General features: G+C 58.1%; 3 protein-coding genes, 2 long non-coding RNA genes and 2 other non-coding genes across 9 annotated transcripts in view; 3 read left to right on the forward strand and 4 right to left on the reverse strand.

Annotated features, from left to right (window-relative positions):
- Nucleotides 1-2,704: 2,704 nt before the first annotated feature.
- LOC118671258 lies at nucleotides 2,705-5,550 on the reverse strand. Its single transcript, XR_004972700.1, has 3 exons — nucleotides 4,196-5,550; nucleotides 3,657-3,828; nucleotides 2,705-3,008 (listed from the first exon to the last, which is right to left on the reverse strand). It is a non-coding gene; the product is annotated as an uncharacterized LOC118671258 (long non-coding RNA).
- A 2,244-nt stretch (nucleotides 5,551-7,794) lies between these two features.
- Nucleotides 7,795-21,486, forward strand: ST6GALNAC2 (ST6 N-acetylgalactosaminide alpha-2,6-sialyltransferase 2). Its single transcript, XM_036339221.1, has 9 exons — nucleotides 7,795-8,014; nucleotides 11,074-11,134; nucleotides 14,023-14,197; nucleotides 14,643-14,808; nucleotides 15,210-15,348; nucleotides 16,898-17,001; nucleotides 18,494-18,577; nucleotides 20,093-20,192; nucleotides 20,795-21,486. Exons 1-9 carry the CDS (start codon nucleotides 7,890-7,892, stop codon nucleotides 20,966-20,968), a joined length of 1,128 nt encoding a protein of 375 aa, XP_036195114.1. The 5' UTR covers nucleotides 7,795-7,889; the 3' UTR covers nucleotides 20,969-21,486.
- Nucleotides 21,487-22,151: 665 nt separating this feature from the next.
- On the reverse strand, nucleotides 22,152-27,129 carry LOC118671257. The gene is made up of 6 exons (XR_004972699.1): nucleotides 26,983-27,129; nucleotides 26,158-26,241; nucleotides 25,603-25,695; nucleotides 23,868-23,929; nucleotides 23,652-23,717; nucleotides 22,152-22,548 (listed from the first exon to the last, which is right to left on the reverse strand). It is a non-coding gene; the product is annotated as an uncharacterized LOC118671257 (long non-coding RNA).
- Nucleotides 24,012-24,092, reverse strand: LOC118672538. Its single transcript, XR_004973103.1, has one exon. It is a non-coding gene; the product is annotated as a small nucleolar RNA R38 (small nucleolar RNA).
- Nucleotides 25,785-25,862, reverse strand: LOC118672537. Its single transcript, XR_004973102.1, has one exon. It is a non-coding gene; the product is annotated as a small nucleolar RNA R38 (small nucleolar RNA).
- A 15,034-nt stretch (nucleotides 27,130-42,163) lies between the features above and the next one.
- CYGB (cytoglobin) lies at nucleotides 42,164-51,252 on the forward strand. Its single transcript, XM_036341847.1, has 4 exons — nucleotides 42,164-42,416; nucleotides 47,197-47,428; nucleotides 47,687-47,850; nucleotides 49,997-51,252. The coding sequence occupies exons 1-4, from the start codon at nucleotides 42,274-42,276 to the stop codon at nucleotides 50,034-50,036; spliced, it is 579 nt and encodes a 192-aa protein (XP_036197740.1). The 5' UTR covers nucleotides 42,164-42,273; the 3' UTR covers nucleotides 50,037-51,252.
- A 14,953-nt stretch (nucleotides 51,253-66,205) lies between these two features.
- Nucleotides 66,206-68,293, forward strand: part of RHBDF2 (rhomboid 5 homolog 2) — a 22,551-nt gene continuing 20,463 nt past the window's right edge. The window contains exons 1-2 of one of the 3 annotated variants that reach the window (XM_036340554.1): nucleotides 66,289-66,306; nucleotides 67,377-67,478. The gene's annotated coding sequence lies outside the window, so the exon portion shown is untranslated. Of the gene's footprint in view, nucleotides 66,307-67,376; nucleotides 67,479-68,293 lie in introns of all 3 variants that reach the window. The other 2 variants (XM_036340555.1, XM_036340556.1) reach the window with 2 other exon arrangements.

A 68,293-nucleotide genomic window follows, 5' to 3' on the forward strand; every position in this document is an offset into this window, starting at 1 on the left:
GTCCCAGCTGGTTTATACGTCAGACTGTGGTTTTCTCTGGAAGGGCACCCGCTGGAAGGGCAGCGGAGGGACGTTCTGGGTAACGGAAATGTCTGTATGTTGCTCGGGTGTGGGTTCCAAGGATACAGACTAAGATCGATGTATTTCACGGCCCATAAATTATTCCTCAATTGAAAAGTAGGGGGTGGTAAAAAGCAGCCACTGGAATTCACGTTAACAGAGGAGAAAGAGAAAATTAATACGATGACTTCGATTGAAGCAGGGAATGCATTGACAAAATTCAATACCCATTCGTATTTTATTTATTTTTTGGCTAATCCTCACCAGTGGATATTTTTCCATTGATTTTTAGAGAGATTGGGAGGGAGGAGGAGAGACAGAGAGAGAAACATCGATGTGAGAGATTGGTTGCCTCCTGCACATGTTCCTACTGGGGTGGGGATCAAGCCTACAACCAGAATCGAACCCAGGACCCTTGACCGGAATCGAACCCAGAACCCTTCTGTCCTCAGGCCAATGCTCTATCCATTGAGCCAAACCAGCTAGGTCCATATTTTTCAATAGATTAGGAGGAAAGGGGAGCTTCTTTCATCTGGTACAGAACAGCTACCAAAAAAGTTAAGCCAGCAACAAATATTCTGAATGGCAAAATATTAAAATCTTTTCCCCTGAGACTGGACAAAAGCTAAGATGCCAGCTGTCACTCCAACTATTCAACAGTGACCTGGATGTCCTGCCCCTTCAAAAAGGCACAGAAAAGACATAAAAGGCATAAGGATGGAAAAGTCACTGTTGACATGATCATGCACACAAAAATCCAAAATAATCTACAAACCATTACAGTGCCTTTAGCAAGGTCTCTAGATACAAAGCCAAGGAAACCGACCACCATGCCTCTGTGTGTCAGCAACAATCCAATGAGAAATGAAAATTTCCAAACAACATTATTTTGAAAAACGATTTTTTTTCAAATAACATCAAAAAGCACCAAACAGGAACAAAGCTAAGGGGAAATGCACACGGGTCTCCATACTGAAAACTATGAAACATTGAGAAACGAAAGACCCAAGTAAATGGAACTATAGACTATGTCCATGGATTGGAAGTCCAATATTGTTCAGCCATCACATCCACCAAAACTAATCTATAGATTTAATGTGACCCCAATAGGGGTTTGTATAAATCAACAAGCTGATTCTAAAATGCACATGGAAGACAACAGGATGGTGATGGCCAGAGAGAAAGGGGGTGGGTAGAGGTCGAAGAGGGTAAAGGGGGGATAGATGATGATGGAAGGGACTTTACTTGGGGTGGTGACCACATAATACGATATACAGATGATGCATTACAGAATTATACGCTGAAACCTCTATAATTTTATTAACCAATGTCACCCCAATAAATTCAATGAAAGTAAAAAATAAAAATAAATAAAATCTAAAAACAAAAAATAAATAAGGTGCATGTGGAAATACAGAAGGCCAAGAGCAGCCAGGGCGACACTGGGGAAAACCACAGGGCGGAGGCCTGGCCCTGCCAGGGACCAGATGCTCACCCAGCAGCGCTCACGAAGGCAATGTGCCGCTGGCCCCGGGTTCGACTGGCCAAAGCCATAGAGTCCGACAAGATGAAGAGACAGAACTGGCTGCCGGCGGAACCGCCCTGAAGGAAGGGGTGGCGGCAGGTCTTCACGCGGAAGGAAAGGGTCCGAGAAGGGAGCGTGGAGCATTGGGACGAAGAAAAAACAAGGGGAGGAGTCAAAATATGGGTAAAAATAGACATGTCCTTCTCCTCTTGAGTTTTCCCACTTATGTTCGATGGTTAACACAGACATAGCACAGTCGGACGCGGTTCTAAATGCATGTAGAGTAAATATTTAAGATAACGGGGAGCATTTGAGATCTTGCTCCCAAGCCTGTGTTTTCAATTTGGCAAAAAAAAAAGAACAAAAAAAACAAAATTACACCCCCCCCCAAACAAATAAAAAAAGCCTCCTATAAAACCTCCTATAAAAAAAGAGAAATATTTAAGGCAATTGTATTAGAAAGGTAGAGAATAAAGGGTCCTAAACAGAGGTCAGGTGTGTATACTTGTACAAACTAGTAAAGGGTGGTAAGCACAGATTGTAACCCACATATAAATAACATAATGCCTAGAGCAAGCACTTAAAAAGCACTTACAAAGACAGACTCGAAAACACAGTAAATCTAAAGGGAATGCTGCCCGGCCGGTGTGGTTCAGTGGTTGAGAATCAACCCATGAACCAGGAGGTCACCAGTCCGATTCCCTGTCAAGGCACATGCCCGGCCACTCTGTTCTGTGTTGAGTCTCCTTTCTTTACCCCCCGTCTTCTGTTTCCTAGTTTCTACTCTCATTTTGGTGGAGCAACTCCTCTGGCAGCTCTCTTTGGAAAGGAGTAGGAGAGAGAAAGAGTTTTACAGACATTAATGCAGAAAAAGCCTTATTCCTCCACTACATTGATAGTGTGGCTAGGTATGGAATTCTAGATCAAAATTAGTTTTCCTTCATAGTTTTTAAGACATTTCTCCTTTGCTTTTCGGTCTCTACTTTTGTCTTTGAGAAATCCAAAGCCATTCTTTTTTTTTTCAAAAAATATATTTTATTGATTTTTCACAGAGAGGAAGGGAGAGAGATAGAGAGTTAGAAACATTGATGAGAAACATCGATCAGCTGCCTCCTGCACTCCCCTACTGGGGATGTGCCCGCAACCAAGGTCCATGCCCTTGACCGGAATCGAACCTGGGACCCTTCAGTCCATAGGCTGCAGGCCGATGCTCTATCCACTGAGCCAAACCAGTTAGGGCCAAAACCATTCTTGATCATTTTCATGTAACTTGATTTTCTCCCTCTGGAATCTTGTAGAATCTTCTCTGGGCATTGTGGGCCCTTTTCATGCTAGAAACTCATGTCCTTCGATGCTGGGAAATTTTATGGAATAATTTTCATTGATGATTTGTACCCTTCCATTTTTCTCTCTCTTTCTAGGACTTTTAAAAATATATATATTTTTATTGATTTCAGAGGGGAAGGGAGAGGGAGAGACAGAAACATCAATGCTGAGAGAGAATCACTGGTCAGCTGCCTCCTGCACACCCCACACTGGGGATTGAGCCTGCACCCTGGGCATGTGCCCTTGGCCGGAATCAAACCTGGGACCCTTTAGTCCGCAGGTCAATGCTCTGTCCACTGAGCCAAACCATCTAGGGCTAGAACTTTTATTATTTGGAATTGGGCCTCCTATAATTTTTCTTATTTTTCCCCTCCTATTTATCTCCTTTACCTTCCTTTCTGGAAGTATTCAGAACTCACACATTCCCTTAACATGCCCGACTCCATTAGCCACCACATCTTCAGTGCTGCTTGGTATCCTTCAGACCAAGCAAGACTCCACTGAACTCTCCAGTGGGAAAAACCTCTGGTCTGTTGCCAGGGTTGGGCGGGGCAGACAAGTGGCTGAGGAGTGTGTGGAAATGAATCATCCTAAACAGCTTTCCACCAGTCCTTATTATAGTTAACCCCGTCATCCCATTTCCAAAATGCCCAATATTCCTAACCCGTTCGTATAAACTGCTTCGGTTCTTGGCTTCCCACCAAACTCTGAGTGTTCAGCTATCTTGAAAAGTGAAATCCGGTACCTCTTATCTTCTGCTTTGAATTTCCGGGATTGTGTTGCTGTGGCCTCCAATCCTCTCCTCCCTGCTTTGTGGGTTTATGCTCTTAAAAATTCCTGTATTAGCATCTGAGTGGGGTTTCAGGAAGGAATGTAATTGGATACATATGTCCACTCTGTCATCTTAATCCAGAAGCCTGTGAAGAATGTTTAGTGTTTTTAGTTTAACGATGTTCTTTTAAAATTTTACTATAGCCCTAGCCAGTTTGGCTCAGTGGCTGGAGCATCGGCCTGCAGACCGAAGGGTCCCGGATTCAATTCCAGTCAAGGGCACAGGCCTAGGTTGCAGGCTTGGTCCCCAGTAGGGGGTGTGAGGAGGCAGCCGATCTATGATTCTCTCTCATCATTGACGTTTCTATCTCTCTCTCCCTCTCCCTTCCCCTCTGAAATCAATAAGAATATATTTTAAAAAATAAATAAAATTTTACTATAAGCCTTCTTCATCAGCTGGGCTCTGATGAGCAAGTACCGCCATGTGGTCCTAGTGCCCACATCTGCACGTACCGTTACGTACGCTGTCATCCTTTAACTCCGACCATGGCTCTCGACCTGGAGGGCAGGGCTTTCCTCTACATGTGCTCTCACGCTCGCGAATCACTGTCAGCGATGTGGACCCACAAACACGCTTCAAGCAGAGGAGAGAGATGGTGACTCTCCACCTCATGTAAATCCCAGCGGCCGCGAGCTGAGTGACAAGTGAACTTGGAAGGACAAAAGGGAAGACGGGGGGAATCAGAAGACAACTGTACTGCAAGCAGAGGCAGCCACTGGCATGTAGTAGGGCTGGACGGATGAACACAGATTTGAAAAGTATTTAGGACTGAGATGGAAAAAGGCTCAATCTGGACTCCAAACTAATAAAAAAAAATACTGGGAATAGTTTTAAGTACCATAGATTAAAAATACTTAAAATCACTGATTTATTTTAAAGTAGTTAATGCATTAGAATAAGTACATTGTGGCAGCGCAATTGAGATGAATGATAAAATCATTTTAGATTTTGTAATTTTAACATTTTTGTTTCCTATTGTTACCACGACCAATTGCAACTGTGCAAAACTTTATCGCTTGCACTGAATAATGCAAGTAGGCAAATAAATTGTCTGCTGTCAAAACTGGCTGCTCATTTCTGACAAATCATTTATCTTTTTAAGAAATTAACATTTCTAAGAGGTTGGAAAAAAACCTCCCAGTAATAGGTCTATAGAAAAAAACATTTAAAAATCCTTTTAAATCTTGAAAAGCTTTGGGCTCTAATTGTCTGAATCACAGTGCTAATCCCAGACCTAGAACATCGCAGCGAATATTTAAAATTCAGTCATCAACCTGTTTTCTTTTTGCAAGCTCAGTTTCGACTCAGCTCAATTCAGTACATACATTTGTCCTCTCATAGATTCCTGAAATACAATGGGAACGATGCCCATCATGGCTTTTTTTTTCTTCATAAAATAATTAATCACCTAAAAATGATTCTGATTGCAATGACAAACCCAGCCTGTGATATATAATTACAACATCTAATAAATGTTGATTAGGAACTTACTTGAAATCCATGCCATTTCAGATGGTGAGAAATAAACGAATCTTTGTGTTTTTACAAAGATCTTACACAGGATTGTTTCAGAACACGGAATACTTGAAATTTTCATTACTCAGGTTTGTAAAATCATAATCCACCTCTTAAGGGAAAAGTATCTATATATACTTTTCAAGATTTTAATTCAACTTAATAATGACCTATTTTTTTATTAAAAATATATTTTTATTGATTTTTTTACAGAGAGGAAGGGAGAGGGATAGAGAGTTAGAAATATCAATGAGAGAGAAACATCGATCAGCTGCCTCCTGCACACCCCCTACTGGGGATGTACCCGCAACCCAGGTACATGCCCTTGACCGGAATCGAACCTGGGACCCTTCAGTCCGCAGGCCAATGCTCTATCCACTGAGCCACACTGGTCAGGGCGATGACCTTCTATTTCTAAAGAATCTGATGAGGTTTATTTCACATTCAGACAAAGAAATAAATTTAACTTGAGATGGAAAGTTTCAAGCATATACAACACAAGCAAAGTAAAAAGAACTGAGTAACGGGCTGCCATCTGCAGCTCCCATAGACAATAACCCATATAATTATTAATATCACGTAATGATGATCAACTCCGCGCCCATCTTGTAAACGTAGGGCAACCAGCGGGCACTGAGTGGAGCTTAACTGCTGGACGGCCAGGGAAAGAGATGAGCAGACCCGCCCACCGCGGCCTCCAGGGGACAGCGGGTGCACCCATCTGCTCCTCCCTGCACAGCAACATCAAACAACGCCTCGAGGGAGTGGGGGTGGGCACTTCACAAAAACAAGCCTGCCAATCACTAAACAGACAAGCAAATCACAAGCCTGGGCCGGGAGGGGGCTACCAGTACCAGAGTTGCTACAATATATTATCTAAAGTGTCCCATTTCTTCTTTTTTTTTAAAAAAAAAATATATTTTTGCCCTGGCTGGTTTGGCTCAGTGGATAGAGTGTCAGCCTGCAACCAAAGGATCCCTGGTTCGATTCCGGTCAAGGGCATGTACCTTGGCTGAAGGCTCCTCTCTGGCCCAGGCCCTGGTCAGTGTGTGTGCAGGAGGCAATCAATTGCTGTGTTTCTCTCACATCGATGTTTCTCTCTGTCTTTCCCTCTCTCTTCCACTCTCCCTAGAAATAGCCTCACCCTGGCTGGTTTGCTCAGTGGATAGAGCATCAGCCTTCGGACTGAAGGGTCCCAGGTTTGAGTCCGGTCAAGGGCACATGCCCAGGGTGGGGACACATGCCCAGTAGGGGGTGTGCAGGAGGCAGCCTATCAATGATTCTCTCTCGTCATTGCTGTGTCTATCTTTCTCTCCCTCTCCCTTCCTCTGTGCCCTGACCAGAAATAGAACTGTGACCTCTGGTTCATAGGTTGATGCTCAACCACTGAGCCACACTGGCCAGGCAATGCATTTTTTTTTTTAATTATGAGAACTGAGACTAAATGACCCATTCCTGACCACTGGCACGGGCTCCAGGAAGCTTTGGGGAGGACTTGCAATTGGCTAGGTGAGAGCAGACAGGTGAGAACAGAAGGCTGGGGAAGGTCCTGACCGATCCGGGCGCTGGGGTATTTCACAGGTTTCAGGTCTCTGACCAGGAACACTGCCCCTGGAGAATATCCCATCTCACCGACTGTCACCACCTGGGGGGGGGCTCTGGGTCAAGAGCACAGGTGCCCAAACTGCCCCTGCTCCTGGTGGCACGGAAGCCCCCGCCAGACCTCTCAGGTGCCCTCCCCTGCGGCTGAGACCTCCGTTTCCTAAAGGGAATGCAGTGCGATGCGGGTCCTGGCCGCCAAGGACAGTCCTTAAGTGAGTGGGCGCTCAGCCGCAGCACCCCCCCCCCCCCGCAGCCCCTCCCCCAGGCTCTGCCCACCGTCAACCCGGTGCATCTAGGGTCTTCCATCCGCCCGCTCTCAGCTGTCAGGTGAACCGGCTCATTACACCCAATTCCCCAAATTCTTGAAAGGCCCGAGGTGCCCCGCCCCAACTAGTCTTTCCTTTTATATATATTTGTATGGATTTCAGAGAGGAAGGAAGAGGGAGACAGAAACATCAGTGATGAGGGAGAGTCATGGACCGGCTGCCCCCTGCACGCCCCCCACCGGGGAACCGTGACCTCCTGTTCATGGGTCGGTAGTCAACCAGAGCCACGCTGGCCGGGTTACACCGACTCTACTTGAGCGCCCTTCCGAGGCGTGCCCCCCCCCCCCCCCCAACAGGACGGACGCAGGGCGAGGCCTCGGCGGCAGGTGGGGTGTCTCCCTGCGCCCCAAAGCCCCCACGTGCCTCCCATGGACGGCACCGGAAGGCGCCCGGCCCAGCCCCAGGCTGGACGCAGGCGGGAGCGCAGCGGAGGTGCCCGCAGTTCGAGGGCCTCCGGGCACAGGGCGGAGCCAGGGGCGCGGGCAGCTCAGGGCGGGGCGGGGCGACACTCCCGCCTCCCGCTCCACCCGATGGTGGGGTGGCTTCCGGAGGCCGGGTCGGGCAGGGCGGGAGGCCGCGGAGGCGGGGGCGGGGGCGGGGCGGGGCGGGCAGGGCCGTTGCCTCCGGGAAGCCGCCTGGCTCCCAGGCTCCGGCCCGGCGCGGTGCTGCGGACACCAGACGGGGCGCCCGCTGGCAGCGCTGCATGGGGCTCCCGCGCGGCCCGCTCTTCTGGCGGCTGCTGCTGCTCGGGGCTGTCTCCTCGGGGATCCTCCTCACCCTCCTCTCCGCGGCGGGGAGGCCGCACCGGGGGCTCCGGGCCGGAGCCAGGTAGGGCTGCCGCGCGTAACTAACCCGGCGGGCGGGCGCAGGGACGGGCGGGCAGGGCCAGCCCAGGGCCCTCGGACGGCCTCTTTGGGGCGACCCCCAGCCGGGACCCCGGCGGCGGCCCTTTGAACCTCCACTCGGGTCCCCGGTTCCGACAGCCTCGGTCCGAGGGGCACCTTCCCGTGCGCTCGGGCGACCCGCCCGCGACAGCCTGTGGGGCGACTCCCCTCCGTCCCGAGAAACCCCTGATGGACCAGAGTTGGCGGGGTCATCCGCGTCCGATCGGAACATCCCGTTTGTGGGGAACCCTCCCTCGGTTACGTCTTTTCAAACTACTTTGGGGGCAAGGACCCAAGTCTTCCGGTTCCAACGTTGCCCGGATCCCCACTCGGCGGTGCCGGGCCATCCTTCCCGCTGGCGCCGTGTCTGCCTGCCCGGGCGGCTCCCTCTCGCCCGGCTGTTGGTTCTGTTTATTTGATAAGCGCCGCCTGGGCTGGATCCCACGAAGAGGTGGCCGCCCCCAGGGAACAGGGGCCAGTTCTGGGCTCCATTCAGGTTCTCCTCGCTGAGCCTCCTGCGCTCGGCCCCTCCCGGCGCCCTGGGCACCGGCCTTTCATGTGCGCCCCACGAGGAGCAACCCGAGAGCCTGGCGCTGGCGGTGAGCACTCCGGCCACTGGGGCAGCCTGCCAAGGGTTTGCTTTACCCTGGAAAGCGGACAGAGCCGCGCCCGAGCCCGATGCGCGCTGCAAGGGCGCCTGCCGCCCTGCGAGGCTCCGGGCGCAGGCTCTCCCTTCCCAGGCTCTCCCTTCCCAGCGCCCTCGCACCTGTCCCGTCCTCGCTCAGCCTTGCTACTGGCTGCAGGTGTAACAGGATGAAAGCACAGTCAGTGCCTGCTCCCAGGGACTAGGGTCAGAGGACGCCCATCGTTGCAAAACAATGTGCGCTCAGTCCCTTTAGAATAAAGGGGGCTCCAGCCCGCAGGTCATGCCTGAAGTCATGGGAGCGCCTGTGGCCAGAAATTACACAGGAAAAGGCCTGGAGAGGGGAGCTATTCAGGAAGGGGATCTTGTGGGCTTTATGTGAAGATGCTTTAAAATACAGATAGCCCTGCCAGTGTGGCCCTGGTCAGGGCGTGTGTGGGAGGCAACTAATCGATCTCGATCTCTCTCTCCCTTTCTCCTCTCCCCTACCTCCCTTCCACTCTCTCTAAAAATCAATGGAAAAATATCCTCTGGTGAGGATTAACAAAAACTAAATAAAATACAGTTAAACGTCCTTTGAAAGTATTGAATACACTTTTAATATGAGGTTTGCTGAACATCCATTATACCTCAACAAAGCTTTTTTATTTCTATACTAGTATGTGTATATGTATGTATGTATTTGTTTATTTTTGGTTAGTCCTCACCTGAGGATATTTTCCCATTGATTTTTAGAGCGAGTGGAGAGAGGGAGGGAGAGGAAGACGCGCACACACACTGATGGGCTGCCTCCCGCAGGCACCCTCCCTCCTCCCCTCCCCAGCAGGCGTCTGGAAGCCCTGGGATCCTAAGAGCTGCGCAGTGCTGGGAGGAGACCTGGTCCTGAGGGCGCCCTAGAGATGAGCAGGCCTCCCTGAGACTGGGGGGAGCAGGGCAGCACGAGGAATCGGGGCGAGTCCCCACCTCATCCCCTGCACCCCTCCCCTCCTGTCTGCATCCTGCCCTGGTCCTGTCAGGCTGTCCTCCGGCTGGCCCCTGTTAGAGTCCCCGGGAAGGGCCCGCCCATCAGCTCAGAGTCTCAGGGATGGGGCCTTGGCCGCTGCTTTTCAGCTCACTGTGGGGTCAAGGCCGAGAAAAATGCCCCAGTTCCTCCCTAGAGGCCCTGCTGTGCCCACAGACAGGAACTACAGGATTGTGTGGGTGGGCGGGTGGCCAGGTGGCCCGGTCTGGGGGAGGTGCCCGCCCTGCCCTCCCCACCCTGCCCTCTCCATCCTGCCCTCCAGGGTCTCAGAAACCTGCAGGGAGGCAGGTCACAGACTTTCATTGTGACTTGGCTGCCTGGGTGCCCAGAAGCAAACAACAAGCGCCTTTGTTCCCCACACACTGCACACCCCAACCCCCCCCCCCCCCAGACTCCTGTGCAGAGGGCAGGGGTCCGGGAGGCCCGACCCCCTCCAATGGGCAAGGGCCCCTCTCCTGCCCTCCTTTCCAGTTCCCCTTTGCCCTGGGGCCGCCTGGGAGGTGGGGCTGGGCCATAACTTCAGCCCCTTCCCCCCTGGCCTAGAGGCTGGTAACCACAGCAACATGTGGGTAGAGGACTGGCAGGATGAGATAACAGGTGCTCTGTTAGAACTCACAACTGGGTGACACGTGATAGGATTAGTGATAGGATTATCGGTCATGTCAATACGATTATCCCTGCTGTCCAGACGAGGACTCAGGTTCCAAGTTTAGTAACTTCCCAAGATCATGGACTACGGATTTTGGGAGTCGGCTGCAGACCTGCCCTTTACCTTGACCCTGAGGGCAAGAGCCAGGGTGACCCCCCCCCCCACACACACACACACAAGGGCAACCCTTTATACAGTCACAATTCCAGGGGGCTGGCAGGATTCCTCTTTCATCCTTTTTGTTAGTTTTTAATCCTCACCTGAGGATATTTTTTCCCATTGATCTTGAGAGAGAGAGTGTGGAAGGGTGGGGGGAGGGGGAGAGAGAGAGAAACATTAATGTGAGAGAGACACATGGACTGGTTGCCTCCTGCATGTGCCTGGACCAGAGCCGGGATCAAACCTGCAAGAGGTACATGCCTGGGAATCAAACCCTCAACCCGTTGGTCAGAGGGCTGACCTCTAACCACTGAGAAACCAAGCAGCATTGAACCACTGTCCCTGTAAAATCCGCATTGCTGCTGCTTGCCGAGGGCTCATACAGCGTCAGACATAACTGTGCGGGAGCACTTTGGGCCTAAAGAGCGAGGCACGGGCAAGAATCCGAGCCCAGAAATAGGGTCAGCAATAGGGACGGATGCCTTTGACCCTGACGGAGCCAGACCCCTTGATGTGTGCCTTCTCTCCCAGGTACACCACAACATCTCAAGCATTCACCAGACCCAAGGCAGCGGATTCTGGGACAAGGAAGGTACCGTGGTCGGCTACGCTGTACTTCTGAGTTAGCGGGCAGGAGGGGGAGAAAGCACACCCAGGAGGACACTCGGCAGACTGCTGGGCAGGAGCTCTTCGGACCCCCCCCCCGCCCCCCCGGCCCCAGAATGGAGCCAACAGCCGCCGGGGCTCCTCAGACCTGGCCACTAGGGCTCTCTGCACCCCAGTAGAGGAGGATGGGTCAATAGGTTCCCTGGGGTACGGCCAGCTGGACGTTTCTTGGAAGTCCTGTGATCTATCTTTAAAAGGCCTGTGAATTTGAGACCCCACTCCCCCCAATGTCTTCTTACCATAAAAGTCACATTTAAAGTAGAGACCACAGCCTGGGAAGATGAGCCCTGTGGGCCCGGCTCCGTAGCTAAGAGTCGATGGTGGCTGTGGCCGAGGTGCCATCCCAGCTCGTGACCTGCGTCTCAGACATAAGCCTCATGGCAGAATGTGGCACAGAGGGCCAGGCACCGTGCTCAGGCCGCTTGGGGAGAAGAGGCGGTACCGGGGTTTGAGCCTCCGGTCTGACCCCAGAACCCGGCTCTGAACCACTGAGCAGCAGAGCCGGGCGGACAGGCGTCCTTGAGCATCTCCCGAGCGCTTGGCCAGGTCTTTTTTTTTTTTTAATATATTTTTATTGATTTCAGAGAGGAAGGGAGAGAAAGAGATAGAAACATCAATGATGAGAGAGAATCATTGATTGGCTGCCTCCTGCACGCCCCCTACTGGGGACCGAACCTGCAACCTGGGCATGTGCCCTTGACCAGAATCAAACCCGGGACCCTTCAGTCCACAGGCCAATGCTCTATCCACTGAGCAACACAAGCCAGGGCCAGATCGTCTTTACATTCCTCAAATCCTTTCCCCCTGGAGATGCTTGATGCTAAATGATATACATCCCCATCTGGTTTAAAAGGAGGCTTTGAGGTAGCTTTTAAATACATATAACAATGCCCTAACCGGTGTGGCTCAGTGGACAGAGCATCGGCCTGCGGACTGAAGGGTCCCAGGTTTGATTCCTGTAAAGGGCATATATCTTGGTTTCGGGCACATCCCCAGTAGGGAGTGTGCAGGAGGCAGCTAAAATTGATGTTTCTCTCTCATCAATGTTTCTAACTCTCTATCCCTCTCCCTTCCTCTGTGTAAAAAATCAATAAAATATATATTTTTAAAATAAATACATACCTACATATAACAGGCAAAAACATGAAAAGAGTAAAATAAATGTGCGAAGGAAAATAAAGGTTGGGAAATGAGGTGGCCGGTAAGCGCCTGAGAAATGTGCCCCCAGGCGTGAGACAGGCCGGACGGCTGGCTCTGAGCTTCCTGGGGGCCACAGTGAAGAAGGAAACTGCCACCAGGTCCCTGAGAGAAAAGCGAGCCAGATGCCCGAGTGCAGCACCGCCCTTCCTGATGGATACAGACGCGAGCTTTTCTCCTGGAGCCTCGTTCACCGGCCCTGGGAGGCGGAGCAGCAGTGACGCTGCCCCGCTATGTCCTGCTAGAGCGCTCGCTATGAAAACATGACCTCAAAGTTCCGACAAGACTGACACCTTAGGAAACAGTCTGAGCATCGCACAGATGTTGTTTGCTTCTAAGCGATGGCCAGTGAGAACACCGGGTTAAATGCGGAGAACCACCCCGCCGAAGGGACATCGAAGGAATTCACAAACGCGCACACGCCACCTGCTCCATCGCGTGTTAAACCCTCTTTCTGCCATAATAGCTCACCAGCCGCCACCGCGGACGCCCATCCACAGTGACTTTCCGAGGTCAAACCCATACTTGGCAGCGCTCCGTCCTGAGGCGCCGAGTGTGAACTGCACTCCCACCTCTGTGGGCTGCGTGCGTCCCGGGCCAAGTGTGTGAGTGCTGTGCCACCAGCCCCCTTTCCCCAAGCCCGGGGGCCTGACTGCAGTCTGGCACAGGGTGGTAGTCTTCACATTATAGCAGGAACAACCACACGCAGCTCTTCCCTGCAGTGCCTTTGATCCAACCAGCACCGTAACAAAGAGGCCCCTTGGTGGGGAGAGCAGCCCCGGCCGCGGCTGTGGGACTCTGCCCTGGGGGCTGCAGGCAGACGGACCGTGCCTGTTCGGTATTCCCTCCTTCCAGGTTCCTGTGCCCAGGCTCCGTGAGGCTTCCGAGGGCTCCTGGAGCTCATGACCAAACTCGGTGGCTTAAACCGAGAGATGTTTGCTCGCACAGTCCTGGAGGCCCGAAGTCTGAAGTCAAGGCGTCCGCAGGGCTGTCTGGGGGACCCGTCCTGGCCTCCTGCAACTCCTGGGGGCCCAGGCGCACCTCGGCTGGTAGCCGCATCACTCACTCTCCGCCTGTCATCACAGGGCCTCCTTAGAAGGGCACTGAACTTGGGACCCACCTGAACACAGTGTGACCTCATCGTAACAACCTACATCTGCACAGGCCCGTTTCCAAATAAGGCCGCATTCCGAGGGTCTGGGCAGACAGGAACTTCAGGAGGACACCATTCAACGCAGAGTAGGCAGCGGCTGGAAGAAGGACGCGCATGCGTCTCCTGCAGCACGTCTCACCTCCCCGCAGTGAAGAGGCCAGAGCTCACGGGATAAGTCCCAGGCTTGGTCCAGGCCGAGGATCCAGAGCCCTGGCTGGCGGCCTCCTCCCAAGGCGGGCAGGTCTCACCCATTCGTGGGAACACGCCCCGAAGTTCCCCGGGAGTGGGGTGCAGGAGCCGGCGCAGGAGGCAGAGCCAGCAGGCCACAGAGATGTGGCGTCCAGGGGCTGGGCAGGGGAAACCCAGAAAGCTCTCTGGTCCCCAGGTCTGGAGGGGGAGGCCTCCGAGCTCCTGGAGGCCCCGCCCCCCCGCCCCAGTCCAGCCTCCCATCTTCTCGCCCACAGGGCAGGCCCTGCAGATACCCGCTTGCTCAGGCCGTTCAGCAGGACCCCCACTTCCGGGCTCTGTTCAACTTCTCCCAGCCAGTGCTGCTGGCCGCGGGCCTCTTCTCCCAGGAGCTCTGGGACAGCCTGAGTCAGCGCCGGGCCCCCTACGGCTGGCAGGGGCTCCCTCGCCAAGGTAACCCTCAGCCTGCGCTCCACCCCCAAGCTGTGCGACTCCTGCTTACTTTCCTGCCCCACAAGCACCAGGGGATCGGCAAGTGGGGCTTGGCTCCCTGCCACCCCCAGCAGCTCCCACCATCCTGGGGCCTCCCTGGCATAAAGGCTAAGGTGCCTGTGCCCAAAGGTGGCTGAGACAGGGCACGGGGCCCCACGCAGCCTGCTGACTGTGCTGCTGTCAGACGCTCCCCGTTAGCTCTGCCCCCACCGCATGCCCAGGTTACTCCTTCTGGAACACGGTCTCCAGAGGCACCGTGGGCACAGCCACACCTGTCCCCACCGGCCCCTTTTCCCTTCTCACGCCCCACTGACAGTGCATCCCCTCCCGCCCTCTGTGCCTCCTGGGAGGGGCTGTTGTCCCGATGCCAGCAGCCTCTGCATGAGGTCCCTGTCCCGACCCACAGACATCGCCTCCACCCTGAGCCTTCTGAACAGCTCAGACAGCGCCCAGCTCTTAGGCTCCAGGGAGCCGCGCAGGGACTGCATCCGGTGCGCCGTGGTGGGTAACGGGGGCATCCTGAACGGCTCCCGCCAGGGTCCCAACATCGACGCCCACGACTACGTGTTCAGGTATGCAGAGCAGGGGCAGGGAGGAGGGGGGAGGAGCAGGGCAGGGAGGAGGGGGGAGGAGCGGGGGCAGGGAGGAGGAGGGAGGAGCTGTCCCCCGTGGGAGCATCTTCCACGGTGTGGGCAGGGCAGCAGCCCCAGGCGGCTCTGCAGTTGTTACGGGCAGACAGGCATGGACACAGGCCTGTGCAGACAGACATGCCATGGGGCCTGAGAGGAAGGAAGCCCCAGGACAGATGTGCCCATGGCACAGTTTCCCTGAGGTCTGGAGGCGTGGGTGCTGGTGCTGCTGTGGGCACAGCGAGTGGTCCGTGCGGCTGGGGACAGGGGTGGCGGGGCCTGGGGGTGGGAGTCGCACACAGGGTGGGGTAACCGCCAGGCCAACGGGCCTCTGTTTGGACCAGACTCAATGGTGCTGTGATCAAAGGCTTCGAGAAGGATGTGGGCACCAAGACCTCCTTCTACGGGTTCACTGTGAACACGATGAAGAACTCGCTCATCGCCTACAGAACAGCGGGCTTCACCTCCGTGCCGCGAGGACAGGTGATGCCTGATGGGCGCCACGGTTCCCGGAGCCCCTCCACGGGAAGCCCAGGGTTCCCCAGCCCCGGGCTACTGGTGGGGACTGTGCCAGGACCTTGGGCTCGGGGAGGAAGCTACTGAGGAGGAGGTCCGGGCAGGGATGCCCCGCTGCTTCAGATGGCACTGCACCGCTCTAGACTGGTGGGAATGGCGAACCTTTAGTGAGAGCTGATGGGTGTCAGGCAACCTCCATACGCCCCGCAGCCCACTGTCCTGGTGAGGAGGCTGAGCACTGGGGTCCAAACCCAGACTCCCCTCCAGGGCTCCTCAGCTCCCAGCACTGGCCTTGCCATCAGGGCAGCCATCTCCAGCTGGCAGCAGTGCAAGGCCCCTCTGGCCAGACCTGGGGTTCCCAGTCTCCCATGCTACCCCCAGAATAGGGGGTGTGCCTTCTGAATTCTCACAGCAGCCTGTGCAGGGAGCTGAGGTTCAGTGAGACTGAGGAACATGCCCAGAGGAACTAGCATCTGCTACCCACAGCTTCCTTCAACCACACCCAGTTTCTAGAACGAACTTCCCCTCAAGAAGGTCTGGGTGCCCCGTGCAGGGCTAGGGAGATCCCAGGATAAGGCGTCCTGTGATGCTCTATAGAGCGGGTTGGGTTTCTAGAAGCTTCCTCCTCTGAGGAGGAAATGAAGGAGTGTCCTAGCCAGTGTCTGCCCCATAGTCTCACAGTAGAACTTCTCTTGGCTCGTGACAGAACCAAGTGGGGTAGCTTCATTTCTGATGTGGCCACAGTACCTGTATGAGTTACCCGCTGCTGTGTAACAAAATACCCCCCTAAACTTAGTAGCTTCTTTCTTTACTTTTTAATAGGTTCTTATTGATTTCAGAGAGGAAGGGAGAGGGAGAGAGATAGAAACATCAATGATGAGAGAGCATCATGGATCGGCCGCCTCCTGCACGCCCCCCGCTGGGGATTGAGCCTGCAACCTGGGCATGTTGCTCTGACCGGGAATCAAACCGTGACCTCCTGGTTCAGAGGCCAACGCTCAACCACTGAGCCGCACCAGCCGGGTATTAGTCGCTCTAAACACACACATTTATAATCTTACAATTGCAATGAGTCAGGAATTTGGAAGCAGCTTAGCAAAGTGGTTTGGGCTCAGGGCCTCTCAGGTGGCTGCAGTCATCGGAAGGAAGGCCCTTGACGCACGGGCCTCTGGCTGCTGGCGTCCTCGTGACAGTGACCCCAGAGGAGGGAGGCAGTGCCTTCCCCGGCCTGATCTCACCGCCACCCCAGGGTTTCCTACTCATTAGAAACTCGCGGCCCCTCGGCACTAAGCCGGCCCGTCCTCGTCCTCGGGATGGCGAGTGAGCTGCGCCTCCGGAGGGAAGGGCACCACGGGATTCGAGAGCACGGGCCGCACCCACCAGTTCCTGAGCAGGGCACTGCCGGGCTGAGCGCGCCTGTCGGGGCAGGACTGGGGGGAGGGCCGTCCCTTCCGAGCAGGACCTGGACGTGGCCTGGTTCCCCTCCCCGAGCTCCGTGTCCCTGTTGTCCCGACAGGACCTGCGCTACATCTTCATCCCCTCAGACCTCCGTGACTATGTGATGCTGAGATCGGCCATTCTGGGTGTGCGCGTCCCCAGTGGCATCGATAAAGGTGACAGGTGAGCAGCCACGCGGGGGCAGGGCGTGGTCATGCCGCGGCCATCGCTGCTCCTGAGACCCCTCCCCCCATCAGGAGGGCAGGTGGGGGAGCAGATCCCAGAGCTCTGGGCTGATGCTCCTTCCCGCCAGGAGAGCCCAGGTAAGCCTCCCGTCCCCCGGCGCCTCCCGGTCCGCCCGGCCGCAGGCTTTTCTGAACGGAGCAGGCAGACCTGCTTCTGAGCTTCAGGCTGCTGTCCCCAAAGCAGTCCGCCACCAGCTGGCACACGCGGGCTCCACGGCCGGGCCTGCGGTGCTGGTGAGCCGGTCTCCACGCCGCCCTCTCCTGGCGCTGCTGGCAGTCCCTGAATCCGGTCCTTGGACATCTACCCCACCCCTGGCCACACAATGACCACCCCCTACCTCAGCCCCCGCCCTGGAAGCGCAGCTGCTAAGGGGCCCCTTAAAAGTGAACCCCTCCCAGGCCAGGAGAGCACCCCCAGGCTGGCCCTGCGCCCTACTCCCCGCCCCGCCCGCCCTGTGATGACCCAACAATTGCTCACAATGCTGCAGGGGTCATGAGAGTGGGCTTTGTGACATGGGCGGGGACCAGGCTCTTGGGGGTGCTGCCTCAGAGACCTCGGGTGCTCACAAGCCTTCTCAACACCAATGAGCTCCCCCTCCCAAACCCCTAATCCATCCCCTGCCCAGTCCCCCTCCCAGTCCCGGACCAACCACAACAGCAGCCCTGCCAACCAGCCCTACTCCAGTTCGGGTGGTTCAGCCCCTTCCCCGACCCCCACCCGGTCCTCCTCCCGCCCCCCCTCTCACCCTCCGACCCCCTCCCCCTCGCAGCCCCCCTCCCGGGCTCCCTCCCTGACCCCCAGCCCTCATTCCCAACACGTGTCTCGAGCATCTCCCCCAACCGCCACTCCCCCCGCCTCCAAGTCTCCCTCCCAGTCTGGCCTGAAACCTGCCTCCCGGAACAACTCCCAGACTCCCCCCGGGCGCTCCTCCAGGTCCCCCTCCTACAGCCCTATGGGCTCGGGCTCCTACATCGGGTCCATTCCAGGAATTCCGTCCCAGATCACCCCGTACGTGCCCCGCTTCCTGAGGGAGCCCCCCTTCTTCCAGCCCCCCACGTCTACATTGCCCCTGTGCCAGCCCCCCCAGTCCGCCCAGTCCCCCCCGCACTCCCGGCCCCCCGAGTCCCTCTACCTCCCTCTCCTCCAGCCCCCGCCCCACTACCCCAACGCCATCAGCAACTTCTCGACGCCTCCCAACCTGTTCACGCCCCCGTGCTCGCTCACCTACAAGCTGCCCACCGACGTGCTGGTGGGCTCCAAGCCGCCGGTGGTGCCCTCGGTGCTGCCCGCCACCTTCTACACGCCCTTCTCCCGCTACTACTCGCAGCCGCGCTTCTACTACCGCTCCCTGCCCCGCCGCCGCTCGGGCGGCTACCTCTCCATGCAGTACGAGAGCCTGAACCGCTCCGTCCGCTTCCTCCCCAAATAGGCCTCAGACCTATTTCGGACCAGAAGCCCCTGCCAGCAAATTCAAGCTACTCCATCCAGCCTTCATCAGCTACCTGACGGAGAGGTAGGTGGTTGGGGTGGCAGTGCCCCCGCACTGCCGGCCTTCCCTTCAGGCCCATCAGCTCTCACCCAGCCAGAGCCACACGCCAAGCAGGTGCCAAAGCCTCGTTAGCGGTTTAGCTACTACTTCAGCACCTCGATGGAGGTGGTGGGCACCAATCAGGGGAACAGGAAACCCGGAAGAACTCGAGGTCGATTTGCCAGGGCTGTTTGTTTATTTAAAAAAAAAACTTACTGATTTCAGAGAGGAAGGGAGAGAGAAACATCGATGGGAGAGAATCATTGATCGGCTGCCACCTGCACCCCCCCCCCCCCCCCGTTGGAGATCTAGCGTGCAACCTGGGCATGTGCCCTGACCAAGAATTGAACCCAGACCTCATGGTTCATAGGTCGACATTCAGCCAGAGCCACGCCGATGGGGCGCCAGGGCTGTTTATGAGGCACAGGCTGGGTGTGGGCTACCATGAGGTGCGGGGGCAGTAGCGGAAGCTGAGCTGCCGCCATCTTCAGGCTCAAGGTGAGCACAGGGAGGAGCCAGGGAACAGGACCCCACCTCACTCGGAGTCCCTGCCCGTGGTTCTCCGTGGCGGGGTGGGGCCACTGGTCTGCCTGGAAACATTTTGGTTGTCACTAGGCGAGTGCAAGCACCACTAGTACGTAGAGGCCAGGGCTGCTGCTGAACATCCTGTAATGCACAGGATGCCCCTGCAGCCAAGATTGGCCCTTTATTTATTTTTAAATGTATTCTTACTGATTTCAGAGAGGGAGCAGGAGGGGGAGAATCACTGATCAGCTGCCTTCTGCATGCCCCCCCCCCCCCCCCGGGATCTAGCCTGCAACCCAGCCTGTGCCCTGACCGGAATTAAACCGTGACCTCCTGGTCCATAGGTTGATGTGAACCGGGCCCTTTAAAGTGTCACTAGTGCAGCAGCTGGGTGAGAAACCTGCTGCAGCCGAGGCGAGCACCCCGGGCGCGGGTGAGGGTCCAGGTGGGCCTGGGCAGCGGGGGCCCAGCAGTCACAGCCGCGTGCAGAGGAAGACACGCCCAGGCCAGGGCCTGTGGTCAGCAGCGGGGGAGGCGGTGTCACTCTTGTGCTACCTCACCAGTGACTCCAGTCACAGGACCTGTGTGGTTCCTGCTTGGCCAAGAGTGTGGGGATAGGGAGAAGCTTAGGTCTCAGACTAAACGCAGGCCGCCTGTGCCCTAGCGCTGTGGTTAGTCACTAGCCCAGGGCGGAGGGCAGGAGGTGGCACAAGTCAGGCTGATGCAGGCTTCTAGGAGGAAGCGGGCTCCCCTGTGGCTCCCCTGGTGGGCCCGCTCCTCTTCCTCACCCCGTCATCTAAGGGGGTGGTTCAATCAAAGGAGACTGTGGTCTTTAGGATCAGAATTTCCCGAAGAAGAGACCCGATGGGAGAAGGGCCAGGAGCTCCCCGGCCTTTCCGGTCACTGCAATGGCGTAACTACCAAGCTGCTGCGCAAGACCCAAATGTCCGAGTTTCAATGCCATTTTGCTTCCAGGTTTTTGAAATCAAAGCGGATTATCTCAAAATTTAAAGACTTATATATGCCTAGTACCGGGGCCCTCATGCTGCTGACAGCGCTACATGCCTGTGACCAGGTAAGAGGCCTTCTCTCGGGAATCCACAGCAGCGGAGTCCAGGTGTGAACGGAACTGGACTTATCCCAGAGCCTACACGAGGCGGCACCTCAGACCTGATCCCCAGCTGCAGGAGGGGTCTAGGGAAGGCAGGGGAGAGTCGCATCCAATACCCAGGGTCCTTTAGGGGCCCTGCCCACACTTCCTTCTTTCACGCCCTTGTTCCAGGGCAGCCACTCTACGTGGCATCCAAGACATATTACAAACTGCTCTTCTGAAAGCAGCCTTCTCCACGACCCCTCCCCCAGGACAGGCATTGATGGGGACACTTTAGAGGTGGGTGGGACAGCAGGGCTCGCCCCCACAATCGCTGGTCACTCCAAGAGACGTTCCATAGGAGCCACAGGGAAGACTCGGCCGTTTTCAAAGGCGGGCAGTGACCCCCACTGAGGCCACAGGGCCCTGGCCCTACACCTGTACAGCACTCACTTATGAGCTGCACCCATTGTTCACCTGCGTCCTCACAGGCGTAAGGTGGGGGCGGGGGCGGGACTGGGCTTTCCTGAATCCATGTCACTTGACATGAGTCTGCACGCAGCAGCTCAATGCCCATCTTTGTCCAGGTTAGCGCCTATGGATTCATCACAAGTAACTTCTGGAAGTTTTCCGACCACTACTTCGATCGAGTTAAGCAGCCACTGGTATTCTATGCAAATCACGATCTGTCCCTGGAGGCAGCTCTGTGGTGGGACCTGCACAAGGCGGGCATCCTGCAGCTGTACCAGCACCGAGCTTGATTCTTGCTGAGCTGGGGGCCAACTCCCCGAGACCCACTCCTTCCCTCAGGTGACACTGAGGTGTGTGTGACTACCACTGAAGCCTGTTCATTGTGAAACACCCCATCTTGCCCTCGGTTCATCCAAGAAAGCTCCGATGTCTGAGACAGACACCCCCTGGGTCCAGGGAGAATGGACTGTCCTGCTGGCTTTGTTTAAAACGGAAGAGAACACTCCCAAGATGTGACGTCACCCTCCCCAAGGGGCAGACTGACCTCAGAACTGAGCCTCAAGACCAACAGGTGCTGAGCAGCACTGGGAAGTCAACGGAGGACTCGGCCACACTCCCTCACGGGCACCTGCACACTCCCAGCCAGTCCTCCCGCGGACATGCGACCTCCAAGGCAATCCAGCTCAAGGCCGCGTCTTCACCTCTCTGAGACCATGACCGACATACATGAGCGCCACGAGAAAGAGGCAGCACAAAAGGCAGAATGTAATCTGAAACCAGGTAACTGCATAAACGATGGATGGCCGTCTTCGTTCGTTGTGTGTTGAGGTAGAAGTAGCACGCCGTGATACCATGCAGGGGTGTAGCGTGGAGACCAGAGAACTCCAGAGCCACAGGAAGGTTCTGGTATTTGACGGGGCCGAGCGCACAGGTTGCCTGCCTGCGGGGATGCCCGTTACAGATATATTGCCACCTTGTCACCAAAAGGATGGCATCCTGCAATGAACCCCCTTACTCTGTATTGGACATCATGGTGCCACAATTTGAACTTAATTGATAGGCAGTTTCACTTAGGCATTATACAGGCTCCTACTGGAAGCCAAGCTAATACCGCCCAGCCCTTAAGCCCTGGGATCCCGCCCCCCCAACCCAGCAACCAGGCAGCTTCCAGGACAGTCTGATGCCCGCACTGTGCGGGGGGCGGGGGTGGTCTCCGCACGGCTGGCTGGTAGGCAGCCTTCCCCAGGTGGCAACGACCCCTCCCCCAGGGCCCAGGACCTGGCCCATGGCCACCCATTAAAGGGGCATAAAATCAACTTAGTAGGAAACTTACAAACACCCCAACACATCTGATTGCATCCTGGTTACCGTTAAACCCAACTATTATTCTGTGAAACTCATTTACCAAGGAATGTTACTGAGTCACAATATACTGTTGTTGCGTGGGTCTCCATCTGAAACCCACAATGCCCGTCATTTGAAAATGTTTATTTGTGCTTCAAAAGTTAAGCCCAAGACACACTGCCGTAAGAAGTCCGCACTGAGAAATGTTTTCCTAGGCGGAGCCTCTGCTTCCCCCAAGAGCACACTCAGTACACGTTAATTACCCCCCATCCACCGTCACCGCAGTCCCGCCAATACACGAGTAACAAATATCGACCCCCACGGTGCGGCTTCCCAGTGTTCTTAGTTATACCCCAATTTCACTAATTTCCTGGGATAAACTCATTTTCTCTCGAATTATCTGTCTATTTTTGAAGATGAAGTCCACAGAGCTCTGAAATGATTCTCCTCTGGGAGAAACACTTCACAGGCACTAACATGAGCAACAGAGGCTGCGCGGATCCGGCCGGCACAACGGGGAGGTCACCTGTAAAACCAGAGAATCATTTGACACAACAGCCAACAGACTGACTCAAACCGAAGGCTAACTTTAAAGAATCCACCAAGTTAGAGAAAAGGCAGCCACAGAGGTGCTTGTTCAAACCCAGAACGCCTCTGTGCGTGAAGGCACGATGGGTGCCATCAGGTAGTTCCATGCGGCCGGTGAGGCCCCAGATGATGGGCAGCTTGTTTTCAGGAGACCGTGTTGGAGGGGGGAGGGGGCGGCAGTGTTTGGGAAGTGGCCAGTCAAGACCAGCCACCAAGCACCGGGGACACTTGCATCACCTGCTCCTTATGTAAAACTTGTGCAGATTTCCCCGCTTAGCAGCGCGCCCTTCCAGTTTGTTGGGCTGTAAGCTGCTGGGGCCAGTTTTCAGGTTCACCAAACCTCACCCCAAATATAGCTTCCATGGTGACCAAACACACATGTGGCCTTGAATATAAAGAGCCCAAACACACCCCACTTTCAAGCGGTGCCACTTCAAGCTGGCACTAAGCCACGTCCACAGCCACTGATCCCTTCCTGCCCACATGCCAGCCATGCCTTTCCGGCGCGATCTGCGCCAACCTTAGACCTGGTGCTAAGCACCTGGGACACGTGATAGAAGTTAGGGCAGGACCCGGGGCAAAGGCGAGAGGCCAGTGGCCCCAGGACTCTCCCTGCACAGCTGCAGACAGACTCCCTCCGTCTTCTTGAAAGATGCTGGGCGAGCACTCTCGTTCCCCAGCAAGAGTCTAAGCCAAATCCTGGCCACTGCCCAGTTCTAACATCTCTCACATAGCCCGTCCCTCAGAGACATTAATCCAGGGGCCTAAAGCGTGACGGCAGCCACGCCATTGGCCTTCAAGCTGCAGAGAGCTGAGGCGCTGGCCTGGGGCCCCATGGGATACGTATCCAGTTTCCTTTGAGTCCATTCAATGTGATCCCTTATAAAACCCGAACTTGTAAGAGCACAGGGCCCAGCCACCCGTCAGCCTCAGAACAGACTGCTCTCCCTCAGTGAGAGGTTCAGACAGGGATAACGAACCATCATAGGCTTGGGGGCTTCTTAGGGACAAAGGCAGGTAAGACGGAAACAGGAAACTTACAACGGGAGGACTGTTTCACTTGCTTCGGGCAAAGCAGCTCAGTTCTGTGCCTCGCACTGCAGGCGTCTAACAAAGAAACAACCTGTGTTAGTCTCCTCGCCACTTAGCAGAACCCCAAGTCCCGGGCAGGGAAGCAAAACGACCACCCCACCAGGCCTGTGCGGAAAGTCGTTTCGTCCATGAGAAAAACCCCACTCCAGGCCCAGGGCTACTTACTGCTGCGTAGAGGTTTCTCCTGGAGGGTCCGTCGCGGGTCCGAAACCAAGGCCGGACCGCCCCTGGCGAGAAATTGCAAAGAAAAACCGACTCAAGAAACTCACTTTCCAACCAGGCCTAATTATCTATAAGAAACTTGGGAAACGGAGTCTCAGACATCCAAATTCCACACTGAAGGCCTCTTTGCCTTCAGACAGGGATAACTTTACATCATCATGGACTCGGCTCCCACCAATCTGCCAGCCCACAGCACATGCAACTATTTTTCTCACCAAACTCTGCTTTACTCCTTCTGAGAACGCTCATTCAACCAAATCTACTGGATTAGAAGGTACTTTCCCTCAAGGGCAAAACCTGACCATATCTAGTGCTAGATGTACCCAGTGTCCAGACCTGACACATCGACAGTTCATGACCTTTTATTTTTGATAATCCTCCCCTGAGAACATTCTTCCATTGATTTTAAGGGGGGGGGGGGGCGTGGGAGAGAGAAAAATATCGAGGTGAGAAAGACAGGTTGAGTGGTTGCCTCCTTGCATGCAGGGCCAGAGATCGAGCCTTCAACAAAGGTACGTGCCCTTGACCAGGAATCGAACCCGAGACCATTTGGTCTGAGAGCCAACACTATCCAACGAGCCAGACTGGCCAGGGCAGTTCCTGCCCTTTGAAAGGCAGGGTCTCCCTCAGCACCACGTGTCTTACAGCTGAGCCTGGGGGGTATACAGTCTAGATCAGGGGTCCTCAAACTTTTTAAACAGGGGGCCAGTTCACTGTCCCTCAGACCGTTGGAGGGCCGGACTATAGTTTTTAAAAAAAAAAAACTATGAACAAATTCCTATGCACACTGCACATACCTTATTTTGAAGTAAAAAAAAAAACGGGAACAAATACAATATCTGTATTTGCATGTGGCCTGCGGGCCGTAGTTTGAGGACCCCTGGTCTAGTGTCTTTCCCGTGTCAGTTAAGTGCAGATTACTCCTTTAGGCACCACAAACAGTGCCTGAGGCCAAGAAGCTGTTTCTTTCTCACTCCTCTCTGTGCAGAGCAAGCATGTGGCTTTCTGTTTAAGACAGAGGATTATGGATCTGCCCCGAGAGCTGGTTAAAACATAGCCAGTCCTATAATCTCCGCTGTAACAAAAATCCGGGCTAAAAGTAGATCTGATCATCCAGTCCTCCGTGCCTGCTCCCACTGACACTCGTGATTCTTGGGCCCACTCACCCAGGGCTGGAGGTGGGGTCCAGGAATGTGTATATTGTAACACTTCGCAGGTGGTTCTGTCACACAGACAGGTCTGGGAAGCACTGACCCTGCTTTGCCAATGAATGAACAAGGCTGTGTGGTTATGTGGTACCGGCCGAGGCTAGAGCTCAAATCACTCAAGCTGGTCTGATGCAGGTTACAATCTCAGCTCTACTGACATTCTGGGTGGACGGTGCTTTTGTGCGGGCGCTGACTTGTGCTTTGCAGAACACTGAGCAGCCCCCACCGGATCCCAGCCACACCGCCTGCCCCCAGCTGAGAACCACTGGTCTAACCTAATTCTCACAACAGTTGTAACAAATACTGTGCGTGAGACTGCTTGGCGAGGAGCCTAGCAAAGAGTTCCTTACTTACTTCCCTTAGGTGGGCAGTGACAACCCGGAAAGACCCACACATCTCCCAGATCTAGCGACCAAAGCTTAAAAGAGGTCGTGACCTACACAAGTCAGTGAAAGAGCTAAAAACCTTACCGTTTACAGAAACCTCCATCATGAAGATCCTTACACTCAACATCTGAAGATGATGGTTCTCACGTGACTTTTCTCAAAGCCCACAGCCAACACCTTTAGCCGGAAGGAGAAACAGGGTAACACGTCTCACTCTACTAGAAACAATGGTCAGGCATTTATTCTCAAGACTGGCGTTTACCCAGCTGAGCCTCGGCAGGTCAGAACTCCTCACAGAGGAAGCCCTTTCCGACAGGGATAACTTTAAATCATCCTCAGCTCGGGCGGTCACCCACACTTCTAAACCCCAGCCAGCCGACTCCCCTTTCCAAGGCTCCCTTCACCCCGCCCCGCCATGCAATGGTTTCCACTAAGTTTCAAACAGCGACACCTGGCGGCCCCCACATCACGCGGGCACAGACCCCTCACTTCCGGAGGCTAGATGTATGCCAGCATGTGCGCACAGAATGGACCTTACTCTGCAGTATTAGACGGCTGTATGTGACGGGCCTCCCCACCATCTCGGCTTTCTCATTCCTGGTGCCCTCCCAGATCCTGCCCGCACCCCGCCATTCTTACTCATTTCGGGGCTCCATTCATTCCAGTCCTTTTAAGCTTCAACCTGCAGGTCCGCTTCCGTCTCCGCAGATGCTACAGGCAGGCCTGCGGGGAAGGAAAAAAATGACCGTGTAAGGTTCTTTGTAGAAACGCGGCTTTCCAAAGCCTCCAGTCCCGTCGATGGCTAAATGCAGAATTCTCTAGAAACTGGTTGGGGCGGCTCTCCGGGCACTTGAGGCGGAAGTCAGGCGTCCAGACGTGAACGCTCGCGACCTGAATTAACACCTGCCACTGCCGGCGCCTCGGGCGGACCCGGGACCCCCTCAGGGCCGGCCGTGGCTGCAAGCTCAGCCCACAGGGGGCTGCGCGGAGGGGCCCTTCCCTCAAAGGCGGGCTTGAGCTCTCTCCCTTCAACCGTAAAACCTCGCGCCGTTTGGAAAGCGTTTTCTCATCCAACATCTTTTTAAAAAAATTTTTAATAAATATATTATTTTTTTTTTTTTTTTTTTTTTTACAGAGAGTAAAGTAGAGGGATAGAGAGATAGAAACATCGATGAGAAACATCGACCAGCTGCCTCCTGCACCCCAACCCCACCCCCAACCCCCACTGGGAATGTGCCCGCAACCAAGGTACATGCCCTTGACCGGAATCGAACCCGGACTCTCCAGTCCGCAGGCCGCCGCTCTAGCCACTGAGCCAAACCGGTCAGGGCTCTCATCCAACGTCTTAGCTAATCCTCCCAACCAGCCTGTCAGGTTTGGCGTCACCATTTCGCCCCTGAAAAAGGGAGGCCACGTGTGCTCCCGCCCAAAGAAGACCCCGTGTTCCCGCTTCCGCAGCCTTACCCTTGCCAAAGGCCTGAGGCCCGAGGCTGCTCGCCGACCCGGGCCCGGAGAGAAGGAGCCATGACTTCCAGCCACGCGGCCGGCCTCGGGGAGAGGGCGGGGCCGCGCCTGCGCGCAAGTCTTCTCGGCGGTCTCGCTGGGACTCTCGCGACGTTGAGAAAGGGCTCATGGGAAACGTAGTCCAAAACAACAGCCGCTGGGGGTGGCCGCATTTTCGGCGCGACCCCGGAGCCGGGGGTAAGACGGTGGCCACCACCAGAGGCAGTAGAGGGCCCGGGGTGGGAGGTCTGATCTGTGAAGTTCCCGCCGTTTGAAAAGGAAGATGGACCGTCGCTTTGGCTACCGAGGCTGGGAGGGCTGGGGGTGGTGGTGGACGCAGAAAGTTCGAGGGGGCCCCACGAGAGGGACCCGTGAGGAAACGGAGGCACGGCTGGATCTCATCTAAATCGCCCCGTGGATTTCAGTCGGGGCGGGGAGGGGCCACCGGGCGTGGTTGGTTGCTTTAGTGAAGGGGCGGGAAGGATCGCGGAGAACTGTGCCCCGCCCCGCTCAGCTGCTTTTCATGTTGGGGCGAGCGCGGCGAGGCCCGGGCGGCAGGGGGCGCCCGAGAGCCAGGGGCCGGGCTGCTCTGAATTACCCCCCCGAAGCCGGTGCCATGGGTCCCGCTGCCAGTATTGAGAAGGAAAAATAATTACATTTTGAAAAAGAACCGAGAATAATGTAACACCCGCTGGTACTTCTGAATGTTATTTTTCAGGCAGCTGCTCTGGCCTCATTTTTGAAACAACAATAGGGCAAAACAACAAGTGCCAGGGCCAGCGTCCACGCGGACCTGGAAATCAGGTTAAATGTGCAAGACCAGGGAGCCCTTTCTCATTGCTCGACCCGCATCCTCCCAGCTCTTCAGCTGTGCCCTCGGCGGTATTTCGTCTGGATTATTCCCTGCACCGTAATGCAGGATAAGTCGTCCGTCCGGTCATAGGTCGCAGGTGCTTGTTTTCAAGTTTTTGCATCTGTTTACGTTTACTCCCTTAATTTGATTACGAGCCCTTGGAGGCGGGAGAAGTCTTTTTTAATGATCATTTCTTTTTTAATTTCCTCACTGTGCCTACTTGATATTCCGCTGCCTTTGCGCCCAGTATGTACTGAACAAATAATCATTAACGCAGCAATAACTTCTATCTTGTGAAATTGGTTGTTGACATTTCTCTGTCTTACCCTTGAAGACATTGCTTTGTATCATACTGGGAGGAAGAATGGGCCCTCACTCCCTGCAAACTAAGCCCCTGTCATTTCAGACTTAAAGAGGAAACTCGGCCAGGCCGGTGTTGCTCAGTGGTTGGGCCTCATGATGAACCAAGAGATCACAGTTCCATTCCCGGTCAGGGCACATGCCTGGGTTGCCAATCAATCCCCAGTAGGGGGCAGCAGATCAGTGATTCTCATCACTGATGTTTCTACCTCCCTCTCCCTTCCTCTCTGAAATCAATACAAATATATTTTAAAAGAAGAAGAAGAAGAAGAAGAAGAATGCATCCGAATGCAAGCAAGGGCTCAGAGCGGTTGAGACCAGGTGTTCATGTTGCTGGGAATTCATTGCACTCGGTTGCTGGTGAGGTCTAGAAGTGGGAGTCTTACATCTGGTGGAATTGCTACCTAGCTATCACTCTGCTTAGTAAAGGTCTGTATTTACTGACATGGAAAGAGCTGCACAGTTTAGTGACAGGGCAGGAGGCCTCTCTGAGTGCAGAGGAGAAGCCTCGTCAGGGTGCCCGCTGTGGTCACGTGCACAGCTCACCGAGTTCCCTTCACTGGCCGGGTCTAAGACACGGTGTCCGAAACCCCCAGGAATAGACTGCGGAGTCTTTGGCATATGTTCGCTTCTTAACCTGGAGCGGGGTCTTTCATTCTGTTATTAAGAACGTGAAGGAGGGGAGGTACATCCCGAGCCGCTGGCTGCTCACATCGGGGACGGTGGCACGGCAGGCACTGCTAGTTGACATTCCGACAGCTGTTCTTCCTCCGTCTCACAAGCTGAGCAGACTCTTCAGGGTTGTGCTGGGGACGCACCTAGCACGGGCCTGGCACGTGGGAATCGGGCAAGAAACAGAGCTCCTGTTATTTGAACGCGCTTCTTTTTTAAAATAGTTTTATTGATCTCAGAGAGGAAGGGAGAGGGAGGGAGAAAAAGATAAAAACATCAGTGATGAGACAGAAGCATCGATCGGCTGCCTCCTGCAGGCTCCCTACTGGGGTTCAAGCCCGCAATCCGAGCATTTGCCCTTGACCAGAATCAAACCCGGGACGCCTCCGTCTACAGGCCGACACTCCATCCACTGAGCCAAACCAGCTAGGGCTGAACATACTTCTTTAAATATCCACTCTTTTTTTTAAAATATATTTTATTGATTTTTTACAGAGAAGAAGGGAGAGGGATAGAGAGTTAGAAACATCGATGAGAGAGAAACATCGATTAGCTGCCTCCTGCACGCCCCCCACTGGGGATGTGCCCGCAACCAAGGTACATGCCCTCGACCGGAATCGAACCTGGGACCCTTGAGTCCGCAGGCTGACGCTCTATCCACTGAGCCAAACCGGTTCGGCTAAATATTCACTCTTTTATGATTATTTGTTTCCCAGTCTGACTTTTCCACTAGACCATGAGCAAGACAAGGATCAGGTCTTCATTCTCGTGTTGCTTCTTTTTAATTCTTTAAGTCATCTTTATTACATACCGTTGCATCCATGTAAAATGTACAGTTCAATAATCCAATACACGTATACACCCACGCAACCACGACCCCAGTCACAATTTAGGACATGTCGTCACTGCAAAGAGCACCTTCCTACCATTTTTGCAGCCAGTCTCCGTATCCAGGCAACCACTGGTCTGCTTTCTGTCACTATGGATTAGTTTGGCCTGTTCTAGAATTTCCTACAAATGGACTCATACAGTGGGTATTCTTTTATGTCTGGCTTCTCTCAATTATCCACGTTGTGGCTTACATCAGTAGTTCATTTCCTTTCTATTGCTGACTATTATTCCATCAGTAGTTCATTTCCTTTCTATTGCTGACTATTATTCCATTATGTGAACATACCACAGTCTTTATCTGCTCACTTGTTGATGCGTATCTGGGTTGCTTCCAGCTTGGAGCTATTATTAAGAAAGCTGCTGTGAACAGTTTTGCATAAATCCTTGTGTGAACATGAATTTTCATTCCTCATGGATAACTTCACAGGAAACTGCTAAGCTGGTTTGCTTCCCAAGCAGATGTAACAGTTGTCCCACTCCCTCGCCAACACCTAGTATGGCCAGTCTTTAATTTTAACCATTTTGGTGGCTAAACTTAGTCATACCTGGAGATTTTGATTTGCATTTCTCTGATGACTTTTCATGCCAAACATCTCTCTGTGCTGATTGGCCATATGTACACTTTTTGTGGGACACGTCGATTAAAACCCTCCCCCTTTTGATGGGCTGTCTTATTTATATTAAATTGTAAGTTTCTCTCTATGTTGGAGACAGGTCCTTCCTCGGCTGTTTGCTTGGCGGATATTTTCTCCCAGTCTGTCCAAGAATTTTGACCGAGTCCAGTGAATCCATTTTTCCTCTTATGGCTACTGCTTCCTGTCGTCTGTGGGGGGGACTTCCCTTTCTCTGTTGAGTCGCCTTCGTGGCTTCTGCATTGGGACCCACTGATCTGTGTGCACGTCCTTGGGAACGCCACGCCGTCCGAGCTCTGAGCCCGTCTCCCCCTTGGCGAGGCCCGTGGCTGCGTGGCTGTCTGGGGCAGGCGCTGAGGCGTCCTGGGGTCCCCGTCCTGGCTGCTGCCTGTGGTTGACAGCGCGTTTCTTACATTCCGCCCAGTATTCTGCTGGTCTGTGCCAGGATGTCTGAATTCATCGTGTACCCACAGGAGCTGGCACACGGGCACTCCGGAACGCGCGTCGAGTAGGCGAGTCTGTCAGCGCCTCCCGGGGCGGCCCACGGTGTCTCTGTGGATTGGGAGGCTCTGTGGGCCCCAGAGGGCCACCCTCCCTTCATCTCACTGGACAGGGTTTCCCCGAGGAGGGTCGTTAGTCCTGACGTCCCAGCACGGCCCACCCGGACTCCACACATGCTCCTGGGATGGGGACATGGCGGTCCAGAGCAGGCAGGGTCACATGACCAGCCACTGCGGAGCAGGCAGCACGGGGCCTCCTCTGTGGGGACCTTGCCCCTGTACTAACCGGAGGGCAGGCACTGCCTCCTGCATCACCGGGTCACGCCCAGCGCCCAGCACACGCCCCACAATGTACACCGGAGGCTCCTGATACGCTGGCTAAGTCAGTGCCCAGTGGAATAGAGGAAATCTTTCTTTTTAACGCTTAGGTCAGCTGGCTCCTGCCTGTGGCAGTAAGTGTGTGTGTGTGTGTGTGTGTGTGTGCACATGCGCGCGTGTGCACATAGAGACGGGACTGACCATTCCTACCCAGGCTCATGGGTGCTAGTCCCTCAGCAAATCTTAAAATGCTCTCAGCCGCCCTCCCGCTGTGTCCCCACCAGGGGGCGTGTGTGTCCCACTGAGAGGGTCGCAGTCACTGGGCACCGGGACTTGTCTCCAGCTCAGGTTTGCGGGTCCCTCTCGAAGCTGCCTCCTCGGTCCCCACGCTCTGCCCTCCCCCTGCAGAGTCCAGAACAAACCCTTTCTCCTCAAGCCCCTCCCCCTCCTGAGGGGGGCAGCAGGGTGGCCGAGTGGTGACCTCACTGTCATCCCTGAGGACAGAGCCGGGAGAGGCAGCTCCCTCGCCCCCTCACTGGCAGGCGAGGGCTAGTCCTTCGTGGCCGAGCCTGGTCTGCCCTTGAATGACAAGCTCCTGGGGAGAGCGCCATGGGAAGAGCCCTGGCCAGCGCCGCCAGCCCACCTGCAAAGGCGTCATCGCCGTGCCCTGGTCGACAGGTCACGCCCGGCTCTACACTCGGGTCCTTGTGTCCTCACAGCTGCACAAGCTTTGGCATCAGGGTGCCCGGTGCAGGTCCTGGCTTCACCCGGGCTGTGCGTGCCCTGGAGCGGACTCTGTGCGCCGCCCTTTCCTTGTTGGGTCAGTGGGAAGACAGCGGCTCCTGCTCATAAACCAGACGAGGCTCAGAGAGAGCCCTCGGCACAGTGCCCAGCACGTCAGTGTGTGAGACACGTCAGCCGTTATTAATATTAGTGGCACCGTTATCATTACGTGAATGTGAACCACAGTGTAAGCCGCTCGGCCATTCTCCTTTCGAGGCCCCCGAAGAAGTATGACTTTCCTCCAGCTGAAGGTCTCGGGCTTCTGCCTGAGGCCCCAGCAGAGAGGCCCCGGGAGCCTGCGGGCCAGCGGGTACCCTGCCCTCATGCCATCGAGCGGCCGCAGGTAGGCCGTGCCCACCTCATCTTGGGCCAGCGCCTCTGCTACATACCCTCCTCCAGGACCATCCTGCCCACTTCCACACGAGCACACGTTTGGGATGGGCAGGTACTCCCCGAGGTGGCATCTGCACCCGAGGTTGACAGGACAGCGGCGGCGGCACCTGCCCTGCACCCGCCACCACCTTCTCAGCTCTCCGGTCGTGTTCCAGTCTCCAGGGGAGACCACAGCCGCCCGGAGTCCCAGCCACCGGAGCACCGCCAGCAGCACCGCCCTGGGGTCGTGGCCTGGGCACCTCCCTCCGGGCACTGGCTCCGCTGCTACGAATGCATCTGAACATCTGAATCTCGGGCAGCCGGGAGCAGCCTTCCCTGCCACTGGCTCCGCCAGCAGAGGTTAGCAACAGAGACCAGCCTTCACATGGAGGACGGAAAACAACAGGGCAGCCACCTCCTGTCCTCCCCGGATTCATTGCTGGAAGCAGAGCCGGTTGCCGGGAGGTGTCCAGGCCACGGCCCCCCTGGAGGTGGGGACAGGGTCTGGGCTCAGAGGCTCCCGCTGCTCTCCTCCAGCCTTCCTGGCTGCTGGGCTTCCTAGGCCCCCACCCAGCAGTTGCTCCCTCCGCTGTCCTCTAATTTGTGTCAGAAACCTTCCCCCCAGCCCAGCTATCGTGTGTGTGTGTGTGTGTGTGTGTGTGTGTGTGTGTGTGTGTAAAGACCGGGCAGGAGGGGGGTCAGGGCGGGACTGGCTGTGGGGAGCCTAGGATTGTTCTGAGACTACGAGTTGCTCAGTAACTGACAGCGCACAAACAGGCACACAACTCACGTGGGGAACAGTGTGAGCGCTTCACTCCTATGGAGCCCGCACAACCGCTCCTCCGCTCCTCCGGCTGGACCAGGAGTGACCCGCCCTCCCCTCGGCCGGCCGGCTCCCCGCTGCCCTCGACCCCTCCCTCCGGTGACGGTGACGGTGTCTCCCAAGCCCTGGACTTTCCTGCTCCCGCTTCCAAGCAGTGGCTCTTCCAGGAAGTGGGCGGGGAGGAGGACTCAGGCTGGGGACATGGCCTCCGGCGGGGCCATGGGCTCCACACCCACCCCTGGGACGGTAGACAGTGGGCCAAGAAAGGGGAGTCGGGGCCTGGCACCTTCTGCAGAGGAGTCCTAGGCCCAGGGCAGCCGCTTTCCGGGCAGATTGTGCAGACAGCCCGCTGGGAGGGCCCAGGAATGAGAGGGAGCGTGGGCCGGTGTGGGGGGAGCGTAAACAACCTGCTCCCTCCCTCCCTCCCGGTCCACATGGCCTCCCCCCACCCCCACTCTGCTGCCAGGGCCCCCACCACCCCCAGCCCCTTCCTCCGTCCCTCCCCCAATCCGAAGCGGGTCCCTGGAGGAGCCACCATCTCCTGAGCTGCTCTGAACGCTGCAAAGGGGTGTCACGGGCTGTGTGTCTGGGCTGGGAGCCAGCCCGGCACAGCTCGCTGACCTTGGCCTGCCAATTCCTCAGCCCAGTGGAAGGAGACAGGCAACTCGGAAATGGCAGAGAGCAGAGGCGAGATGGAGTGACAGGGACATGGCACGCGGATTAGAGAGAGGATGTGAAGATGATCAGGGAGCAGACAGTCTGGGCACAGTGCCCTCTGGCCCGCAGCCTGAGAGCCCTGTCACCAGGAAGGCCCTGCCTCCCGGGAGAAAGACAGGCTGACAGGCGCTGAGACAGGTGGCTCGAACCCACGGCCCCTGTCAAGTGGGCAGCCGGGCTCTGACATGGTCCCAGCACAGAGCGCCTGCCCTGGGGTGACTCCTGCCTGGCCTCCACCTGCCCTACTTTGGAGGCTCCGACGGCCCAGCAGCCCCTCCCCCAGGGCTTCAGCGTGGTCCCCTCGGGCTCCCCTTCCCTTCCTCCCCTTCAGATGCCAGGTGCTGCTGTCCTAGAACCCCTCCATCTCCCGTTTCCTGACGGGCAGTGGCAGGGGCAGGGCCGGCGGGGCACCCGCGCTGGGTGGGCCCAGCTGCTGGATGGGGAGAGAGGCATGCGGGTGGGGGGGGAGGCGGCCGGGGAAGATGGAAGATGAACGGCTGCAAGAGCTGGTCGGGAGCAGCTGCCTGCAGGGTCTGCGCCTGGATCCCAGGGAGCAGAGGCGGAAATCTGCTTTTATCTCTGCTCAGGATCAGGCAGGCTTGTGAGGAGAGAAATGGCAGAGCAGCTGGGGGCCCAGGCGGCTCCCGTCACTGAGCAGTCAGCCGGCTGACAAAAACAAGTGTCATGCTTTCCCCTCCCCACACGCTACTGCCCACTTGGAACACGCACACGCATGTCCACACACCCAGAAAACACAGGGCCGGGCTGGGGCTGCTTGTGGCTAGCTGCGGGCTCGCACGTCACAAGCCAACTGGCTATCTTACTGACCATTTCAGCAGCGCAGCCAGTGGCAGGGTGAGCTCTGGGGACCAGGAGAGGCGAACGCCACAGGGAGTGAGAGCCACCGCACAGCCCTGGGCCACGGCTGAGGGTTACCATGGAGCTCCTGAGCCAGAGAGGCGGCCAGGCTGGGACACCCGCCTCCCCCCAGCAGCTGTGAACTCTCAGCGCTTCCAGGGAGGCCCATGCAGCCTCCATGGGAGCCCAGGGTCCCCCACATACCAGCTGGGTGGTGCTGGGCAAGTCCGTGAGCCTCTCTGTGTTCTCATTCCTAAGATGTGGGTGATACAGGGCCAGTCTCTGGGTTCCTGCAAGGACTGGAGCGGAGAAGAAATGGGAGGCCCTAGTCTCCCACTCCCCCCGTTCCTGCCCCAGCCAGGGCTGCGCAGTCCACCCCGTGGGCCCACTGAGTCCTCCCTCTGGGCCTGCCTCCGAGGTGAGGTGCCCAGGAGCTCAGAGGAAGGGAGTCCATCCTACAGCAATGAGCACCTCTGCCCCTCCCGCCTGCCCCAGCCAGGCCCGGCCTCTGGACCTGCACAGCCAGGGCCTGGGGAGCAGTGAGGATGGGGGTCCAGGGCTGAGAGGGAGGGGGCTACCTTCTCAGTTGCTGCCTTTTCTCATGCTCCCCCTCCCCCCCTGCAGCTGCTTCCCCCACAGCATCCTCCTGGGGGAGGGTCACTCCAGGGCCTGACCTGGCAGACACCCAACCGGATCGCCACCTCTCCCACACCAAGGCGGGGCAGCCCTCTCCCCTAGAGGCCCGCAGCATGGCACTGCTGCACCCCCAAGCCTGGAAAAGGCTGTCGAGATCCACGTGATGGCCTGGCCAGTGTGGCTCAGTGGTTGAGCGTCGACCTATGAGCCAGGTCATGGTTCGATTCCCAGTTAGGGCACATGCCCGAATTGCGGGCTCCATCCCCAATGGGGGGCGTGCAGGAGACAGCTGATCCATGATTCTCTCTCATCATTAATGTTTCTATCACTCTCCCTTCCTCTCTGAAATCAATAAAAAAATATTAAAAAAAAAAAGAGAGATGATACATGTGGTGCTTTTCAAACTAACACTGCCACCGGCAGCGAACACACAGGTTCATGGTAGAAGCTGACGGAAGGAGGGCACCCGCCCCCTCGCACCCCCTGCCCATGACCACTCGGGCCCACATGGCCAGGCCCTGCACATCCTTCCTCCTTGTGCCCAGCCCCGCCCCCTGCCCTCCGCCTTCCAGGGCTCCCCGCCCCGCCTACCTGCTCGGCCAGCTGATCCCACTCCTGGGGCTGAGCTGCCCCTGCCCAGGTGAGGGCTTACTCCACAGGCTTCTCCCTAAACAGAACAGCATGGGAGTCGGGGTGCAGGGGTGACCTTCCCCCGTTTCCGGCCTTCCTCTTCCTCACGCCCCATGCCTGGTGAATCACCCCACCATTTTTTTAACTCTCTTTCATCTGTGTTGGGGAGAGAATACAGTGACGCCACCGGACAGCAGCTGCAGCGGCATCAGCCCACAGCGCCAATCAGACCACCGGCAGCAGCTGGCGCCCCCATCCCTTCCCAGGCCCGGACTCCAGAGCTCGCTGCACGTGCGGGCCGCCGGGAGCCAGGAGCCTGTCCTCACCCGGGAGTGGCGGGCTGAGCAGGGCCTTCTCAGCAGAGCAGAGTGGCCAATGGGCCGTCACGCTCATTTCTCCAGTCATTTCTATGGCGCGGTCCTGCTCTCTCCCGGGAGAGGAGACGGTCCCCCTGGGGAAGATCTTTCCTCCGATGTTGCTTTGGAGGCTGAGTGGCTGTAAGGCAAAGACGGCGCCACACACTGGAGAACACAGCTGCCCCAACAATGCCTGGAGCCAGGTGGGACTGGAGGGAGGGTCCAGGCCAGGGATGGCGAACCTTTTGAGCTCGGCGTGTCAGCATTTTGAAAAACCCTAACTTAACTCTGGTGCTGTGTCACATAGAGAAATTTTTTGATATTTGCAACCATAGTAAAACAAAGATTTATATTTTTGATATTTAAATGCCATTTAACAAAGAAAAGTCAACCAAAAAAATGTCATAGGTTCGCCATCACTGGTCTAGGGTTTTGGGGGCAGCACAGCCGCCATTTACCCAGCACCGACCGCGCCTGGAGCCAGGCATATTTTACAGGAACTTCCCCTTTGACCCTCCTACAACTCTGGGCTGTGCTGCCACGAGGCCACATTCACAGAGAACGTGGTTGGGACACCAGGAAGTTACTGGTGGGTTACAACGCGGCTGGCAGGCAAGAGGACATCAAACCAAGACTAAAGCGCGTGAGGCCCGGTGAGGGCACTGCGTATGTGGCAGCCCCTCGCACCATCGCCGGAACCCGGCCCTGCTGTGACCACCCCAGCTGGCCCGGAGGCCCAGGAGGGGGCACACATGCCCAGGACGTGGCAGTGAGCCTCCTGACATGTGGAACCTGGGGAATCGGACTTGAAGACAGGGCCTCGGGGCTCCCAGTCTGCACCACCTCTAAGGGGCCCTCGGCAGGCAGGTTCCTCAGCCAGAAAGGGGCCTGGGCGTGCGGACAGGCATGCTGCTGTCACAGCCACCTGAGCCCGAGGAGACACCTTCCAGGGGCCCTGAGCCCACGGGCCCCAGGCCTCTGCCCCTCTGCCCCTCGAGGAGGGAGAGAAGCCGGCACCGCTTCTGCAGGGAGAACGCACTCTGCAGATGGTCTCCACACTAGAATGTTCTTAATAAACATTTGTGGGTTTTTCTGTGTTTTGTTGGGCATAGGAGCTCCTCTCATCAAAGGACACTGGTTACCCAGGGAAGGCAAAGTCCGAAGTTCCCTAAACTTCACCCCCTGTAACGGCCACAAGACTTCTGCCTGGGGCGGAGCTAACTTTCTGGCCACTGGAGACAGCGTCCTGCCGGCAGGGGCTGCGCAGCCAATGACACTCGGCGCTGATGATGTCATGTGCCTCCTATTGGGGACCGGGCCGCGAATCCTGCCGCAGGAGCCGCAGAAGCTGGGCGGGAAGCCGGAGAGGGAGGGAAGGGAAGGCAGGGAAGCCAGCGGAACGGCCTCATCCCTCTCTCCAATTCCCCTGAGCGTCCTACCAAAGGGACGAAGGGACGGGGCCACCTCCCCTCCCGGACAAGCAAAGCAGAGCAGCTCTGGCCCAGGGGGCAGGCTGGAGAAAGAACACAGGCATTGAGCCTGCCCACCAGGCACCAGGGGGCCGGGGGCCAGCACACAGCCAGCGCACCCTGTACCTCCCCAAGCGGGGACAGGGACAGGGAACAGGACAACACCCTCCCTGGCAACACCCTCCCCCACCCCAGACGCTCTCTGCCTTACCTGCCAGGGGACTGGGTGTCTGCCCCGTCTACTTCGCTGGGCTCTCTGTGGGAGGGAAGGGCAGGCGGGAAGAGCTGTGGGCCGGAGCCCAGGCCCCTCTCCTGCTCCTCGGAGGGCCTGGCCATCTGGGGCTGTGGGACTGACCGGAGGTGGTGGCAGCCAATGTCTTTGAAGAGCTCCAAGTCCCCTACTCTGATGGGGGAGCCTCTCGGGGAGTCCCTGCAAACCCCTGGAGCCCCCCCGCTGCCCTGGAGGTCCAGGCAGCCCCTGCCCCCTTCCAGCTGGGCCATGGAGTTTCTCCCCCCACCCCAGCCCATGGCCCAGTCAGTCTCTCACGGTTGGACCCGGTTGGCAAATCGTCGGCGCCAGAGCATAGCCAAGGTGCTGAGCAGAAGGAGCGTGGTGCACATGGCTCGGCTGCCCCATCCCCGCCCAGGCGGAGTCTGCCAAGGAGGCCAAGATGGCCCCTGCCGGCTCCCAGGCCACTGCTGTGCGTCCTACGCTCCTGCTGTGATGGATTAGGAGGCTCAAGCTGATTACTGGGGTCAGCAGACCTGACCTTGTGAAGACGATTACCCTCCCTGGGCCCCGCGGCCCCCTCCCCTGCCCCCTCCCCGGCCCCCTTCACCCCCCTCCTTCCCGTGCCAGGGAAATAGACCTCAGTCTATTCTGGCTATACACGAACTAGATGGTGGGCCTGGCCCTCCAGGGGTGTGTAGTCCAGACCAATGCACTAAGTTCAACAGTCACCATCAAAGAGTGACTTAGGCACGCCGGGAGCTGTCACACCAGGAAGCTTCAAAGAGGAGCTGGGCTGAAGGAAGGGTGGGCCTCAGACCGAAGGCCCTGCCAGGGGCCTGAAATCGGACATTCCAGCAACTGGAAGGTAAGTGGCCGCAGGGCAGTGATGTCACAGGAGACGCTGGGGACGCACCAGGGGAGGAGGAGAGGGGAGGAATAGTAGATGAAGCCGGAAAGACAGGAGGCCAGCGAGTGAAGGCTGGCTAAGTGGTTCCGTTCCACCCTCCCTCCGGGCAGTGCTCCCCAACGTTTCTTCAGTAAAGGCAGGATGTCAGTGTGCGCTCACGAAATAGATCTATGCATCCGCTTATGGATTATATGCTGTGCTACTGTGCAAACACGTCCTGTGCCGGGAGCCGGTCCATCCTTGCTGTTTCAAAGGACCTGGCATATATGGCATACTGTTCTTAATATGTTTGCTCACCTTCTTGGCACTATGTGTTTTAACCAAGGTCTCCTCTCTGAGAAAGGTTGTTTCCACAGGTAGGGATTTTCCCCTGAAGTTAGGGAGGGAATAAAACCCCTCAACTAAGTGCCAGGCGGGTAATTAATCACTTTATGAACAATCATGCTTAAGCTACATAATCTTTACTCCCTGGAATGGAGATAAGAAATGCCCTAACCTTTGTAATAGAGATTGATAGGATTGAATCAACTGGTATAAATACAGATGTAACAAAACAGCAAGACACAGAACTTAGAAGACAGAACTTAGAAGACAGAACTTAGAAGACAGAACCTAGAGACAGAAGAACTTCGCTGGAGAGAACATGGCAAAAGATCCTGGACAGAAACTGGCAACAGAACCTAGAGACAGAACCTAGCGAGAGAACATGGCAAAAGATCCTGGACTGAACCTGACTATAGAACATGGCAAGAGAACCTGACTAGAACCTGGTGACTGAACTTGGCTGGAGAACCTGGACAGAACCTGGCTGGAGAGCCTAAGCAGAACCTCGCTGGAGATCCAGACCAGAACTTGGCTGGAGATCCTGGCTAGGCTGCTGATCAACTGAACGCTGTCTCCGTGTCCTTCCTTCTTTGCCGACTCCGTCTACGCCTTTGGGAACCCCTGGACCTGCTGGGGTTGGACCCCGGCAGTCCTGCACCACAGACACACGTAAAACTTGTAAAGATTGGGGTAAAAATAGCCTTGTTGGCGTGGCTCAGTGGTTGAGCGTTGACCTATGAACCAGGAGGTCACAGTTCGATTCTTGGTCAGGGCACATGCCCGTGTCGTGGGCTTGACCCCAATGTGGGGCATGCAGGAGGCAGCCGATCAATGATGCCCTCTCGTCATTGATGTTTCTATTTCTTTCTCCCTTTCCCTTCCTCTCTGAAATCAATAGAAATATATCTTTTTTAAAAGACTGAGATAAAAATAAGTAATTCTTCTACTAGCTTTCCACGTCCCAGTGAAACTTCTGGGGCAGCCCCTGGGAAGGCCGCCGCACCGGTTCTGGGAAACTGTCAGGAGTTTAGGGGGGCGGCCCGGGGCAGTATGCTCAGTCAGCCTAGCCGGGGTACAGAGTGCGGGGTCCCCACGGCAGGGGGACCTGGATCTGAGAGTGATAATAAGAAACGGAACCCACACCCTCTCCTCCTCCAAGGCCCCTAGATCAGTGGTTCTCAACCTGTGGGTCGCGACCCCTTTGGCGGTCGAACGACCCTTTCACAGGGGTCGCCTAAGACCATCAGAAAACACATAATTTGTGGTTAATCACTATGCTTTAATTATGTTCAATTTGTAACAATGAAAATACATCCTGCATATCAGATATTTACATGACGATTCATAACAGTAGCAACATTACAGTGATGAAGTAGCAACGAAAATAATGTTATGGTTGGGGGTCACCACAACATGAGGAACTGTATTAAAGGGCCGCGGCATTAGGGAGGTTGAGAACCACTGTCCTAGATGAAGGTAGATTTTCCTTCCATCCACTGAGATGGAGCAGCGCCCAGAGGCCCCTGCCCATAACTGCCCTGAGGCCGCAGGAGGGCTGTCTACTTTGAAGGGTGGGAGAGGAGAGCCAGCCTTGCGGTGCTTGAGCAGTGGGACCCGAGGGCGTGAGGAGGCGGGATCACGGAGAGCCTTGGGGAACACTGGGCACCCCCGGATGGATGCCCTCACATGGTGCAGAGGAGACGCTACAGTCCGGCCTCCGGCTTCCGCGGGGAGGGAGTCAGAGGTGGGACCTGGCCGCCCCAGCTGCTGGCGGGTGGGACCCCTGGGGCGCTCAGAGGCGCAGTCCAGTCTCCCTGGGCAGAACGTGTCTCCTCCACCCCAGGACCCTCCCTACCAGGGGCCTTGGTGGCTGAAATGTCTCCAGCAGCTGGGCCTCCCCACGACTCCCTGACCTCCCAGGTCCGCTGTGCCCAGCCCTGCTGCCTCTCTTGGCACTTGGCTCACCAGGGCCGGGACGCCGGGCGGTGCCTGGCTGTCGCCTGCCTGTGTCATATAGGCCACCCAGGACTTCTCTCCGACAACATGGTGTTTACATGGGGGCGGGTGCCAGACTGAGGGCCTCTGGCGCTCAAGTTTGACAGTGGTCCCCCATCCCCAAAGTGGGGGATTCCGGTCAGGCACTGGGGCAGGGAGACCCCAGTCCTCAGCTTCCTGGGCCCGGGTCAGGGGCGCTGGGAGCGGCCAGCAGCAGCGGGAGCTCAGGCCGGACCAGGGCGCCGCTGGAGGAGCCGCGTCCACCCTTGGGCGGCCGGCCACGCCGCCAATGCCTGGCGGTGTGTGACTTTGAGTCCGTTCCGCGCAGCGAGAAGGGTGCACACACTCACGCGTCCCGACTCCGACCGCAGCGTGAGCGCAGACGCCGAGCCCTCAGACCCGCACCCGCCCCGCGCCCTCCCGGGCGGCCCACCGGCCTTCGCCGCGTGACCGCCTCCCCCCCCCCCCCCCCGCCCCCGCCCCGGGACCACCCAGCGCCGCCGCCACACCCACGTCCGCCCCGCCTGGCGGCCAAACTCCGCGCACCCTCCCCGCCCCTGCCCAGCCCTCACCTTGCGGGGATCGGCTCAGGGACACGGGGTGGGGGGTTTGGAGCGGATTTGTTTTTGCAACGTTTTCCCATCAGACCACATCCCCGCCCCCGCTCGCGGTCCCCCGCCCCCCGCCCCCCGCACATATACCCAGGGCGCAGACACACACACACACACACACACGCGCGCGCGCGCGCACACACACACGCACGCACACACGCGCGCGGCGCGCACAGGCAGACACGCTCCCTCCCTCCCTCCGGCGCGCTCTCCCTCGCCGCCCGCCGCGCACGCAGCCGCCCCGGCTCCCCGCGCCCGCGCCCGCGCCCCCCGCCGCCCGCCGAGCGAAGCGGGGCTGGGCTCGGTGCTGCTCATGGAGAAAGTGCCGGGCGAGATGGAGATCGAGCGCCGGGAGCGCAGCGAGGAGCTCTCCGAGGCGGAGAGGAAGGCGGTGCAGGCGACGTGGGCCCGGCTCTATGCCAACTGCGAGGACGTGGGGGTGGCCATCCTGGTGAGGTAGGTGTCGCCCCGGCCCAGCCGGCCCGGGGGAGGGCGGGCGGCAGAGGCTTCGGGCAGGGCGGGCTCGGCCGGGTCCCGAGCTCCCCAGATGCGATTGGGGCCAGGCCGGCGGCGAGCGAGCAGCGCGGGGCGCCTCGGGTGGGCAAAGCTCTCATTGAGCCTCCCTGGCTCTGGGCGCGGGGCTCCCCAGGAACTAGGACCCCTTGAAGGGGGGCACCTCTGACCCCCGGCTCCTGGCCTCCTCACCAGCCACCCAGCTGAGCTGCTACGGACACATTTCACTCACCCTTCAAAGGGGTGCTTCAGTGGGGCTCCCCATTTTAGAGAAGGGAAAACTGAGGCTCAGCCCGTGAAGGGACAAGGAGGAGCAGAGCCCTCTCTCCAGCTCATCCCCTTGAAAAGAATGTGAAGCCTCTTGGAAGGACAGAGCAAAGGGCAAGAGAATAGAGGCCGGAAGGAACGGAGGCCCCTGCCCGCAGGCCTCCCTGCCTCCCTGCCTCCCTGCTTCCCTGCCCTGGGAGCGCTGCAGGGAGGCTGCAGGGAGTCCCAGGTGAGGCGCAGGGGAGCCAGAAGTCCCCCTCCACACTGTCCCTGGAGTTCCTGTGGAGGGAAGGGGAGCAGCCACAGGAGACAGGCCGCACCCTGAACCCACCACCTGGGTGGGAGAGGCCACGTGTCTTGAGCTCAGGGGTCATTAGGGCACCAGGTTGGCGGAGGGACCCTCGCCCCCCCTCCCCACCTTCCACCGCACACACAGGGATACTGTTCTTCACCCACATACATGCCGGTGCTTGCAGCATTCCTGTAGATAAAGTGTCCCCAAGCCCCACACGCTGCTGACTGACCAGCTGCAGATCGGTGCTCACTTCCCACAAGCGCGGGGCCCTGGGGGTGCCGGCAGAGAGGAGCTGCCCCTGTCCCCCCAGCCCCTGTCCCTGGCAGAGGGGAGCTGTGCCATCTGGGACGGAGCAGGGCCGTCTTACCCCTGAAGATGGGAACCTCGCTGGGGAAAGATGCTGAAGTGCACGCTGGTCCGTCCGTCCGTCCGTCCGTCTCCCAGTCCTGGCCAGGACCCGGCTCCTCTCTCCCCACCTCGCTCGCCCCCTCTGCCTCCCCCAAGCCTGGGGCCTCCCCAGCTCTGTGCTGATGCGCCCTGACTCCAGTGAGGACACATTTGGGAGGAAGAGGAACAAGAAGAGCTCTCGAGGAGGTGGAGGAGGGTTCCTGAGGAGGGCAGCTGTTTCGGCAGCTCCCGGGGGTGGTGGGAACTGGGGTGGTGGGGAAGCTAAGAGGGGGTTTCAGATCCCAAAGCCTCAGGCATTCGGAGGTGCAGATCCACACGTGGGAGCACCCACACAGGCACATGGTGGGCAGAGGTGGGCAGAGGAGGGCAGAGGAGTCCCAGCCGCGCCAGAACCAGCTGCCTCCCTGGAGGGCTGCTCTCAGCCCTGTGCAAGTGCCCCCCCCCCCCCCCCCCGCGCGCCTCAGGATGCTAGGGTGCACCAGGGGTCACCAGGAGGAAATGAGACAGTCCCCAGGGCCTGTCCAAGATCTGGCTCCTGGGTCTCACCCAGCCCCTCCAGGAATGGGGGCGCACAGAGGAAAGAGCTGAACCCTGAGGGCTGAGCTGCCTGAAGCCTCTGAGCTCTGGGAAAGGTTCCTTCCCCTCTCCGCACCCCTTGGCACCCCTGGTGCACTGGTCCTGACCCTTACAGGGGCCTGGGGCTGGGCTGGGGCCGGTGTTGACCAGGGCGCTCAGCACTGAGACAGGCCCACACTTGGTCTGAGAAGGCCGGGATAGCGGCGAGCTCTGACCTGCCCGCAACCCCAGGGCACACTCACGTGACCCCACCTCTAGGCTGAGCAGGGTCCAGCCGGCCCAGCCTGGAGAACAGGCCCAGCCCTTCCCTGCCAGTCCCAGCCCCAGCCCCAGCCCCAGCCCCAGCCTCACCAGCCTTCCTTCCCTTTCCCCTCCTGCTCTCTCCCCAGGACCTGGCCCTGTGGGGGTGCTATAGGGGGATAGGGCAAGGCTGGGATAAGCTTCTCAAGTGTCCCAAAGCAGCCCCTCTGACCCTGTGCCCCTCAGGTTTGTCACAACTCCTCCTACCCCACCCCCAAGGACAGGTCCCAGTGAGCCTGAGACACTGGCCCTGGGACCATCACTCTCCCCCTCTCCCTCCCCACTGAGCTGAGGCAGAGGCACCCTTGACCCCCACCACAGTGCTTGTGGCAGTGGAGGAGCTGCTGGGGGTCTGAGCTGCCCCCAAACACCCCTCCCTGCAGGGGCGATGCAGAGGGAACACCCAGGCTCTGGGTTGTAACTGGGCTCCCCCCCACCCCCCCGCACTCAGGCAGGCTCTTCGGGGAGCCCAGATGCCTCTGGAGCAGAGAAGCTCCCCAAGGCTGGCTGCTGGGGCTTGTCCGGGCAGCTCAGGCTGGATGGGTGGGTGGGGGCAGGCTCAGGAGTAAACACTAGGGGCCAGGAGCAAAGCCAGGACGGAGGAGCAGAGCGTGTGGCCCTAGACTCCCCTTGCACAGAAGAGGGGCTCCTGGGCGGTCATCCCTCAGGGCCGTCATCTGGTGCAGGAGACTGACCTGGGTCCCGGGCCCCCGCCCCCCTCCCCCCCACTGCAAAGGGGGAAAGTGTCAGAGCAGGGACAGCCAGGCCCCTCCTGGCCGACCGCCAGCCTCACGGGGCCACCTTGGGCATCAGCGCTCAGGAGGGTGTTGCAGGTGAATGACAGCGCATAGTAGGTGCTCAGTGAATGCTCCGGATAGCTCCTCACCGTAAGACGGTGTAATAGCTGCTCAGTCGTGGGAATTAACTGAGAGAACGGGCGGAGAGGCTGTGCACATGTACGCCCCAAGCAACCAGAAACCACTCTTTTGGCTGCAGTGTAGACCCCCCGAGTCTGCAGCCCCCGCTGAGGGCCGGGATTTTACATTTGTGCTTCCTTTCGAGGCTCTGTTTTCAGACTCATCACCTCCATTGTCCTCCCCAGCACGTCTAGGAAGTGGCAAGTGATGGGCGATGGGCGGGAGGGACTCCTCTCACCTTTGCAGACAGGAGGTAGTGAATCCTTTGCCCAAGGTCACGCTTGGCCTCGGAGAGGGGCTCCCCCAGTCTCCACAGAGGCCGTGTGCTGTCACCCCCACCATTGGCAGCCTCCCCGGCTAGGACGGCTAGGACCAGCGGCCCCTTCTGCATCTTTCTAGCTCTTGGGTCTGAGACCTCCTCTGGCCTAAGGGCTGTTTTGGCAAATGATCAGCTCCCGGCTCACAGAGGGGGACGCTCCCAAATAGGAAACAACCTGAGAGAGCGTCGGTTAAGTTTACGTTCCGACTGGGTCTGTGCAGGCACCTCCCATGGCGTCCAGCCCCACTGCCAGCGGCAGGCGGCAGGGCCCGGGCCGGGTGATGTGCCCAAGGGTGCATGAGCCCCAGCTCTGCCTCGGGCTGTGGGACCCAGGAAAAGGCGGCAGGGAACCCACTCATGGCCGTGAGGGGAAGCAGCAGGCGCTGGGCCAGCCCGGGCGCTCGGGGAGGAAAGGGCCCGGGAAGGCATGCCACTGGGTGGAGAGGAAGGCAGGCGCCCAAGGACTTCTGCCAACGGCCAGTGAGGCTGCGGGGCCGAGGGAGATGCCTCGCATGCAGGGCGTGCGGCATGAGGCTGGAGAAGGGTGTGGGCAGGTCTGTGGGCGGACATCTGGGAGAAGGCTGGAATGCAGGTTAGGGAGGTAAACAGTGGGGAGCCGCTGAAGGTGTCTGAGCCTGAGAGTGATGCGATGAAAGTGAGCGTTACACACACACACACACACACACACGCGCGCGCGCGCGCGCACACACACACACACACACACACACACACACACACACACACGGCGGGCTCCAGCACAGGCTCCTGGAGCGGCGAGATGAACAGCGCGCAGTCATTCCAGGGCCGAGCCAGGCAGGTGGAATCCGTGGCCCTGTAACTAAGTCCACCGACTGCCGGTCGCTGCAGGTGAGAGGCCGGGTGAGGAAGGAAAGCCAGCCGCTCTCCTTTGCTCACATCGTGTGCTCCAGCTTGAGCCGACCGACGGCCGGTTCCTGAGCGCCGTGTCCACTCGGTGAGGACTCCACACACAGGGTCTAGACAGGGGTGGGCAAACTTTTTGACTCGAGGGCCACAATGGGTTCTTAAACTGGACCGGAGGCCGGAACAAAAGCATGGATGGAGTGTTTGTGTGAACTGATATAAATTCAAAGTAAACATCATTACATAAAAGGGTACGGTCTTTTTTTTTTAGTTTTAGTTTTATTCATTTCAAATGGGCCGGATCCCGCCCGCGGGCCGTAGTTTGCCCATGACTAGACTCTAGTGTCTCATTTCATCTCACAGCAGCTCACAAGATAGGGACCACGATGCCATTTCACAGATGAGGAAACTAAGACTCAAAAAGGTCAAATAACTGGCCCGAGGTCACACTGGCCCGTGATTCCAGAAGGAAAGCTCTTATCTCTCAGCCGTGCTGGGGGCCTGGAGGGAGTGCAGGGCTTGGAAAGGAGGCAGAGGCCGGGGGGTGAGGCCGAGTCTGGGGAAAGGGCCGGGATGGGGGGAGGGGGCCGCATGTAGCCAGCTCGGCCACAGGACGTCTGTGTTTGAGGGACAGCTCACAGGGAGCTGAAAACAATGATTGGCGTGGGCCCTGCCTCTCCCAGCCCGCACCCCCATGTCCTGGCCACCCCAGGGTGGGGCCCGGGGCAGTCCCTGCCTCATCGCCACCCTCCCCCCCAGGTTCTTCGTGAACTTCCCGTCGGCCAAGCAGTACTTCAGCCAGTTCCAGCACATGGAGGAGCCGCTGGAGATGGAGCGCAGCCCGCAGCTGCGGAAGCACGCCTGCCGGGTCATGGGGGCCCTCAACTCCGTGGTGGAGAACCTGCACGACCCCGAGAAGGTGTCCTCTGTGCTCGCCCTGGTGGGCAAGGCCCACGCCCTCAAGCACAAGGTGGAGCCCGTGTACTTCAAGGTGTGTCACCACCCACCCCGCCTGCTCCTGGGCCGCCAGGGCCCACTGGCCACCTGCAGGCTCCGGGGCTCACCGGACAGTGGAGTGACCACTGGACCACCCAGTCCTCCCCTGGCTGGGTTGTGACAGGGAGGGGCAGCAGGATGGAGGGGCTGGTGTGTGATGAGCAACCTCCTCGCTGGAGAGTGGGTGCTGGGGGCCTGAGAGGGGCCTCAGGGAGCCCAGGTGTTGACGCCCCCTTCCTCCCTCTGCCCTCAGATTCTCTCTGGGGTCATTCTGGAGGTGATCGCCGAGGAATTTGCCAATGACTTTCCGCCCGAGACGCAGAGAGCCTGGGCCAAGCTGCGTGGCCTCATCTACAGCCATGTGACCGCGGCCTACAAGGACGTGGGCTGGGTACAGCAGGTCCCCAACGCCACCACGTGAGGAGGGGTGAGGGTGGGCCGGGAGCTCCCTGGTCTCGGTCCCCCCCGGGGCCCAGGGCTGACCTGGGCAGGAGCCCTGCCAGGAGGCAGGTCTGGGAACAGACGCAGTAGGAAAGGCCGGCAAGCCTAGGCCCCTGCGCCGCCTGCGCGAGCTGTGAGCCCGTCAGATCCCCCGCCCAGACCCAGAGCCAGAGCGGGGCCTCCTCAGAGCCCGGGCCCTGGGCCCCTGGGCGGGGAGGGCGGAGGCTGGCGGGAAGGCTGGCTCCGGGGCCAGAGGCCGCAGGCGCTTCCGGCGTCCCTCCCGGCGGGCACCGGTCACATGGGCTGTTTTCACCTGAGGCCGGGCTCCGCTCTCCCGCTCGGCCTTGGCCTCGGCCAGGTGGGGGGCGGGGGGGGGACAGTCACGAGGACGGCGCACACGCCAGCGGCGGCCCAGCCGGAGGCCGCGGGCGTCCCTCACGCGCACCACGGCGTGTTTACTTCTGGGCTGACCCCGAGCCCCGTTCCCAGTGCCGGGGTGAGGGCCGGAGGTGGCTCCGGGAGGGTGGCCGCTGACTCGGCGCACGAGGGGAGGGCTGGCCCCCCGACGTGGCGGCTGGGAACACTCCGGCCTCCCGGGCCCCCAGGGGCGGCCGGCTCCCAGCGCCATGAGAGGCGGGGCAGGAGCAGAGGCGGGAATGGGGAGCGGGGTCAGCCAGCAGCTCAGGACACGCGTGTGGAGAAACAGTCCCGGCAGTTTCCCATGGAACAGGCGGCCGCCCCTCCCGGGCTCCAAGCTGGCCGGGGCCTCGGGCCGCCTGGTGGGCTGTGGGCGCAGCTCCGAGGGAAGGTCCCCAGGGCAGCCTTGGGAGGCCAGGCCTCCTGACTGTCCATCCATCGTCCCCCCAGCACACTGGCCCAGCCTCTCCTCTCCCTCCCCCGCCCCCATCACCACCCCCAGGGGAGCACGTCCTCCGCTCTCAGGAACTGCTGGCTACAGCCCTGCGGCCGCTCCAGATGTGCACAGCTGGCCCTGGCCTGCCCAGACCCCGGTGGATGGGAGGCAGAGGTTTACCTGCCTGGAGGCGCTGGCAGGGCCAGGGGACCTGCTGGGAGCCAGAGGGGCAGGAGGGCCAGTGGTGAAGGGGGCTTGCCCGCCCACCCTCTCCCCAGGCAGCCTCTGCTGCCAACGAAGAGCTTGTTTACAGCCAGGGGACACGACTTCCTGCTTCTAGAGAAAAGGCCTTTTTACAGGGGCCTGAGGGACCGAGCTGGCCAGCGCCAGCCCAGCCGGGTGAATCAGAAACATGTGGACACGCTTCCCGACACCAAGCCCTACCCCGCCCCCTTCTTGCCCCAGCTGGACCCCGGGGACTTACATCTCACCCAACCCCAAGAATTAGGAAACCGAGGGAATCTCCTCATCTGCCCCCTTCGTCTCCGTGGAGACAGCTTCTGGGGAGGGTGGCCAGGCCCTGCTCCCACCTAGGCCGGGCACCTCACAGTTGGGTTACCGCTCTCCCCAGCCGGGCAGTCATGGGGATGGTCCCCTCCACCCCCTGCCTCTGCCGAGGCCCACCTCCCCAGCCCCCCAGCGGTGTTCCGAGCTGGGAGCTGGGGGCTGGGGGCTGGGAGGGAGTGGCAGGCAGTCATGGAAGGCCTCCATCCAGTTCCTCTTATCAGGGACGGGGTGGGCCAGACGCCACTGTTTACTGAGCTGTCTCTGCTTAAGGGTGTGGGTGCGTGTTTGTGGGTGCGGAGGCGGGGGGCGTGGTGCCGAGTGCACAGGGCCATGTGTACAGAGGCTGCCTTTGGGTGGTCCGCGGGGGACCCCGCCGGCCAGGCGCACACACGTCTCCATCCACAGCAGAGAGTCACGTGTGCGTGGCTCTTGGCAGCTGGTGAGACACGTGCCCACAGTTGATGCCCCTCGATCCCCACGGAGCGAGGCGAGGCAGACATTCCCCCTGTAGAGCAAAAGACCTGGGGTGCAGGCGGTTCCACGGACTTGCCTGGGCCCAGGTCCCCTCGGTAGAAGGAGAACTGGGCCTTGGGCCCCCGGGCTGCTTTCCCCTGTGCCTCGCGGGGTCTCAGCATCCTGCCTCACGCCCCCGATTCCCAGTCTGTGCCCCTTGTGACCTGTTGCTCCATCTCTCGTCCACAGCCCGCCGGCCACGCTGCCTTCTCCCTCCTCGGGGCCGTAGGGCCCCTGCTGCCCTCCCCCCTCCCTGGCAGCGCCTTGAGCAGAAGGCCGAGTTCTGAAGACCCTCCTTGACCCTCCGTTGCTGGGTGCCAAGGAAGCCGGAGGAACCCCTGACTCATCTTCCTGGAGAGAGGCCTCTGCCTGGGCCGCGGCGCCCTGAAGCCGCCGGGAGGTGGCACTGGATGCTGACCCAGTGGCGGCCGGTGGCCTGTGGGGTGGGGGGCCCTTCCTCCTTGAAGAGCCAGGCCCCCTCTTCTTAGCTTTTCTACTCACCGTCCGAGACCTAGCTGAGCAGCTGGCAGGAATCGGGGTCTGCGAGTCGCTGCAGGCTTCGCCAGCCCCGTTTCTATCTGCCCGGCCAGCATGCAGGTCTCGCGTCACCTCTAGAATATCACGCACACATATCTACCATATATACGATATATTCTATATGCAGCCTATATAAAGATATATATACATTCCCATCTAGACTGTGTCCCTGCGGGGCCCAGCCGCCCACGGGAGGCCTAGGCTCCGCTCCCCTGTGCGTGGGGCAGGGAGGGGCCCCGCACATGCTTCTGGGCCGAGGACGGAGTGTCCTGGCGGAGATGGGGGTCCCGCATCAGCACAGAGAGGATCGGGGCCTGTGGGCGGAGTTGGGGTGACCCAAGGGCTTGCGTGGGCAGGACTGGGGTGACGCAGCCCATTCTCGGACCAGCTCCCACATTCCTGCAAGGAGGGTTTGGCTCTCCCCACCTTGACCCCACACAAAAGGATGTGTGTGGCTCCCTGCCCTGCTCCCTAACAGTCAAGGGCAGGCCGGGGGGGGGGGGCGGGGGGGGGCCCGCAGTTCAAGGACAGGACGCCTGTGCTGGGGGAGGGGCGGAGGTAGAGCCCCATCTGCCTTTGTCACGAAGACAGCCCAGCCCCGGCGGGAGGAGGGGCGATGGGACAGGACCAGCTGCCTCCATCTCCTCCCGGAGCTCCAGAGCTCCGAGGCCGGGACCTTCCGCCCACCCCTTCCTCCATCTGGGTCAGAGCCGCGGGGACACCCCCGAGTGTGCCCCTTGGTCACGTGTGTCGTCCTCAGGATGTTCTGCTGCTGTGACTGTTGTGCCGTGTCCCCTCCTGTCCCATCTCGCCCAGCCATCCGTGTGACTGCCTGTCCTCCTTTTGTAGTTTCTGATGTTTGTAACCAGACCCAGCCGTGTCATTAAACAGACTCCTCTTCCTGTGTCTGCTCCTCGCTCTTCCTGCCATCTGCCTCGCCCGGCTTCTTAGGTTCAGGGCTCGGCCTCCCCCCTCCCACCCCCCTTTCTCCTCGCAACCCAGCCCAGGTGTCTGCCTTGGCTGGTCGTGGACCCTCTGAGTTGGGGTCCACCGGGCTGGAGACTGGAAGCTGGGCTTTGGGGGGGCGGGAGGGGGGGTGGCCAGGAAGGGTGTCTGTGCTTGTTTAATTAAGGTGGGAGGGGTGGGGCTTTCATCTTTTGTCCTGGCAACCTCCCTGGCGAGAATGGGATAAGGGAGGGAGGGAGTCAAGGCAGGGATGTTCAGACGGAAGGCAACAGCCGTCTCAGGGTCCTGGCGAGGCCTGTGTCTTCCAGAAGGGGGCTCGGCCAATGCCTGGCCTGCCGCTCAGGGTACATGCGGGGGGGTCCGCCGTGGGTGCTGGGGAAAGGACACGTGCTCTTAGTGTCAAATCCCAGCCCCTTCCCCGAGCTCTCCGCTCCCAGGCCCCCTTCCCAAGCCGTCTGTCCTGCATCCCACAGCCTGGGCCAGGCCCATCCAGCCCCCACACAGGATGGAGGCAATAGCAGGATCAACTCCCGGGGGAGGGACCCGAGGTCACCGCCCTGGGGGGCTGCAGGCGAGGCAGGAAGCAGCCGCTGCCCCTGGGGAGGGCCGCTGGCTGCCTGGGAAGATGCAGCCGCACACAGACACACAGGAGAGCCCTGTCTCCCGGAGCAGCTCGGACTCCCGGCACGCAGGCCCCGCCCTCGGCTCCTGGCCTGGCACGGCGAGGCCTGCGATGGAAATCCAGAGAATAAACAAATACCACTCTTAGAAAGCAAAAGCAGTGCTCGGGCCAAGCGTGAGCCGTGCGATCTGGGACGCGAGTGCAGAGGGGACAGGACCGCGTGGGCAAAGCCTTGCCAGGGAGGACCGTGCGCCGGGCTCGGAGGCAGACTGCCCCCCGGTGCTGTGTGACTTCGGGCTCATCACTCCTGCTTGCTGAGCCAGCCACAGTCACCTCTGATCGAGTGGCCCCAGCCTCAGGGGATAGAGCATCAGCCCATGGACTGAGGGTCCCGGGTTTGACTCCGGTCAAGGGCACGTCGTACCTCAGTTGTAGGCAGGCTCCATCCCCGGCCCTGGTGGGGACTCGTGCAGGAGACAACCAATCGATGTGTCTGCCTCTCTCACATCAATGTTTCTCTCTCCGTCTCTCCCCCTCCCTTCCGCTCCCTCTAAAAATCAATGGAAAATTTTAAAAAAGGAAGTGGGAGTGAACGTGAGGCCTGCCTTGCAGGGCAGGTGCCAGGAGGAGGAGGAGGAGGAGGAGGAGGAGGAGGAGGAGGAGGGTGGATGCCCCAGTGCGGGGGCCGGGGTGCTTGGGAGAGTGAAGGTCTGGCCATCGGAAGCGGCGAATGGAAAGAGGAGAAGGTTGGACTGGGGCAGGTGAGTCTTAAGAGAGAGGCGGGCAGAGGAGGAAAGAGGCCGGGAGGTGCGTGAACAGGGTGATCTCAGGAGGCAGAGGGCGAGGGGAAGGGAAGTGGAGGCAACCCGGGCGGCCTGCCTGGCCCCGGAGGCCATGGGGACTGTGACCGGAGGGGCGTCGGCCGTCAGGGCGGGGGCTGCTCTCTGGGAAGAAAGCACCCCTCCCCAATTTCGCTTCGGTGGGCTTCAGAGCGGTGAAGGGGCCGCTGAACCAGCCCAAACCGGAGTCATGCAGGAATGTCGCCCTTGAGAACGGCTCTCCCCACTCCCCACTCTGGGGAGAGGACAATGGCAATTAATGATTCACCAGGCGTGATGTCTGAAGGGTGGGGGCAGCCTGGGTCCCCTGGTGAAGCCGGGCAGGGCCCAGGGGCTGCGGGGAGGCGAGCCGGGGCTGGAGTTCTGCGCTGAGCTCTGCACTCAGGCACGGCTTGTCACGGAGGAGCTGAGCAACCGGGTCAGCCCCCGCTGCGGGCTCAAGCTGTGAGCCATGGGGTGTCAGCCCCCGAGTCTGCGGCTGCTCCCCCGCCGAGCGGGCCTGGCCGCGCGGTCCCACCGCGACCCCTGCTGGCCGCGGTGGGAACGTCACCCGGGAAGCCTCAGCCGGTGCTTGGGCGACAGGACCCGACTTTCCTGACTCGGGGAGGAGGCAGCACCTAGCTGAGCCGGAGGCCAAAGGACACATGTGCGCCCCGTACATCCTACGGAAATGTCCTCCGTATCTGCAGCCAAGTGGGAAAGTGTAATAAATGCTCTAATAAAAGGGAAGCCTCTCTGTGTATAAAACCCCCACCAAGCCCGGGCTGCGGGCCTGCCCCTGTCAACACGTAGAGGCCAGCTCAGCGGGGAACACGGCAGCCAGGAGGCTCCTGGAGACAAACAACAGCCCTTGTTCAAAATGCGGACGGGTGAGCACTGCGGCCTCCCCGCTGGGAGAGAGCTGAGAGGCGACCTACCCGCTCTCCAGGCCTGGCCGGGTGGCTGCGTGGGTGGCGGCCGCAGGGGCAGTGGGGAGCGAGGAGGCCAGGTCTCCCGTTAGCAGCGGAGGTTGTGGGAGGCAGTAGAGTCAGGATTTATTTTTAAAGTGGGCCCAACAGGAAGGATTGGTGGGCTGGAAGCTGGGGGTGAAAGAGGACAGCTGCGCATCCTGCCAGGTTTCGGTTCTGTCTGCTTTTACTGGCCCTGTCCTCGCGGGACACAGCCAGGGGAGAGCAGGTGTGGGCGGGAGGCCATCACGAGTTCCCCTTTGTCCACGGGAAGCCCATGGGGATGCCGTCAGAGCTGGGCCTTAAATTGGGGGTAGGATGGGGTCCCTGGGCAGAGACTGTGGGAAGAGAAGAGGGGCAGGTCGGGGCCCTGGAGCACTGGACCCTGAGGTCAGGGGTAAAGGGAGGAGCCCACCACGGGAAGGGGGCAGGGGCTGGGATAGAACCCTAGAAGCTTCCAGGAGAGCATCTCGAGAACCCGCCGGGAGCCACCTGCTGACCACCTCTCTGAGGTCAAGGTCATTACCTGAGAAGCCAGTGGGTGCGGCCGGAGGGGGTGAGGGGAGGGGACAGTGCGTGGGTTTACTCAGGAAAGGGGGTGGCAGGTGCTTCCTGAGAGGCGTGCCATGAACAGTGCCTGCCAGGGAGACTTTTGTCAAAGAGAAACTGGAGCTGGGCAGTGGTTAAACTAAGCATAAAAAACAGTTTTCCCCAGGACCATTGCAACGGGGAAGAGACCTCAGCGTAGAACCGGCTCAGCGTAGAACGCAGCGTGGGCAGCGTGGGCAGCGTGGGCAGGCGGGATTGACGCGGCTGAGGCGCTGGGATGGGCGGGTGTTGGGGGTGGGGGGTGGTGGAGATTATTAAGAGGAAACACCGGGTGTGAGGAAGTTTTTCCTCAACCGACCCAACAGGTTCTTGCTGAAGGCAGGCCGGGGTGGGTCCGACATCAGCTGGGCATGGGGGGAGGTGAAAACCCAGGGGAGCCCTGCCGGCGTGGCCCAGTGGTTGAGCACTGACCTATGAATCAGGAGGTCAGGGCACATGCTTGAGTTTCGGGCTCGATCCCCAGTGGGGGGCATGCAGGAAGCAGCTGATTCATGATTTTCTCTCATCCTTGCTGTTTCTATCTCTCTTCCTCTTCTTTCCTCTCTGAAATCAATAAAAATGTATTTTTTTTAAAAAAAGAACCCAGTGGAGGATTCCAGCTAGACGACTTAGCAGGAGTCCTGCTAAAACTGGACAATGCGCTGTAGCCGGTTTGGCTCAGTGGATAGAGCGTCGGCCTGCGGACTGAAGGGTCCCGGGTTCGATTCCGGTCAAGGGCATGTACCTTGGTTGCAGGCACATCTCCAGTAGGGGGGTGGGGGAGGCAGCTGATCGATGTTTCTCTCTCATCGATGTTTCTAGCTCTCTATCCCTCTCCCTTCCTCTCTGTAAAAAATCAATAAAATATTTTTTAAAAAACCAAAAACAACCGGACAATGCTCATGAACACAGAGTCCACGTCAGGCCTCGTGGAGACCAGGGAGCCTGAGGAGCATTACAGAACCTTGTCCCTCCCTCCCTCGGGCACAGGGGAGCAGCAAGTTCCTGGGGGGGCGGGGGGGGGGGGCGGGTGAGGGTGTCCTGAATAACTGCGGGCCTAGCCCCGGGCCTTCCAGTGGGTGTACCACATGGGGGGGCGGGGGAGGCAGCTGACTGCCCAGGACCCATCCGGGCACACAGGGGCCCGAGGAACCCGCCCTCCAGGCCTTTTCTGCAGCTGGGAAGAGACATGAGGGTGGGGGGGAGGGCAGGCTTGGGGGGAGGGGAGGGGCCTCCCAGGGCAGGTGGGCAAGGGAGCCCTGACCTTGTCTAAGTCCACAGGCAGACCATGCAACGCGGTTCATTGTGAAAAACAATCATCTTGTGATGTGAAAGCAAAAAGTGTTCCCTGCATTTCAGAAAACGTAGGCGAGAAGTCACCGGTGACCCCTCACCCTCGGCCTGTCTTCCAGGTGCCTCTTGTCCGCTTAAACATGCCATAACGCTTTGCATCTTTACACACGGCCTTAAAAATCGCACAGGGGCTCGGTGCGAGTGCAAAAGCAGTATGTGCTCGTCGCAGCGAAGCTGAGGGCAAAAGAAAAACACAGAGAATAAAATTCTCTGCAGCCCCACCCCCTCCCACCCCGCCCAGCAGCCGTAACCACTGGTGGGGTTTTGGTGGAAACACTAGCCGCCCTGCCCTGGGCACCCACACGTGACACCCGGCGTTGATGTCACCTTTGACATTAAGTCGGGGTCACCGGCACATGGTGGTTTCAGCAGACTCCTTGGCCTGCAGGCAGGAGCCTGGAGATCGCAGGATCCCGCGGCTGATGTCGAGGTCACGCAGGGACAATAGCAGTGGACGCCGGGAGGCTCCATGTGGGCCTGACGCATTCCCAGGGCCTCCTGGCTGGCCCCCAATTTGCAACGACCCAGAAGGAGGCCACCATCTCTCCCAGGCAACGGCAGCGCCTCCTCTGGGCCCGCAGCTTCCAGGCCCCTGCATTCTATTCCCCACTCAGCCCAGAGGAGGCTTTTACGAGGGAGTCAGGTCACGTGGCCTCCTCCCACCGTTTCCCACGGTCACAGGCAGAATGCAGAGTCCTGGGCTGGACCAGGGCCAATCGCGTCAGCCTCATTTCCCACTGCCCCCCCCCCCCCCCCGCCCCTCACTCTGTGCTCCAGCCCCTTCTGCCTCCAGGCTGTTCCTCAGCTTTTCCTTCCTGCCCCAGGGCCTTTGCATTTGCTGTTCCTGTCACCCAGGTGCTCTTCCCCTGCATCCTCTCGTGGCTCCCTCCCTTCACTCGGGTCTCTGCTCACACATCACCTGATCCTCAGAAGCCTTCCCTGACCACCTGTCCAGCAGGGCAGCCCTGTCTCTTTCTTTATCTTGGTTTGTTTCCTATGGCTCTGACCGTGACCTGACATTGCACTTTGGGATTCTCTGCCATCTTCTCCATGAGGGCGAGGGCAGTGAGGCACTCGCCTCAGGGGCAAAATTGAAGGGAGCACCAAAAACTTCAAGAAGCAAGAGAAATCATATTTTAATGCAATATTTTTAAAAAGTCAAAATGGCCCTGGCTGGTTTGGCTCAGTGGATAGAGCATCAGCCTGCGGACTGAAGGGTTCCGGGTTTGATTCCAGCCAAGGGCACATGCCTGGGTTGTGGGCTCAATCCCCAGTAGGGGTGTGCAAGAGGCAGCCAATCAATGATTCTCTCTCATCATTGATGTTTCTATCTCTCCCTCTCCCTTCCTCGCTGAAATCAATAAAAATATATTTAAAAAAATAAAAAAGTCAAATGCCTACAAAATTCATGATTAAAAAATATATATACGTAGCAATATTTTAAAAATGTATTTTTATTGATTTCAGCGAGGAAGGGAGAGGGAGAGAGAGATAGAAATATCAATGATGAGAGAGAATCATCGATTGGCTGCCTCCTGCACACCCCACATTGGGGATTGAGCCCTCAACTCAAGCATGTGCCCTGACCGGGAATCGAACCCTGACCTCCTGGTTTATAGGTCAATGTTCAAACACTGAGCCACACTGGCCAGGCTGAAATCAATTTTTTAAAAAAAGTATTAAACATCCCTAGCTGGTTTGGCTCAGTGGATAGAGCATCGGCCTGCAGACTGAAGGGTCCCGGGTTCAATTCCTGTCAAGGGCACATGCCTGGTTGCTGGCTCGATCCCCAGTAGGGGGCGTGCAGGAGGCAGCCCATCAATGGTTCTCTCTCATCATTGATGTTTCTCTCTCTCTCTCTCTCTCCCCCTCTCCCTTCCTCTCTGAAATCAATACTACATATTAAAGTATTAAACAAACAGCAGGGCCCCATGCTACTCTCCAGGTCCCAGCCCCTGAGGTCCCAGCCCCTGATGCGGGCCCTGCCTCTGGACAGGAGTCAGCAGGGAAGTGAACATGCCAATGAACTTGGGAGTGGATCCTCCCCGACAGGGCCTTGAGATAAGCATTCACAGGCCCAGCCAACACCTCGATGATGGATGCAGCTAAGCCCTGAGCCCCGCGGGGTCCCTGACCCACAGAGACTGTGAGATAATAAACAAATGGTCTGTTTCAAGCAGCCAAGTGTGGGGGCGACTTGCTAGGCAGCCTCACTAACACAGCGTGTTCTTCTGTAGAGCGCAAAAGCAAATGTAATCCAAGGTCAGTAGCTAGAAACTAAAAAAGAGGTTCCACAAATCAACTTTAGAATCACAAAGCAGCCTGGCCAGTGTGCTCAGTGGTTGAGCATCGACCTATGAACCAGGAGGTCAAGGCTCAGGCCTGGCTTGCAGGCTCGATCCCTAGTAGGGGGCCTGCAGGAGGCAGCCGGCCCATGATTCTCTCTCATCACTGATGTTTCTCTCTCTCCCTCCTCTGTGAAATCAATAAATATATTTTTAAAAATTACAAACTGTGGGGAGCCGGCACGGCCATGGCATACGCATGCCAGCTCAGCCTGGTTCAGTGACCCTGCGTGGGGGCGATGAGAGGCTTAGAAAAGACAGGCAAGAGAATGAAAGCTGGGTCTCGGTGGGACGCTGCCCCTCAGATGGACAGCGCCCGCGCCCACCAGCCGTGTCTTTATTTTATAGCGGATGCCACGAGGCAAAGTAAGGGTGTGATCAAGATGTTTACAGCATTCTCGTGGGTTTCAACCCTACTCACCTACATGCACCTGAACTCTATCAAGCCCACATCACTCAGACACGTGGGGCCACGTGTTCGGACCACAGGTGCAAGCTCACAACCACAGCTGTTGGCTATAACTGTGCTGGGAGGGCTCTGCCCTCCAAGCTGGGACTTGCACGTGGCCATGAGAGGACTGTGCCCTCTCCTCAGTCCAAGGCTTGAACCTGTCCAAACGCTGTAGCCGCGCCCCATAACAGACTAGCCCTGGCCAGTGTGGCTCAGTTGGTTGGAGCATCGTCCTGTTCACCAAAAGGTTAAGGATTCGGTTCCTTGAGCGCGAGGCCTTAGGCCCAGGTAAGGCCCCTGGGTTCCCTTGAAAGGCACGTCCCACTGGGAAGGCAGGATCCATGCTCCAGTCTTTCCCTTTATCCACCACTTTCCAAAGGAAGGTCTTGGTTTAATAAATGGCTCGGGGGTGCCCGGGGTTTCTCTGGATGTTCCTGAGAAACACAAGACTTTTCCTGATTGCAAGGTTTTTCCATGACCTACGCTCATTTTTCTTTTTGATGCTCAGATTGTTCAATTTGGCCAGCGGGAGCCCTTTCCAGCTGGTCCCTGTGTCTTTTTGACATGACCCCATTCATCTGTCACAGCCTCCCTGCTCTCTGCACCAACCAGAAGTCCCCGGCTCCCCACACACCTCCCCGCCCAGGCCCGGAGCCAGCCGCTTCTCCAGGGAGCCCTGGTCCTTCAGCCCCTCGCGCCAGGGGCTCACAGTTCTGTTGCCTTCTCCGAACTACTGTACTTTTTTATACTCATCTCCTATATCCATGGACTGTTTTCACTTATTTTTCCAATTTCCAGTCTTTGTCCAATTTTCTCTTAGATTGTTTTGTAATTTTTTCCTTTATCCTCACCCAAGGACATACTTTAAAAAAAGAGAGAGAGAGGAAGGGAGAGGAAGAGAGAAGCATCAACGTGAGAGTGAAGCTTCGATTGGTTGATTCCCGAGTGCACCCACCGGGGGTCGAACCCACAACCTGAGAATGCGCCCTGACCGGGAACCGAATCCTCAACCTTTTGGTGCACAGATTGAGGACACTCCAACCAGCCGGGACACGCTGGCCGGGCCTGGCTTGTCATTTTAAAGTTGATTTAAGCAGGACCTCTTTTTTCAGTTTCTAGATATTGACCCTTTGATGCCATTCATTGGAAGTTTGCTTAGCTTTTAACTCTCATTCGCTTAGCTTTGTCCTGGGCGTCTTTTTGGCACCGACTTCGCCGCTTTCATGTCTTCATGTTGTTGATCTTTTGTTTATGGCTTCTGCGTGGGGTTTCCGGGGGGGGGGGTGTCTTTCTGGGGAGGCCTTGACACTCAAGGCGAGGTACACTGCCTAATGTCACAGGTCAAACAGTGGTGAGTTGGGCATACATGAGTGTTTGCCACCAAAGCCAGTGCCCTTTCCCCCAGGCCTCAGGTCCTGGGCGGGGGTTGGGGGGGGCCCGGGGCGGGGGGGGGGGGGAGGGGAGATGCAGCAGCAGCAGCACTCTGGGGTCTGCAGGATGAGCCCCCCTGGGAAGTGGGAGGTGACATGGGCTCTGGAATAACATTCCAAGTCTATTCCCAATGGCCAGTCGGAATGGCCAGGCCTTGGCTCAGACTAGCATGACCCAGAGGAAGGCTGATAAAGGGTTGAGAACAGCACGCGTTTGAGGAGCAGGCTGCTGGGAGGCTGAGACTTCAAGGCCACCATAGGGGAGGGAAGGGCACAGGAGAAGACATAGCTGAGAAGTCTGTACCCTGAGCCCCAGGGGTCTGAGCCCATCAGCCTGGACCGGGGTTTCCCTGGGGCCGCAGGCAGTTCCCGGGTGCCGGGGGCCTCGGAGCAATGAGCACCCAGACAGCTGTGTCACAGACGCCACTTCCTGGGCACGCTGTTCTGAAAGCAGGCGGGACGCCAGGGACAAGAGCTGCCTAGGCTTTGCCATCTCACCTCACACTCAGAGCCCCCTTCCGCCAGGGCCCGAGGCCTCATGCCAGTCACCCATGGGCAGGGCTGCCAGGTTTTCTGGCGAGAAAGGGGGCGGAGAGGGAGCAAGAGGAATTGTGGCTTCTCCTCCTGGGGGAGGGTTCCTTGGTGCAGTACCCCTGACAGCCACTAGGTGGCGACTATGCATCATCAATAGCAGCGCTGAGCACCCCGCCCCAAGATATTTGTTCCCTTCTCCCCAAACCCCTCCGGCAGAATCTTCCCTGACTTTGCCCCCTGAGCCCTGAGGGAGGACGGATGGAGAAGACAGCTGGGGGCTTGTGTTGGCCAAATTCTAGAGACAAGGATGCCTTCCTCCACTCTGCTCCCCTGGCCCCTCCCGTGCCCCATTCCCCCGCACCTTTAGAGTAGCCTCTCACTGTCCCCCCCGCCTCCCCTTCGCCCAAACCGGGATGTCCCAAGCACAGCCAGTTCGACCCTTCTGAAGCTCTGGGTCCCTGACGGCCGGGAAGAGCGTGGCCTTGGGCACAGCCCTAAACCTCTCTGAACCCCGACAAAACAGCAGCATCCCCCCACTCCGTGGAATGCCATCGCATCTCTAAAACTTTTAAATCTCAGCTAACAACGCGACCCCTAATATTTTACTTCAAAGTTATGTTATCCAAGTCCTCTCTCTCTCTCTCTTTTGCTTACGGCTTCAAGTTCCCCTTTCCCTTTTCTCCCGAGGGTCACGATGCCTCATTTCTTGTTCTGAGTGTCACGAGGGGCCTCGGGATCGCCGTGTGGTGCTGGGGAACTGGCCCTCCCCCCACCCCCGCCTTCCTACAGAGCAGTGCGGACAAAGGACGAAGGCTTCTCGTGTTAAAACTCCAAGGGTCTGGTCTTTGGTCCACAGCCTCCCGTTCCCTCCTCTGCGAGGCCCGCCCTGCCTACCTGGCAATTGCGATCAAGATTAAAATGTGTAATCAGGTCTGAGGAGGCCCTTTTCAAAGCGGGCAGCACAAGCGGAAAATATTGGTGCGATTTCCCGGCCGGAAAACTCCCCATTGTTTACTGGATAAAACAGAAATACATTAAAGCAGTGGTTCTCAACCTTGGCTGCGCATTAGAATCACCTGGGAATCCTTTTAAAATCCTGATTTCTGGGCCTCATCCTCCGGAAATTCTGTTTCTTTGTGATGGGGTGGGGCCACAACATAAGTAACAAAGAAACAGAATGTCCGGAGGATGAGGCCCAGAAATCAGGATTTTAAAAGGATTCCCAGGTGGTTCTCATGGGCAGCCCAGGCTGAGAACCGCTGCCTTAAAGGCTAGCTCAGCTGAAGCCTCCAGCACAGGCCACCTGCCTCCCAGGCTTGTCGCCGCCACCCTCCCCAAGCACATCCTGTGATGCTGCCAAACCCGGGCCCAGAACTTGCCCTCCCATCACCAGCGCTTCCTTGTTCCTGTGTCTGCTCTTTTCATCACGCCTGCAACCCCCTTGTCAGCCCCACCTGTCAAGATCCTCCCTACACCTTCAGGCCTGTTCAGCCCTTGATTCCAGTCAAGGGCACGTGCTGGGTGGGGTTGCAGGCTCAATCCCCAGTAGGGGGCGTGCAGGAGGCAGCCGGATCAATGATTGTCTCAGCATTGATGTCTCTCTCTCTCCCTCTCCCTTCCCCTCTGAAATCAATAAAGATACATTAAAAAAAAACACGAAAGTTTAGACTATGTTTTCCTCTAAGTTATTTTTTTTTTTAATTTTTATTGCTTAAAGTATTACAAAGGGTATTACATATGTGTCCATTTTATCCCCCCGCCCTAGACAGTCCCCTAGCCTCCCCTATCCCCCAATGTCTTATGTCCACTGGTTATGCTTATATGCATGCATACAAGTCCTTTGGTTGATCTCTTACCCCCCTACCTCCTGCCCCGCAACCCTCCCCGGCCTTCCTGCTGCAGTTTGACAATCTGTTTGAGGCAGCTCTGCCTCTGTATCTATTATTGTTCAAGTTTATAATGGTCTCTATTATCCATGAATGAGTGAGATCATGTGGTATTTTTCCTTCATTGACTGGCTTATTTCACTTAGCATAATGCTCTCCAGTTCCATCCATGACGTTGCAAATGGTAAGAGTTCCTTCCTTTTTAGAGCAGCGTAGTATTCCATCGTGTAGATGTACCACAGTTTTCTAATCCATTCATCTACTGATGGGCACTTAGGCTGTTTCCAGATCTTAGCTATGGTGAATTGTGCTGCTATGAACATAGGGGTGCATATATCCTTTCTGATTGGTGTTTCTGGTTTCTTGGGATATATTCCTAGAAGTGGGATCACAGGGTCAAATGGGAGTTCCATTTTCAGTTTTTTAAGGAAACTCCATACTGTCTTCCATAGTGGCTGCACCAGTCTGCATTCCCACCAGCAGTGCACAAGGGTTCCTTTTTCTCCACATCCTCTCCAGCACTTGTCGTTTGTTGATTTGTTGATGATAGCCAGTCTGACAGGTGTGAGATGGTACCTCATTGTTGTTTTGATTTGCATTTCTCGGATGATTAGTGACTTTGAGCATGTTTTCATATGTCTCTTGGCTTTCTGAATGTCCTCTTTTGAAAGGTGTCTATTTAGGTCCTTTGCCTCCTCTAAGTTATTAAAGTAACACACACATTTTTTAAAATATATGTTATTGATTTTTTACAGAGAGGAAGGGAGAGGGATAGAGAGTTAGAAACATTGATGAGAGAGAAACATCGACCAGCTGCCTCCTGCACACTCCCATCGGGGTTGTGTCTGCAACCCAGGTACATGCCCTTGACCGGAATCGAACCTGGGACCCTTGAGTCTGCAGGCCGACGCTCTATCCACTGAGCCACACCGGTCAGGGCCACATACACATTTTGTGGAATAAAAGGCAAGGCTCTGTCTCCCTCCTCTCAACCCCACACCCCCCTCCACGCAGGTTACTCCACAAATACACTTCCAGAGAGTCTTGGTGGCTCTGCCCGCACACATTCGCATGTTCCTTTAAACGTAGGTCAATGGAACTACACGGAACACACACCTGGGTCTCTTCACTTCATGCCTCTTGGACGTGTTCCACGCAGCACAGAGAGCGGGGCCGCCCTGCTTTTAACCGCTGGGAGTCATCACCGCAAATTACACCCCTGGTGCATTTAACACCCTTCCCTGCCGGCTGGACAGGTGCTCCTCGTTGCAGCCAAGGGTGCCACGTGTCTGTGGGGAAAAGCCCTGACATGGACCGCCAGCTCGAATCCCTCCCCTCCCGGGGCGCCCGGGGGACCGCAGCTCAGGTGTCTGGCGCATGTGCTGGAGGCTAAAGTCAGCCAGGGACTGGGTCCCTCAGCTCCCTTCCCTGAAGCGGGGACGCTGACACTGCAGCCGACCGAGGATGAAACGAGATGGCACATCACAGCGCTCAGATCCGGGAAGGGCCCAGGGCTGTGTGCTTCCATCTCCCCATAGAGAGCCAGCGCTTTGCACGCAGGCCCTGGTCTTGGTCTTCCCTGCGCCCCATGGCACCCCAGGGCCCTGCATTTTCTCTGGCCCACCCCCCAGGGTATGCCCTCCCCAAGGCCTGGGGGGTGGGCAGCAGGAGAAGCGCCTTTCTCTGGACTGTCCCCACAGTCAGGAGCCCCCCCTTTCCAATTATTAACCTCCCACCCGAGAAGGATTTGGCAGCCCCTGAGACCAATAGTCTCCGCAGCTCCAGACCCCTCCCCCCTCCTCCCCTTCCTCCACCTTCCTCCTACTCGCAGGCCCAATTTTTCTTTTCTTTTCTTTTTTTTAAATATTCTTTTTTTCGCCGAAGCCGGTTTGGCTCAGTGGATAGAGCGTCGGCCTGCGGACTGGAGGGTCCCGGGTTCGGTTCCGGTCAAGGGCATGTACCTGGGTTGCGGGCATATCCCCAGTGGGAGATATGCAGGAGGCAGCTGATGGATGTTTCTCTCTCATCGATGTTTCTGGCTCTCTATCTCTCTCCCTTCCTCTCTGTAAGAAATCAATAAAATATATTAAAAAATATTCTTTTTTTCTTATTTTTAAAATGTATATTTTATATTGATTTCAGAGAGGAAGGGAGAGAGATAGAAACACCAATGATGAGAGAGAATCCTTGACCGGCTGCCTCCTGCACGCCCCCTACTGGGGGGATTGAGCCCGTGCATGTGCCCTTGGCCGGAACCTAACCTGGGATCCTTTAGTGACCCAACCCGGACTCTCTATCCACTGAGCCAAACCGGCTAGGGCCCAGTCTTTCTTTAAACTCTGCTTTTTCAGGGAAGGGCGAAGTGATGCAGCCCGGCCAGGGCTGGGAGAGGGGCATACGGGCCTTGGAGTTGTCCCAGCCCCACCCGCTGTGCCCCCCTCCACACGCACCTTCATGGTTGTTTGTCTAGCCAGGAGGGGGAGGCTAGACTAGGTGTTCCCCGACCCAGGCCAAGGGTGACCTGGGGCGAGTGGGGGTCAGCCCGCACCATGCACCCCTACCTCCTTCTGCTCGCACCCAGCCAGCTGCAGGGAGTTGGTCAGGTCCGGTTCCTGCCTCTGGGCCCTGGCTGCTGGACTGATGCGGTGGGGGGGGGGGGGGGGGAGAGCAGTGCCCCCGCAGGCCCCCCTCCCGCAGGGAGCAGCTGGGCTGGGGGAGACGCTTGCGGCAGAGGAAGGTCAGGAGCCGGGTTTCCCAGGCGGAGAGCCGGCAGGCCGCAGGTGATGACAGTAACAACAGCAATAGTAACCGCAGCAGCCGCTCCAGTGATGCTGGAGCCGGTGCCCTTCGGGGCCGCCTCCAAGAGGCCAGGCCTGTTGTTACCCTCAGTTCCCCGAGCAGGAAGGGAGGCCACCCAGGTGGCAAGTGGCAGGGGCGGGATCTGAACTCGGGGCCTCTGGGAAGAACCCCATTAACAACACAGTTTCACAGGTGCTTTTCACGGCACCCCATGGCCCACACATGAGAAGGCCGGGCAGGCTTCGCTCCTTTGCAAATTAAGAAGTGGCTCTGAGGGACCCCCACCTCCCACCCCCCAGGCCGCCGCCAAAATCTCTGCGTCCACTGCCGGCGCCGTGTGAGCCAAGATTCTGCCCCTTGGGGAGGCTCAGTGTCCTCGGCCCAGCGGCAACGTAGGTTTTACGTAGGTCTGTCTGCCTTAATGCTTATTTCTATTGCCTCTCCAGAGACACCCCGGGTCCCCCGTCCCACCCCCCCAGTCCCCGAAGCACCCAGTGCGGTCGTCCCCGCGGCCAGCGCTCAGCGCGCGACCGTCAGCGCCGCTCCGGGCTGGGGGCCGGGCGGGTGGGGGCGGGAGAAGTTGGGCGAGACCCGGCCTTCGCCCGGAGGATGCGGAGGAGGGCGCGCTCGCTGTCTGCAGATCAGAGAAGCGTCCGGGGGCGGGACCAGGATTCGGGGTTTCAAGGAAAGGGCGAGGGCTAAGAGGTTCCGGGGAGCAGGCCCATTTGGCTTGGGAATGGGGCGCTGGACGGAGGGGAGACGGGAGGCGGCTGTTATGGGAGGGGGTTTTCCTGGGCGCGACGTGAAGGTGGCAGTTCAGACCGAGATGATGCGCTTTATACGATTATGAGGGGAGGACGACGCCCGGGAGACGCCGGGCCGGGACCCCGCTGGGCCGAGCTCAGTGGGGCTGGCGCCGGGGCACCGAGCCGCAGGGGACACCGCGGGGTGGCGAGGGCAGGCGGGGCCCCGCCCCCACAGCTACGTCCCGTCCCATGGCCCCACCCACGGCCAGGCCCCGCCCCAGGGCTCCCCACGACTCAGGCCCCGCCCCCATGGCCAGGCCCCGCCCTAGTCCCCGCCCACCTCCCCGCGCAGGTAGGGAAGAGGCGGGGCGCCGGGGCCCCGCCCCCAGAAGCCGCGGCCCAGCTGCTCTGCTGTGCCGCGCGGGGCTGCGTCCGTACCAGCGGGGCCGCAGGGAGGTGAGCACGCGCGACAGGTGGGACCGGGCTCGGCCGCAGGACCTCAGGCGCCGGAAGGGTCCGCGGTGTCGCGCCCGAGCCCGCCCTGGGGCGGCGGTGCGCGGCTGGCGAGGGTGCCCGCCCTGCGGAGCTCTCGGGCCCCACGTGGGCCAAGCCGGGCGCCAGAGGTCGGGGCTGGACTCGGACGGGGCTGCGGGACCAGGTCTGCGAGCCCCTGGGGCTCAGCTCGGACTCGACGCCTTAGGGATCCCTGGGCCAAGGGTCCCCCGATGCGGGGGCAGAAGTTTAAAGCCCCTGGTGGGAGGGAAGGGACCGCCCCGGGGCAGCACCGCGCACTCGCGCCTTCGACCCAGATCCTCCCCGCCCCTCCCTCTGGGGCGAGCAGCCGGCGCCGAGGTGGAAGCAGGTGTGGGAGGGTGGGCGTGCTCTGCCAGGCTGGACTGGAGCTCAGAAAATGGGCACCGGGGTCTTGACTTCTGGACTGAGGGCCTTGCAAAGGTTGGTGCCCTCTTTTAGGGTTAGATTAGAGAGGGATAAGTCCCCTCGGGGGCAAATGTGCCCCACCCCAGGGCGGAGGGGCGCCCCGGCCTCAGCCCCTGCCTAACCTGCGTGAAAGACTACGGAGCAGGTGTGGTTGGAGTGTGGGAAGGGTGAGGCTTGCGGGACTGACCCCGCCCTGCACTGCCTGCTGTTTCCCAGGTGGCCCCGTGTGTGACATTTGCTGGTAAAAGTGAGCCCAGCGTCTGTGTTATGTTTCTGTCACTCTCTGGGTAGGACAGGGGGAGAAGTGGAAAGTGAAGCTGTGGCTCTCAGCCATTTTACCAGCCGGGGGATATTGGGCAATTTCTCAAAAACGCCGTGGTCGTCACAGCTCAGGGGAAGGGGGTGAGTGTTGTTGCTCTTGGACATCTAGTGGGTAGAGGCCAGGGATGCAGCTGGACATCCCACAGGCCCCGCGACAAAGAATCATGTGACTCAAAACGGCCCAGTGCTGTGCGGGGTTGAGAAATCCTCCCGCAGCACCTGGTCCATCCAGTAACAGGCATGCCTCGTTTTATTTCGCCCCAAAGAGGTGTGTTTTTTTACAAATTGAAGCCAAGACCCTCCACCAGTGAAAAGATCACAGCTGGCTTCAGTGCAGTGTTCTGGGACCCAACCTGCAGTACTTGGAGGTATGCCTGTACTTCTCATTGTCTTCCCCTCCCTGCCTCGGTTTCCCGGGAGGTTTGGGGAAGAACTTGGAATAAACCTAAATGAGATGCGAGGTAAGGAGGGCAGTTATTCCCCTCGCAGGAGGCTGCCTTTGGTGCCAGAAGCCTGCCTCTTCCTGCTCAAACCATGGGCCCTGCAGGAAGTAGGTCTGGGTGCTGTTGGGAGGAGCTGAGACCAGGGGCAGGGAGCGGGCCTGAAGGACGTCACCCCTAGGGCAGCCTCCCCCACACAGGAGCTCCCATGCCCCGGGTATGAGCTCTGTTTGCAGATTTTGCCCGAAGCTGAGTTGCTGACGCGGGCATGGACGCCTGATGCCATTGACCTGCTGGCATTTTCCCTTCTGAACTCACACCTAACTCTCCCAGTATTTATGCCGGGAAAGTAACACCCAAGGGGTATATCAAGGCTCCTGATTGCTCGAGGCTCCCCAGTCTGCTTCCCTCCAGCAGAAAAGGTTCCACTGTGGTTAGACCAGAGGCCGGGCCAGGAGAGCAAGGCCCTCCCCATTCGTGGTGGCAGCGGAGCCACAGTGAGAGATGGTGGCCATCAGCCACAGGCAGGGGGCTGCCCGGCAGGGATGACTGAGTTGTTTGAGTTGGGCTCCAGGAATGTGCTCCAGGGGTCGGGGCAGGGGGCATTCCCAGGGCAGGATGGGATGAAGCAGCCGCCCATGCCCAGGTGCCAGGCCACGCCACCCACTGCCCTCGCTGCCCTCCTCCCAGTTCCTGGCAGTATCCATGGCCTCGTGTCTCGTTCATCTTGGACATCTAGTGGG

Source organism: Myotis myotis, unplaced genomic scaffold (assembly GCF_014108235.1).
Source record: "Myotis myotis isolate mMyoMyo1 unplaced genomic scaffold, mMyoMyo1.p scaffold_m19_p_17, whole genome shotgun sequence".
NCBI classification, from domain to species: domain Eukaryota; kingdom Metazoa; phylum Chordata; class Mammalia; order Chiroptera; family Vespertilionidae; genus Myotis; species Myotis myotis.

Bases quoted from the DNA above. Each gene is read 5' to 3' on its own strand.
- CYGB (XM_036341847.1), top strand. From the start codon at position 42,274: ATGGAGAAAGTGCCGGGCGAGATGGAGATCGAGCGCCGGGAGCGCAGC. The intron at 42,417-47,196 runs GTAGGTGTCGCC...CCTCCCCCCCAG, and splicing joins GGGGTGGCCATCCTGGTGAG to GTTCTTCGTGAACTTCCCGT. The intron at 47,851-49,996 runs GTGAGGAGGGGT...TCTCGTCCACAG, and splicing joins CAGGTCCCCAACGCCACCAC to CCCGCCGGCCACGCTGCCTT.
- ST6GALNAC2 (XM_036339221.1), top strand. From the start codon at position 7,890: ATGGGGCTCCCGCGCGGCCCGCTCTTCTGGCGGCTGCTGCTGCTCGGG. The intron at 14,809-15,209 runs GTATGCAGAGCA...TGTTTGGACCAG, and splicing joins GCCCACGACTACGTGTTCAG to ACTCAATGGTGCTGTGATCA. The intron at 18,578-20,092 runs GTAGGTGGTTGG...TTTTGCTTCCAG, and splicing joins ATCAGCTACCTGACGGAGAG to GTTTTTGAAATCAAAGCGGA.